The 72,089-nt window shown below is 45.2% G+C and overlaps 1 protein-coding gene across 3 annotated transcripts; it reads left to right on the plus strand.

Moving 5' to 3' along the window:
• Nucleotides 1-18,342: 18,342 nt before the first annotated feature.
• On the plus strand, nt 18,343-52,536 carry KCNJ5 (potassium inwardly rectifying channel subfamily J member 5). Of its 3 annotated transcripts, none has more exons than XM_090027639.1 (4): nt 18,343-18,788; nt 25,680-25,764; nt 29,398-30,344; nt 51,172-52,536. In XM_090027639.1, exons 3-4 carry the CDS (start codon nt 29,405-29,407, stop codon nt 51,519-51,521), a joined length of 1,290 nt encoding a protein of 429 aa, XP_089883765.1. In that variant the 5' UTR covers nt 18,343-18,788; nt 25,680-25,764; nt 29,398-29,404; the 3' UTR covers nt 51,522-52,536. The 3 variants fall into 3 exon arrangements, with proteins under 3 accessions (XP_089883765.1, XP_089883764.1, XP_089883766.1); XM_090027640.1 differs by lacking the exon at nt 18,343-18,788 and adding an exon at nt 25,018-25,036; XM_090027638.1 differs by lacking the exon at nt 25,680-25,764 and having other exon boundaries at nt 51,172-52,535.
• Nucleotides 52,537-72,089: the final 19,553 nt, after the last annotated feature.

The raw sequence follows: 72,089 nt of genomic DNA on the forward strand, positions 1-72,089 counted from the left end.
GTGTAACCTCAGAAAAATCACGTTATGTATCTGATTCTGTTTCTTATACACACACACCCCCCTGTCTGCCTTGCCCAATAAGATGCTATTATTTTCCATCTGAGAAATATGAGGTTGCTTCAGAAAGTAACTTCAATTTGAAAATAAAAACATTTTGCACACAATGGATGTATCTACATGTGCACTTTACTGCAGAGTTGACTAATTCGCTCTGCAGTAAGGTGTCATCATCTACACATGCACTGTTATTAAAGCGCAGTAAGTGAATTAACTCCACTGGAATCACAGTACTGTCAGAGATGGTACTATCCTATGGCAGAGTCACTACGGGCTGTAAATCCAGCGCGTTGCAGCAGACTCAATTAATCTAGTCTGCTGGAGCATTGAAATTAATTCGCTCTAGCATCACATGTATCAATGTCCCAGTGCTGAAATATGGTGGTAAGGTGTTTTAAAATTAAACTCATTTGATGAGCTTTAGTTCAAAATACCCTGCCGCCATTTTTCAGTGTGGGGATGCTGATACACGTGACACTCAGGCTCTTTTAATTAGCTTGGCTTTGCATTATAGCACTCCCACCACGCCTCCCAGAGCATGTCTGTTATGTCCCACACCAGTCCCCCCACCTCCCAGTGACGTCACCTGGAGCTGGGGCTGACCCCCCCCATGCCCACCACCAGCCCAAGGATGCTCCACCCCAGCTCAAAGTGCCGCTCTCCCAGGCACACATGTAGATGCCATGCCCAGGAGCTTGAACTGTGCCAGAGTCTACTGCATCACCTTAATTTCACCTGTAGATGTACCCAGCGAGTGGGAAACTACATAGCCATAGGGAACACTGATGATGGCATTCTCAAATGTGCCCATCATTTATGACTATGCAGAGAAGTGATGTGGTCCAGTAAATGTTTATTGCACAGAAAATAGTTCTTTTTCAAAACTTCAATTACTTTCTGAAACACCCTCAGAGCTATTTGCAACTGTATGTCAGCATGATTGGCAGTGTTATAGATAGATTAGGTAACGATTACTTGGTTGATTTTGCTGTTGCGCACTATTACTATAGAATACCAAAGCATTTTCTTATTTTTAATAACAGCTACATTTGCTTAGATCCCTGAGGATTCCTGTTATTTCATTGCCTCTGATTTCAGTCCTCAAACCCATATCAGACCAGTTCTCCTTTCAGTTGATGAATGTAGGGTACAGCTTGCCCTATGTATAACATGTCCTTATAAAAAGTATCTTATAATAGAGGGTTATCAAGAGTCAAATTAAATCAGAGACACTATAGCCCTCTTCCGGGGGCTCCATTTATTGATATCCTGAGGCAAAGGCTAAAGGTTGGAAAGGACCTTAGGAGGCCATTTAGTCCAACCCCCTGCTCAAGGGAGCACCATCCCTAACTAGATTATCTCAGCCAAGGCTTTGTCTACCTAGGTCTTAAAAACCTCCAAGGATAGAGACTCCACAACCTCTCTGGGTAACCTACTTCAGTGCTTCACTACCCTTCTAGTGAGAAAGTGTTTCCTAATATCAAACCGAAACTTCCCTTCCTGCAACTTGTTCTGTCATCTGTCACCACTGAGAACAGTCCAGCTCCATCCTCTTTCAAACCACCCTTTGGGTTAATTGAAGGCTGTTTTTAAATCCCCCCTCAGACTTCTCTTCTTCAAACTAAATAAGTCCAGTTCCCTCAGCCTCTCCTCAGCAGTCATGTGCCCCAGCCCCCAAACCATTTTCATTGCCCTCCGCTGGACTCTCTCCAATGTGTCCACATCCTTTCTGTAGTGGGGGACCCAAAACTGGACACAATACTCCAGATGTGGCCTCACCAGTGCTCAATAGAGGGGATAATCACTTCCCTCAGTCTGCTGCCAATGCTCCTACTAATTCAGCCCAAGATGCTGGTACCCTTCTTGGCAACAAGGACACATTATTGGCTCATATTCAACTTACTGTCCACTGTAACCCCCAGGTCCTTTTCTACAGAGCTGCTGCTTAACCAGTTGGTCCCCAGCCTGTACCGGTGCATGGGACTGTTCTGTCCTAAGTGCAAGACTTTGCACTTGTCCTTGTTGAACTTCATGAGATTACTTTTGGTCCAGTCCTCCAATTTGTTGAGGCCTCTCTGAATCCTAGCCCTATCCTACTGTCTATCTACTACTGCCCTCAGCTTAGTGTCATCTGCAAACTTGCTGAGAGTGTAGTCTATGCCATCCTCCGGGTCATTTATGAAGATATTGAACAAAGCTGGCCCCAGGACCAACCCTTGGGTCTCTCCACTTGATACCAGCTGCCATCTAGACACTGAGCCATTGACTATTACCGTCTGAGCCTGATGATCCAGCCAGTTTTCTGTTCACCTTACAGTCCATTCATCCAACTTCCTTAGCTTGCCTGTGAGAATGTTTTGGGAAACCATTTCAAAAGCCTTGCTAAAGTCAAGGTATACCAAATCTCATCATAGAAGGCAATCAGGTTTATCAGGCATGACTTGCCGTTGGTGGATCCATGCTGACTGTTCCTAATCACCTTTTTCTTCTCCAAATGCTTAGAAATGGATTCCTTGAGGACTTACCCCAGTTTTCCAGGGACTGAGGTGAGGCTGATCGGTCTGTATTTCAATGGACCCTCCTCCTTCCCTTTCTTAAATATAGGCACTACGTTTGCCCTTTTCCAATCATCTGGGACCTCTCCCAATAGCCATGAGTTTTCAAAAATGATGGCCAGTGGCTCTGCACTCACATTAGTGAACGTTCTCAGTACCCTTGCATGCATCTCATCCAGCCCCATGGACTTGTACACGTCCAGCATTTTTAAGTAGTCCCTAACCTGTTCTTTGACCACTGTTGGCTGCTCACCTCCTCCCCAAACTGTGCTGCCCGGTGCAGTAGTCTGGGAGCTGACCTTGCCTGTGAAGACAGGTGAAAAAGGCATTGAGCACTTCAGTCTTTTCTGCATCCTCTGTCCCAAGGCTGCCTCTCCCATTCAGTAAGGGACCCCCACTTTCCCTGATCCTCCTCTTGCTACCGACATACTTGTTACCCTTCACATCCCTTGCTAGCTGCAACTCCAGTTGTACTTTGGCTTTCCTGATTTCATTGCTGCATGCCCAAGCAATACTCTTATACTCCTCCCTAGTTGTTTGTGCAAGTTTCCACATCTTATAAGCTTATTTTTTGTGTTTTAGCTTACTGAAGACATCCCTGATAAGCCAAGCTGGTCTTCTGCCATACTTGCTAGTCTTCTTGCACATTGGTCCTGTGCCCTCAGTAAGGTTTCTTTTAAGTACAGCCAGCTCTCCTGGACTCCTCTTCTCCCCAGACTGGCCTCCCAAGGGATCCTGCCCATAAGTTCCCTGATGGAGTCAGTCTGCTTTTCTAAAGTCCAAGGTCTTTACCCTGCTGCTTTTCTTCCTTCCTTTCCTCAGGATCCTGAACTCAGTCATCTCATGGCCACTGCTGCCCAAGTTGATATCCACTACTACAGTCCCCACCAATTCTTCCCTGTTTGTGGGCAGCAGATACAGAAGAGCACGGCCCCTAGTTGACTGCTCCGGTACTTGCACCTGGAAGTTGTCCCCAAAGCTCTCCACAAACTTCCTGAATAGCCTGGGCACTGCTATATTGCTCTCCCAGCACATCAGGGTAATTGAAGTCCCCCATGACAGCCATATAAATCTCAACTTCTATTCTAAATAAGAAGTAAGGGCCAGATTTTAAAAGTATTTAGGCACCAAGTGAACACACAGATACAGGGAAAAACTGGAAAATGAGATCTGAGTATCATCAGTCCACACAGCCTGGAGCAGTGCAAAAAGATGTGAACTGCACCATGCATCATAGTTATCTCTAAACTCCTGCTCTGGGATTTTGACAAACAAAACCCAGAAGGGGATTCTGTGCATCATAACGAATGTTTTGGGCCCATCCTAGCCACCCAAGCAGATAACTCTAGCTGCTGCAGTAAGCACTTGGTTATCTCTGCTGCTATTGCAATCCTTCCAGGAGGGAGAAGAGACTCTGGCTGCTGTTCATAGGGAGGATGAAAGTGTCATGGCCTCTTCCAGAGGGGAGCAGAGACCACCAGGGGCTCAGGCATGGAGACATGGAGGCATGCTGTTCTATGTCTAGGGTAGATTGTCTTCAGCTAAACCTGCCAAGTCCATAGAAAGTCAGAAGAAAAAGTAGATGCTTTTGCTCTTCAGCCCCTGCCAGCTCATACTCATTCTCATATCCAGCAGAGAAAGTTACAGTGCAATGGCTCAGAAACGCAGGGGGGGCAGTCCCCTGAGTTCATCTCTTGTTGGGCTTCTCAGCTCATACTCATCACCTCCTGGCCCAGTCGGTAGGAGCTGTTCTGACCTTATGTCTCCTGGAAACTCCTGGCCAAATGAATAAGAGTTTTACTAAGCAGCTCACTGGACTAAGTGTGACATGATAAAATGAAATCCCTGCCTAGAACAGGCCTGGAGAACTGAATCTTCCCCCTTCCTGTACATTATGCAGATGGGAGGTGATAAAGGTTTATTTTGTTTCATTCTGTTGTGACGGCTACATATGATAAGATTAACGATCCCAGCTAATCTGAGAGAATGAAGCGCCAAACCATAAGGCACTCAAATTACAACGCCTGAGCCAAACAGATGTGGTTTAATATCAAACCAACTTAAAACAAAAGTCAGATTCAGTTCTGCAAAAGGAGATGTTTAATTTCAGGTCAAAGAAGCCCTGAGATTGCAGATGAGATACTTCATTTACATTTTCTTGATGGAAGATCAAGAAAATTGGCAAAAATGCACAAATGACATTTTTCTTTACATTTTCATTGAAAAAAGATTTTGATGGGGCATTCCTGGCCAGTTTTCATGTGCTGCAGTTTGAAGAAGGGGGCCCCAAATCTGCATTCATATGTTTTGGCTTTATACAGTTGTGTTGATACAAAAGGTGGCTTAATTGCCCACCTGGGAATGCCTCCTGGGTACTGGCTGCAGCCACATTAACATTAATAGCAAGTTGTAGCTCACTTCTGGCAGACTGTTTGCATTGTTAAATCCTAAAGAGGCTGAACTTGGTGTCCACTAGGGATGGGAACACTGGTTTCAGAGGTGAGGAAATAAATTTCCTCTCCTGGATACCTGCTCATTTCTAGATCTAAACCTTTCTGGGGCTTCTGGAGTGTTTAGTTTTCTCTCTTCTTCACTTACAGTTTTGGCATCATCTGTTCCCAGCTGAGTCCAAAAAAGACACAGATGAAAGTCTTTTGGCATTGCTGGCCCACCCAAAAGCAGCAACTCACCCACTACTAAGATCAGAATTTATTGGCACAAGATGCTCATCCCAGTTTTCAAGACTCAAGAGGTTTGAATGCATGCATTTAGAGAAGAGAGCTATGTTTCTTTTAAGGACATCTTGGGCATCTTTACACACGCTCCAGGGTTGGGGGCCCTGCTTTAATTAGAGTGGCTCTCAGGAGCCACTCTAATTGAAGTGCCCACAGCATCTCATGTATATAGCATTCTGCATTAATTGAGTCTGCTCCAATGCATGCTAATTAATTAGCATGCACCAGAGCAGGCATTGGGCACATGTATAGCCCTGGGTGCTAGAATACAATGAGGTAAGAAGTCCCAGAAAATGGTAACTTTCAAATTGTTCTAGCTATTCAAACGGGAAATGTAGCCATTCTAGCCTCAACCCCTCTTGAGGTTCCCGTATTACTAGTTCCAGCCATCTGTCCTCCTCTGAGCGTCATGCATTTAGGAGAGTTCATTTGATTCAGGTGGTCTCCAGTTCCCAGCTCATGTTGGGGGAAGTCTGAGAAGGAATCACAGCTCCACAGTTTCTTCCCCTCTGGGACACAGGTGCCCAAAGTGTGGCCCATGGGCAACTTGGACCTGCAAAACATTTGTATGTGGCTCACAAAGGGACTTTTTAATGGTGGCCTTTGATAACAGAACCAGCTTATTGGCAAGGCTACAGCCACTGCCTGTTCAGTAGCAATTAAGCTAAGTAATGAGGCTGGATTCTCCTTATTGTAACTCTGCCTATGTAAAGCAAGGCATGGTTCATTTGTTGAAAATGAAGATATTACACTGTGGATTCATTGTTACATGGCCCCCTGCATGGTGTTCCGCCCATTAAGTGGCTTCCCATGAACAAAAATTTGGGAGCCCCTGCTCTGGGATATGGCAGCTCCTGTCAGCAGTCAGCTGGTGCTTTGCCTTTCATTAACTAATGTGCTTGGCAGTCCTTCCTCTGTCTAGCAAATTATCTCCAGTCTTATTTCCAGCTTCCTCCAGTGCAGTGTAGGATGATTATAGGGTACGTGTGTGTCTGAAGAAGAGGGAGAGCAAGCTGAAAAACATACCATTGATTAACAGAGGGAGATCGAACCACAGGTTAGCAAATGAAACCTGCTCTGTAGCTCTTGACTTCTGGCATTAAACTCCCCAGTGATACAAGCTAAGGTCTGAATGGTCTGCTGTCTTGTACTCCAGGGATGTATCAGGAGATGGATAAGTTTCCTTTCAGTGTTATACTGGAGGCTGTCATGAATCACAAAGGCCAGGTATGCGGTAGTGTTAATGTCCGTGGCTTTTGCTAACCTCCAGTCTATAAAGAAATGATCACTCAGGGACAAATCTTAGCCCTGGGCACCTTGGCAATTGTGTATGCTCAAATCAGCCTTGAGTCTGACTCTTCACAAGCCTCCAGACTTTTCTAGGAATTAGAAATCCCCAATAGTGACAGACCATTCTGGCAAATTAAAGCCCCAAGTCACACAGTAACAACTCCTAGTAAAAGACAGACCCTAATTATGTGAATTCTTGCCTTGTCTCCCCTTGTAGCTTCGCTCTTTCTCAGCTCTACTAATGGCCATTGCTCACAGAGAGGGAAATGCACAATGTGCATTGGGCCACTGCAAGCCATATGCATTGAAACTCCCAATTAGGCCGTGCTCATGGGGTGGAAGACACGCAGAAATACCGAGTCAGCCCAGAGCTGTATCTGCTCACACTGCATCCCCAGGTCCGAAGGGATGGGGACGCAGTAGCATTTGCTACCCAGCTCACCCTGACTCCCACTCCTAGCTCTAAAGTGGGCTCTGGGGTGTCACATAAACAATCTGACACCACTCCCCAGTCTGCAGGGCTTCATAGATTATGGAAGATTATTTACAACGCTCCACAAAAGCATTATAAGAGTTAATGCTGGTGCACTGGTGAGTAACACAGATCTTTTAGAGTGAAATTCAGCCTTTGCAGGCAATCATTATAAGGTCTGCGTGGCACTTGGCCCCTCACCTTAAAGAACTGAATGACTTTCTGACCAATATGATTTTGTCAACACCTGATAGTTGAAGTAAAGGAATAACTGGATGCAGTTCTGTAGCCTCTGTTTCACAGGATGACTGAATAGATTAGCAATCTGCAATGATAGCTCATAGGCAACAGGCTGCCTGCAAGACTCTCCGTCTGCTTGGAGCCGCAGGAAATTAAAGATTGAAAGCTGAGGTTGACAGGGAGAGCGGAGTATGATGTTGCCGTTAGCACATTACTTGCTCACTATTGTTATCAATGGGCCAGCAAAGGTTTGAGACCACGGGACTAAATAATTGAAAGGTCTCCATTGGCCTTAAAATTTATGAGCCTGTGACTTAGGTGGAGCCTACACTTTTTGCCAGGTGCATTTCACTCCCTAATGAACAGATATTCAATGGATACTTATAGGTATGTGGATGGGAGAAAACTACATTCCTGGAGGGGAGGAGACATATATGTATTTCCTCTTGCCAGTTATTTGGTTGAACTACATATGAACCAGTTAGCTGGAAATAGCTTCATCTTGCAGTCTGCGGGAGGTTTAAAATATTAATGTATTTTTATAGTGTGCTTTATTTTTCCTTAATAGTCATTTGTGTGCTGCTGTCAGAGATGGGGAGTCTTTCAGGCATTTATAACTGTTACATTTTGCTGCACAGCCTGGAAATAAATTTGTGCAGCAGTTCCCTTATGCTTTAAGCTAGGAAATACTGCTGGGATTGTGCCCGGTGGTAGCAAATGATGTGGAAAGCCAGAAGCTTGCTAACCACTGGTATAACTGGGTTTTTCCAAGAAACTGAGAGGTTTGCACTTAAAGGAGTTTCTGCTCTGTAAGACTAGCAGACTCGTCACAGACACAACCCACTGTAGGAAAAGAAATGTCCCGCTTAAACAATTGTCAGGGTTCCTTGCTGAGACGCATTTCACAAATTGATTTGAAATTCTGCTCTGCACACAGGAATGACATGCATTTGCAATCCAGCAAGACTACATTGCCAAAGCAGTACAGTTCATGGCGATCACGCCACGGCTGCCAAGCTAAGAATTTCCCTGGCAGAGCTGGTGGCTGTCTCAGCCCCAGTTAAGGGGGAGGAGAGGGGATGGAGCATGCTCTGCTCTGGCAGTTCACGGCAGGTGTCTGGTCTTCAGCTACTAGCAATGTTGGAGCAGGGGCCATCATTGGATCTACTCCCTTCAACTCTTCCTCTGCCATGCAGACCTTGCACAAGAGCATCTGGCCATTTTTTAAATGTGAATTGGAATGGGATAGGGAGGTATTCACCCTGAGCAATTCAAATTGAGTCCAGGTTAGTAGCAACTGAGGCTTTTTCCATCACATTAGTGACCCGAATCTAGCTTCCAAGAAACAAGGTTCCATTATCCAGAAACCACCTTCACAGCTAGTACTAATAGCAACAGAGAAGCCAGGATTTATTAAACAGTTATTCAGACATATCCGCCAAAGTACTTGCCTCACTTGTCTCTGAGCTCCCCACAGGTCCCTTCTGGCTATACACCTGGTCTGTCCAGTCACTTGGATAAGTCTGAGTCACGATGACAGGGCAGCTCTGGAAAAGCTTTGTCCCAGCTTCCTAGTGATGTAGCTAAACAACAGCGTTTTGTCACCAGGGCTGCCATTCTGTGGTTGTCCCAGGTACTAACTGCACGTCCAAGATTAAACAATGATAATAGACCTGTTTGAACAAACAGGCCTAAGTTTTTACAGCCAGAAAACCAGAAATAAAGAAACCTAACATGAACAAAGAACCGGAGTGTCGGATTGTCAATGGCGTGCCAAGTTGCCCTTAATCCTGGGGAATTTACTTTGATTCAGCTACGCACAAAACAATGAAGCATATTTGCAGGCTTAAGATATGGGATGGACAACACTAGGCTGCGCCAAATAAAGGGACTGGCTGTACTAGCCTGCTGACGTGAAATGTGTGGCTGGATTCATTGCCTAGACTCTGTCCTTCGGGAATCATCTCTGTGCTGTCTATCAGGCTGCCCATTAAACAAATGCTAAGTGTGTTAGTAATCAGCCTCATAGTAGAGATGAGATCTCAACAAGATTTTTGCAAAAAAAAAATTCTTTAATTGCAAGCTTTCGGGCACAAACACCCTTCATCAGGCATTGGAGAAAAGATTGTAAAAGTTCTCCTGGGTAGAAATGAAAGTTCATATTTCATAGGATTTCACAGAGGAGCCAATAGATGGAAAACTCCTCTGGGCAGTGAGTTCATAGCTGGTATAGCTCTATGTGAGGTTCTGCGAGGATGCAAATTACCTTGAAACAAAGGCAGGGACAGTGTCTCAGATTTCAGGTGGTCACAGTTGCTTCCTGCTTGGGAAAATAAGTGTATTAGTAGCTTTTGCTTTATTTTGCTTCAAATTTCTGAAGTTTCAGATGTAATTAGCTTTGTATAATCAAGGGAAAGACCTCCTCCCCCAGCCTGGAGTGTACACTCTTGGGCATCCACTTGAGATCAACCATAGGTAGCTATGGTTGATCTCAAGTGGATGCCCAAGAGCAGAATTAGCCTTGCAGAGATCAGGCATTTAATCCTAGTTGCAGAGTTGCCTGGACTAAGGTCCATTCTCTGCTGGGCCTAGCAGGAGTTAAATGATGAATCTATTGTATTCATCTCTTTGGTGGCTAGATGCTTAGGAAATGCCAAATAGGAAGTAGCAAGGTCTAGTTTTATCTCAGCCCTACACTTGAAAGGGAACTAAAACCACCAAGCTCTGATCTCAAAAATCCCCCCTGCCTCTCCCCCACCATACAATGTAGTTAGCATCCAAATGTGGCATCTTTATCATACAACAGACCAAACCTCAGGGCCAAGGCACCCTAGGGTAAGGCTCTGCTGAAATCAATGGGAGCTTTGCCATGGACATCAGCAGGGCCCAGATTTCACTTTCACATTTCTGAAATTCCCTGGTCCAGATCACAATTTGTGGCGTCTGCACCCATTCCTTAGGGCATGGTCTTCTTCCTGTAATGCGAACCCTGATGTTCTGAGTTGATATAGCAAAGGGGAAATGAATACCCAAAACATACCCTACAGTGAGATTTCAGTGCTGCAGGATATGCAGCTGCCTTCTGCTCACAGTTTTTCCCTTGGTCCAGGTTTCTCTCTCTAGAGCAGATATTTTCCACCTGCGTCTTGTTAATAGTGGCTTTCCTCCCCAGAGGCAAAATAGTGCTGACAAACCTTGTAGGGCATGTAGTCAAACAGAGTATAACAGGGCTTAAAAATCAAATGGCCTACATTTTACACAGCTCATGATGTCAGAGGAAGAGAAGAAGGATATGTTAGAGGTTAGGGAAACAGCTTAGGCTGGGAGACCCAGATTCAGTGGTCAACTACATCAGACTTTGGGCAAACTCTTGGGTAAGTCACTTAATTTCTCTGCATCTCAGGTCCTCACATATACAGTGGAGATGAAAGCCCTGCCTTGCTTCGCAAAATGGTGTGAGGATCATGACATCAGTAGCGGTGTGGTTCTCACACTGTTTCTGAACAGCTAAATGGTACCGTACATATGTAGAACAGAGAAGGAGGTGATAGGGAGCTAAACATACAGGCTGGAAACAAGTAGGTGAAAGAGGAGATCCTCAGGACTGTATCCTGTTTCTACCCATAGGTGTTCACATTAAAAACTCTGTGCAACATGGGGATGAATGTTAATACCATACAATCCCCAGATGAAAAACCAACAGATTCACCTTTGCAAGTGATTGCTTTGCATCCTGGTAACCTAGCAAGGAAATTGTGTCTTTGTAAAATGTTCTTATTACTACACAGCTGCTAATGCATTTTTATCTCTGTGCCCACAAACAGTTGACAGCTAGACAGCCCTGGAGACAAGTCACAGTTTATCCCCCAGGTAGGTGCAGCTCAAATAGTGAAAGCTTCCACGCGCAGGCACTGTGAACATGCACACTGTGCGCTTTGCAAATGTGCACAACCCTGGGTCCGTCATGAAGACTTAGAGGAAAGTTCTCAGCCTTTGGCTTTTCCACTGAGACTGCAAAATGAGGGACTAATTATGAAGGGGGGTGCCCTAGTAATGAACTAACACATTTATGGGCAGTGAAATCCTTAAAAGATAGCAAAAACTGGAGACCACTGCTGGCCTTACTTAGTAACAGACAATGGCCTCGTATAACTTTAAGAAGAGCTGTCTGTTTCCCTAGGTTAGCATTAGCTCCTTATTACCATATCAAAGGCAAGTGGCAGGCAAACTCCTCCACTTGCTCATTAGCAGAAGTAGGTGGAAAACTGGGAGTTTGTTGCAGAAACTTTTCCATTCCCCAGCTGCGCGTGTTCACACCTCCCTCGTGCCGCTTTGAGTTTGCGGGTTGGAAGGAGCCCCAAAACACAAAGCAGACTTGAGCGGAGTTGGTCGACTGCCATTTGGTTTTGATCTAGATTCCCAGGAGCTTCACTTGATGCTTCAGCCCAGGTTCATTCAGGTGCATCAGGGGAGAGCGGAGATGGACAAGAGGATCTAAAGCCTTTTCTAGCTCCGATTCCAATGACTCTTTTTCAGTAAGATGCCAGGTTAATGCTGACAAACATCAAATGACAGCCCATCTCCTGGTGACCAAATTGCAAAGCAAATTAAAATGCCCCCTGAAGGTGCTGTTACTCCCCTCTCTCTGGCTAGATGTGAAGCCACCGACAGCCACAGCTGATCACAGCAAGCCATAGAACCTGTCACTGGTTCCCAAGAAGAGACAGATTGAAGACTGTCCCTTCGGGCTATAAATGTCATAAGATGGTGTGCTGTCATCAGTGGGAATGGTACATTTACGTGCAATGAAGCCAGGGGGAGATAGGGGTACCCTGGCTTCCTGACTTAGGGGTTTGCCTGCTGAATACAGAGCCAGAAGGTTGTATGCTGAAGCCTGGGTGTGGGCCCAGAGCCCCCCTGGACAGGGGTGTGCAAGGAAATATCCATCCAGTCCATGAATACACATAAAAATTTGGTTCTACTGTTTGACTCCTAGATGGAATAGAATAAACCCCAACTAGTATTTGTCATTGTTTTCTGGAATCTTTCTCTTTTTTTCATTGTAATTTCCGCAAAGAGCCATTTATTTTTACCTAAATGAGTCTAAGGGCTTGTTCTGTCGCACCCTGTCATGTTGTTTCCACCAACCAGGAATGAAACATTACCCGATCTTCATAATTTCCATCCAACAAACGGTTCCCAGAGGCCTTTAAAAAGAAGTGAAAAACAAATATTAGGGCTTGTACACTCGAAGGGGCAGGAGTGAACTAATATTTGTATCTGAGCACCCCAAAACAGACAGGAATCTCCCTTGATAGGAATCTTGACTCACACTGACCCTTGAAAGGCAAGTTCCCTGGTGAAGTTCCCTTTTTTCTATTTGCCTTCCCACACAGCCAGATGACAACCAGAGCTGTGGCTGCCCAAAGAGATACAAAGACAGCTTGGGTTTTTAACTTGAAGGGAAACAGGAAAGTCCACTCATCTCATGAGAAGTCCAGACAAACCAGTTTTTTGCAGAACCAAAAGGGCCAGAGAGCTCCAGCAAAGAGCCTCTGAATTGTTGGCCGTCTCTAAGCCTCAACCTCTGCCAGTCCGTACTTGGAACGAATACCGAGCCTCATCCTGAGCCCACTGAAAATAATGGAAAGACTCCCATTAATTGGGAGGATGATACATTGAATTAAGACTCCCATTAATTGGGAGGATGGATCAGGATGATACATTTGAGGACCTCTCAGAGGTGCTGTTTTCTGCACAGTAGAGCATGCCCTTCTTGCACCAGCCAACACCCAGGACTCTTCAAGACACCAGGTACTCTTGGGGTGCACCAGGCAGTGCATGGGGGCCTGAGGGCCCTGGTCCCCCTTCAGGAAGAGGGCTGTTATCTGAAATGCATAAAACTTTCCACACGTCCATCCGAGCAAGATAGGCATCCGAAAAAACATTTGGATGCCTATCTTGCTGGGATCCTTTGACTTTAGCTAACTTCTTGCCCCTGGAGCAGGGGGGCTGGACTTAATGATCTTCCAAGGTGCCTTCCAGCCCTAATGTCTATGAAATGTTATCGCCCCCGCTTGGCAAAAATAAAAGTTGATGCCTGTGCTTGGGGAACACAGGCAGTTCGGGAGCCATCTCAGCACAACGCCCATTAATAACACTTGCTAATGTGTCACCCCAGGCAGCCAACATGCAAAAGGGCCAATTCTGGCCTCATGCTGGCGTAAAGCAGGAGTGACTCCACCCGCATCAGTGGACAGCCTGTGTTTACAGCAGTGTAAGGCCAAATCAAGCCCGAAGAACACAACGTCTGCACCCACGTTCACTTGCACACACCAATGGTGTTTACAGCACATGCCAGGGAGAGCTGTGCTAGCCACCCCTGCTACCTTTTATTTTAACCTGCGTTGCTATTTCCCTCCATCCATATTTGTCGACAAAACCGAGTGTGAAAACTCCCGGCACCAGGAGGTGGCACTATCTGTCAGTCACTACAGCTTCGGTCTCCAAACAGGGAAAACAGGAATCTGCTCACAATGTGGAAGGTTTTTATTTGAGCGGCATGAAGTGCAATAATATTTCTCTTGCACAACATGATGTCAGATAGGCTGGCAGTTCAGCGCCCAGCCTCAGGTGGGGTGGTGTCCACATCACACAGAGGACCCCACTGTTACTTTATTGATCGGCGTCTTCCTTTGCAAATCCAAGGACCCAGCGGGCCCTGGAGCCTCCACTCCTCTCTTTCCCCTAGAGGTGGTCCATTTGCATCAAAAGGGAGGCAGGTGGTGGGGTTGTGACTGAAAAAGCTTGTCCTGATACAGTCCATGCCCTCCGGGCTCCATAGGTGTGCAGGGACCTCTGCTCTCCAGCCTGCCAGCTTTCCCCAGCACAAAAATTCATTTCAAATTTTATTAGAAGGTTTTAAAAGGAAAAAAAAGAAAAAGCCGAGCTGATGCTTTTGTGAAGGTGACACTGCCCTTAGTGCTGTTATGGAAACAACATCCGGAGTCTGGTCCTGGTCTCAAAAGAGGCAGAACTAACCCCGCTGGGAACTGGTTCTCTAAGGACGTAAACATCGCCCACCGCAGTCCAAAAGGGGAGGCACTTGAAAGGTAGTTGGTTTTTCTTTTATAAAACTCTCTGAGAGTTAGGACTGTGTGGGCTGTCTTCACAAGTACAAATCCTGTATGGGGACCTTTTAGATGAAATCTTTCCTCACTGCCACCAAGGTTACAATGGGGTCCCCCCATTTTGATCCATTCCACCCGGCAGATAAGCCCCTAATTCTGGCAGCAGAACTGGATCGGTGGGCTGGCATATACTGCCAAAAGCACGAGAGTCATGCATGGATGATGCATTGTGCCCCGGGCTAATGCAGGCAACATGCAGAGACTGTGGAAGGTCGCCCTGAATTAGCCACGATCCCTGCATCATGCATATGTGACCGTTGTATTCCTTTCTGGCCCTTAATGAGTAGGACTGGTTGCTTTGTTTCCACAATGGGGTAACTAGTTACAGGTTTTTTTCTGGGAATGCTCTGTCCTCTGCATCTCTTCAGTGGAAGGTGGGGATAAGCAGGTTTGATCATACAGGTGCCTTGGACCAGTGCCACACAGGACTGATCATCAAGGGTCATATCTTGAATTTAACTGTGTATTGAATGGAGAGCTAGTGCAGATAGTGGAGCACTGTAGACAGGCTCCTTGAGGCCTGTATTGCTGAGCAGAGTCATGAAATAATGTTAACCTTTAAGTGAAAGGCAAGGATGTCTTGGGGTCATCTCTTTTACTGGACCTACGGCATAGTTGGGGTAGAGTTAGACAAGTTTTCAAATGCAAGACATTCTTCATCAGGTCACCTTTAAGTGGGGCAGTGTCATACATAGGAACAGCAATACAGTGATGCCAGCAACCACCAGGCTTATGTTTCTATCTGACAGGAAAGGACACAGCAATGACTAGTTCTCTATGCAGATATTGTGGCCCTTATAGCAATCTGAGAGCATCTGCTCACAAATGTTGGTGATGTTTATAAGCGGGTGCCACCTTGAGCCTTTCTTGGGAAGGGCAGCATATGAATCAAATCAATGAATACATAGAGTCCACCCAACTCACCCAAGTCCCATTGGCTTTGACCAAAGGTATGGAGCACCAAAACACCATGAAATATTGTGGAGACACCAGAAATTGGATAGAAAGAAATGGAGGTGCACCTTAACCTGGAAGCCCTTACCAGAGTTTAGTTTAAGAATCACAGAATCACTGAGTCGGGAGGGACCTGGACAGATCATCGAGTCCGACCCCCCGCCATGGGCAGGAAGGAGCACTGGGGGTGGCAGGGGGCATAAGACCCCAGCCAGGTGCCTCTCCAGTCTCCTCTTGAAGATTTCCAGGGAAGGTGAGAGCACCACCTCTCTGGGAAGCCTATTCCAGGCTCTGGCCACCCTTACCGTGAAGTAGTTCTTCCTAATATCTAACCTAAACCTCTCCTCCCTCAGCTTGTGGCCACTGTTCCTGGTGACTCCAAGGGGGGCCCTGGTGACCAGACTTTCCCCGAGTCAGGAACCAGATTCCACAGTTTGATTTCTGTTTCAGATTCAAATACAAGCCAAAACATTCAACAAAGGCACAACATGGATGCGAAAACATTGTTTCAGCTAGCTCAGGATGAAACCCTAATGTTTCATTCACCTTTTTAATATACTTTGATATTTTATATACCGTATATATTTACATTTAATCTGTTATTGTTGTTTGTCATTGATTATTCTTGTTATACGTCTATACTTTATATATAAATAGATTTTTCACATGTATATACTTTTTATATATTAAAAATGTAAAAAGGAAACATTAAAATGGGCAGATTTCTGCAAAACATTTTGCTTTTGTCAAGCAGATCTTTCTGGCAATGCTCTCAGAAAATTTTGAAGGAATTCTGCTCCATTCAGGTCCAAATTTGGGGATGGTTTGTAGTTAAAATCCCTCTGCCAGTAACTCAGAGCCCTTTAGACCTGCTTCCAGCTGCTACCACAGTGTAAGGGAGTTGCAGTTGGTGTAACTGATGGTTGGCAGTTACACAAGACAAGGGAGATTTGTCCACGTGGAATGAGAGACTGAGAGACCGCTGCTGCCATCTGCGCCCTGGCAATCAGAGCAGCAGAGCAAGTTTTGCCACTGACAAACCCGCCAGAGAGTGCCAACCTTTAGAAGGTTTGCAAACAAAGCAAAATGTTTTTCAGTTCAAAACTGTGCACCATAGAGGCAAAGTTGTGGGGACTGAGGTGGGGAAAAGGGGCAAGGAACCTGGATATTTTTTACTATCGACATGGTGAGATTCCTCTGATTTTCGTCTGGAGTCAGTTCAGAGAAAATTCTTAATGTTGCCCAAGGGATTGTGAAACCGTGGGGTGAAATCAGCCTGTTGAAGCCAGGACTGGGATGGCAGGGGTGCTGCAGGTCACAAGAAAAAAGGCAACAGCAGAGCTGTGTGAGTGAGGGTACTGTGATAACTGTGTAGTGGAAATGGAGATGCACTGAGGGAAATGCATGTGGACCCCAGACTAAGAAACGAGGTGGGCCATAGCGGTGGGGGACAGTGGGGAAGCCAGTGCTGTTGTGACATGTTGTTCTCTATCTTTCAGTCTCTAGACCTGTCAGTCTGATACCTCCAACTGGCTTGACATTTACTTTCCAGAAGGGAAAATCCCTTCTCAAACAGTGTCTGGCTTAGGATCTTCTTAAAGGAAGGCAATAAAAATCAGAGCCAAGAAAGCAGGCAGTGCAGAGGGATCTCTGGGAACATTCCCTGGGACCCAGCTGGGGGGAGAGGACCTGACCTCCCTGCACAGCAAGCCCCTCTGCAGTCGTTTGATAGTTAGCTTGCAAAAAAGAAGCGAGACACCGCTCACTCTCCCACCGCCTCCTGCTCTCTTCAGCTCCTTGATCCACCCCAGAGACGAAACCCACTCAGTTTTTCACAGCTTTGCTAAACATTCACACACACTCCCAAGCCGAGCACACACACACACTCCCAATCATGCAGACATATGCACACACACACCACATACACACACACACACTCCCAATCAGATGCACACACACACACACCACACCACACCCACGCACTCCCAATCAGATGCATACACATACACACACACACACACTCCCAATCAGATGTGCAGCTCTGCAGCTGCTGCATTCACACACACATGCACACACATACACTCATCCAGCCAGATGCATACACACACCACACCAAACCACACACACACACACACACACACACTCCCAATCAGATGCATACACACACACACACACTCCCAATCAGACGTGCAGCTCTGCAGCTGCTGCATTCACACACACATGCACACACATACACTCATCCAGCCAGATGCATACACACACCACACCAAACCCCCCCCACACACACACACACACACTCCCAATCAGATGCATACACACACACACACACACTCCCAATCAGACGTGCAGCTCTGCAGCTGCTGCATTCACACACACATGCACACAAATACACTCATCCAGCCAGATGCATACACACACCACACCAAACCACACACACACACACACACACACACACACACACACTCCCAATCCAATGTGCAGCTCGCCAGCTGCTGCATTCCTGCTGCCCTTTGCTTGGAAGAGCTGCATCTGTGTGTGGTTTAATATATAGAAACAACAAAACAAAGGAGGATGGAGGAGATGGGGGAGCAGCGAAGGTTGCAGACAGAGTGGGATGATGCTTTTGGGGAATCGACTTGCAGAGAACTGGCAAGGAGGCAAAGACCATGCGGCCGGAGGGGAGCCCAGTGGCATCTGCATTCTCTCAAGGCAAGGAGCAAACCTCTCCTCCCACCCCCCAGCCCCACATTGGCCCTTTCTATACAAAGCAGCAGTATAAACTCCTCCCCTCACTGCTTTCACTCCAGCCACCTTCCCTTTTCTGTTCATTCAGAACAGATGATGCTCCTGATCACATGCGCTCATCTCCTCTCTCCCCCCACCCCACCCGAGCCCTTTAAATAGCCTTATTACACCAATAATTCATTTGTACTACAGGAGGGAGAGAGGGAGCAAACAAAGAGAGGGAGGGAGATTTAACAGACAAAAGTACCACTGTACTGCCGGAGGGCAGGGGTCTGGGAACCATGATGGCTGTGTCAGAGCCAGCAAACTCCAGGGATAGCTAGGGACAGGGGACGTGCATTTGAATCAATAGTGCTATACAAATGTTCTGTACTAGCAGGCGGGACTGGGGAGGGAGAGGAGAGCCTGGGATGAGAAGACTCCAGTGCTCCGGTGATGGCATGGACCGGACGCTTCTCCAGTGGCTGTGTTACCTACCTCCTATCTCTGTCACCGTCCACTACCCCCAAAGTGCCAGGGAACAAGACTGATGCGGAGCGGCTGTTAACAAGTAAGTTACCCTGTATGTTTGCTTTCCACCTCGCCCTCTTGTCTGGCTGCAGAAAAGCAAGAGCCTAGAAAGCCCGAGGACAAGTGATGAAGTTACTAGGGCAGCCAGCCATGGGGCTTCTGAACCCAGCCCTGGGAGGGTGACGGCCAGCGAACTGGCATTTTCCTACCCACAGGCTGCCAGGGCCAAATTAGGAAGACGGGCTGGATTCAGATCTATGAGCGTGCCATTGTTGGATCTGGCAAAGGAGTTTGGGGATAGAGACATGAGATATTATTGAGGTACTGTGGTAATAGGGGTTGTATCGGGAGACAGTAGCTGAACAACACTTAAACCAGTGGAACAATGCTGAGTTTATATCTGGATCCGCAATTAGGTCTTTTAAAATTAAGGCATTTAATACTTGGCTTGAGATTTAAAGAGTTGTTACATTTTAGGCTCCGAATTATAATGATGATGATGATGGTGATGGTGATGGTGATATTGGAGTGGGTTGTGCTGCTGGGCTGTTTTATGCATGGGGTATCCCTACTGGTTCTTTGGTGTTTGTGCCTATGGCAGACAGGAGGAAGATCTGTCTGTGCAGTGTCAGCTGTCACTCCACATGGCTCGCACAGACACTGTGAGTCCTTCCGCTCAGTTGTTGATAGTGTGCTGGTCTGGCACCAGGTCCCAACTTTATATTGCACACATGTCAGTCCTTAGTGAATTGGGTTTCGTGATCTGGCAGAGCTTTAACAATTCAGGGCCAGTTCTCAGTGGGATCATTTCTGGCATCCAAGCATGAAACTGAAATGTCAGTAGTTGGATGCAACCTGGGTTTGACTGGGGTTGGCAGGGAGCGGTACGTCAAGAGTCACCGGTCTTTACTGGGATGGGTAATAAGTGAAATTGTTTTTGATTTGTATGATGGTAGTGCCTGAAAGCCCGAGTTCTGGAGCAGGTCTCCATTGTGCTAGGCACCGCACCAGCAGAACAGAGTCCCTGCCCCAGAACCTCTGCAGTCTGACTTCTAGCCTGGCTCCTAGCCAGTTGTGTGACCTTTCTTTGGGCCTCAGTGTCTCCCATCTGTAAAATGGGCATCATAGTACCATCCTAGACTCTGGGGGTGTTCCTAGGCCACCTAACTTTTGAGATCTCTGGTTGCAAGGTCCTGCAGAAGTGTAAGAGGATAGGGTTAGCTTTCATTTTCCAACTGGTGCAGGATTCTGTAGTGTCTCTCAGTCGCTCTTTGGGTTCAAGAATCATTGAACATGTAGCAGGAATATTAGTGCTTTTGAGTCTGGGTAGAGATTCCCCTTACCCAGGTTCCACTTGCCATATTCTGACTGTATAAATAGCAGGGGTGTGAGCTGCAGATAATTGAACCAGAAGATGGGGCACTGATGCTGCCAGACAGCCCTTCAAACACACCAGAAGGGCAACAGATGTCCCTAGAAATAGGGAGTAGGACAAATGTATGGGAAGTTGAGATGTTTCAGAGAGCTTTTGGCCTGGAAAAAGTCATTTCCCTGAAAGTGGGTGGAATAAATGGCCCCACATTCAAGTTTGCTTTATTGAGGAACCAACTGTTGTCTGAATAACACGGACACAGATAAGACTACCCAAGCAGCAGCCTGGGCCTGCTGCTGCATCCCTAGGCATACTGCTCACCACTTACAGTGCTGTGAAATATAACTTCCTAGTTAATTATTTTATAATAATTATATTCGCCTGTCCGCTGCTTGCAGTATTTGAACTCCCACTGAGCCCGTCATTATAATATGTTGCATATACTCCCTCATCTCCATACTTGGTATCTACTCGCTCCCTAGTCATTATTTTCTATAAAATAATTCTCACTCTTGTAATTCTTCAGCTGCTCACTGAGGTCATTAGAATATCTCGTAAGGCATTTCCCGTCTTTCTCTTTTGTTTAAATACAATTAAGCTTTTTTCCCGTTAAAATTTCAGCTCCTCCGCTCTGTTTTTTATTAGACCAACTTTGGTATATTTTAATACACCCACAATTTTGTAATTTCCATGGGATTTTTTCATGCTTGAATTCCCACTGGAAAAAATGCATTCAAAACCTCTGCCTCTTCTAGATGAAGTTGGTGTAAACAGAAAGAAAAAAGAACATATTGGTGGGGGGGTTAGCAGGCTTGGTATTTTTAGCATATTACACTTCTGAAAAAAGTTCACGATAAAAACAGAATTTTCTCCCTTTAGCAATAAAAATAAGATATTGATATTTTCTGTCACATAAAACTATACAGGCCGAGTTCCTTGTCGGCATAAATGCGTGCAGCTCCACTGATGCTGAAAGAGCTACCATCATTTACACAAACCACAGGTTTGTCCTGATACTTGTGAGGTTAGTCATAAGTCATTTTTGGTATACCTTTTTGAAAACACCCCTGGTAAAGGACCTATATGTCCCTTATCAGAGCTGGAACTCTACAGAAGTCTCTGTAGAAATTACTGTAAAATCTGTAGGCTTTAATAGAAAACGATTGTTTCCTTCCAGGTTTCATGGTTCACTTCCCATTGCCTATAGTAGGAGTATAATTCTCTAATAAATTCTATGTAAGATAGTCCAGAAAATCTATCTGCCATTGAGTCATAGTTTTATCTTGGACCAGTCATTCTGTGACTCAACGGGTACATTTACACATGCAATTAGCACATCGTAATAAACTCCAGCACGATTTGCACTGGAGTTTATTGCTCCTGGGTGCAGCGTTTACATGTGCACCCAGGCCTGCAGCATGTTGAGCCGGGGTGGAGCATGGGGGTTTATCCTGAGAGGGGTTATCCTGCCAGCCCGGGACTACTCCTCCCTGGCTTAGTGAGCTGTGGAGGTGCTGGCTGGGGCACGAGAATACTACAGTGCAAGGCTAGGCATCAGGAAACCCCTGAACTGTAGCACCCTCATGCCCCAGCCAGCCACAGTCACTGTCTACATGTGCGTTTTGGTGCACATAACTACTTTGCTGTAGGATAGTACTTGTCCTGGACAATATTATCCTACAGCAGAGTTTATTAATTTACCATGCCCTAATACAGGTGCACATGTAGATGGTGGTGCTTTACTGTGGGGCTAATTAGTCAGCAAAGAACATGAGTAGATGCACCCAGTTTTACCAACAAGGACATTAGTGCAGTAATGATTCTGAAAGGCAAATACTGTCTACTGAACAATAAACATCCTTCCTATGCAACCTCGTTCCACTTGCAATTGGGATTTCCTTACTGCCTTCTGCAGATATCAATCAGTCCTGACCCAGCTTAGCCATGAGTAAAAGTCCTTCCAGAACACGGGGCTGTGATTGCAGGCAGTGGTTGTGGCAGTGTGTGTAAAGTCATTGGGCCTTCATTGTTAAAGATGCTGTTATCCTACCCTACAGGAGGATGATAGCTTACATTTTTTTAAAGTTTAGTCCATACATAGAAATGGTGGATATCATATTTTGCTTTGATAGATCAATGGAAGAGGAGTGAATTCCAGTGATTAGGACTGGGAAATTTGGGTTCAAGCCTCTGCTTTGCTGCAGACATCCCAGGCGATATTACAAAAATCATGAAATCACTCCCACCTATAATGGAAATTAGAGCATTTCCTTGTCTCAGAAAGGGGGCAAGAGGTAAATGCACTCAAAGCCATAAAGTGTTCATGTAGTTTAGAAATAGATATCGTATTGAGAACAAAAGGGCTCAGGATAATTAGTATTTTAGTCACCCGGTATCTTTGGGGGACTGGATAGACAGATATGAAACAGCCAGAAATACTTCAAGTCAGTCTCCCCCCCATGTTATTCCAACTTCCTGCCCAGAGAGATTTTCTTACCAGCCATTTTTGGAAAGACTGTGTTATAATATTTCTAAGTCTAACAAACCCTGAACAGACAGGTAGTCATCAACCCAGCTCTGTAGCAAGCAGCAAGGCTTCTCGCTTCCTTTGGTAACTGCCTAGGTAATCATCAATCAGCCACTTTTGTGTATCCGTGGGTAGGTATCTCCTTCAGCCCCAGAGGAATTCCACTGCAGCTCAGCACTCCTGGCTGTCAGTGTGCAAGGGGAGCGATGATGCCAAGTTAACGAAAGCTCAAAGAGGAAAGGAAAAGAATCTTGATACTTTGGTGCTGAGTGAGATTACACTTTGGAAAGGAATTGGGGGGCGGTGGGGGGCAGTCATGCGTTTTGAACCCCATGTTTATCACTGAAGTGCTATCCGTTTCCCTTCTGTGGAGTTTTCTTTGTCTTTTGCTTTGCCTTTTATAGGAGAGCGCTCTTAAATAGTGCGTTCCAGCAATAGATCTTAAGCCACTGAACAGCAGAGGTAGCTATCAATATACCCATTTTATGGGCAGAGAAATTGAGGCGTAGAAGAGTCTGAGTGTCTGTCTCTGCCTCTACCTCACTAACTCTCTCTCCCTCACACACACACACACACACGGCACAGATATTCTTGTAGGTTTGGAAAGGACCTCAAGGGTCATCCTGTCCAATCCCCTGTGTGGATGCAGGATTCACTAAACCATCTCAGATAGATGCTGGTCCAACCTCTTCTTGTTTCTCCAGTGAGAGATCCCACAGCTTCCCTGTTCTGCTGTCTGGCTGTTCTTACAGTTAGGAATTTTTTTCTTGAGCTCTAATCTAAATCTGCTTCGATGTGCTTTAAACCCATTTCCCCTTGCCCTGCCCTCTGTGGCAAGGGAGCACAATGTCCTTTATGGCAGCCCTTCAAATTTTTGAAAACAGCTATCAGACCCCCTCCTCCCCGACCCTTAATCTGCTTTCCTGCAAACTAAAATCACCTAGTTCCTTCAGCCTTCCCTCATATGGCTTGCATTTCAGCCCCTTTAGTATCTTAGTTGTTCAACTCTGGATCCTCTCCAGTTTCCCTGGATAGTTTAATCCTAATAAAGTACAGGCTATAAATAAGTGGATGGATGGACAGCTACCTTCCTCAGGGGAAATAAAGGCCCTGTTTATCATTAAGCATCTGCCCCACAGCCACTTTCCAATAGATTGGGACAGGGAACAGCATTTTTAGACTGATTTTTTTTCTTCATCCTTCCGCAGGCACCTTCTGTGGCTCCTCTGTTTCAGTGGATTTGCTTGTAAATCTGCCCACTTTGTTTTCTCTTGCTGATGTTCACCTGCTCCCTACAAGTGTTGGTTAGGCATTTTAATTAAATTGATGCAATGCAAGCAGAAAGGAATCTGCAGGAGATTGAGAGCAGGGCCTGGGGAAAGGAGCAGCTGTGATCGTACGAAAATGACTGCCTGTCCCTCTGCTTTGAGCTCCCCCAATCCCCCTTCTTTTTTTTTGTGCAACCTGGCTCTTGCCACTTGGAACGGCTAAAGCTTAGAGAAGGGCACAGGGCAGACGCATACAGCATCCCTGCCTCTTGCCCCTGATATTGCAGTCCTGACTCTGACACACTACACTTCAGCTCAGACCTATGAGATTAGTACTCAGCCAGCCCTGATTAATCCCATACGATTACCGGTGCATGACATTCCTGATTTACACTGCAGCCTCCTTCCCCCAGCAGCCCAAACCGGCCTGGAGCAGAGAGCAGTGATCCTGCTCATACTGTACCAGCTGCTGCTTGGGAAAATCAGTCACTGAAGGCACCAATGGTGGCAGAAAGTTGTGAATGGTGCGTACTGGGGGCACAGAGGTATGCGGTATGTGTTAAGGCAAAGCAGATGTGCCTGCCCATGATAATAAGGTGAGGAAAACAATGTATTTGCATTTTTCTTCCACCTTCACAGCACTTCACAACCCTACATAACACCCTGACCACGTTATTGCTAATATTACAGCACAAATCATTTAATCGCCGTGCTTAAGTTCCCACTGCGTCCATCGCTCTTCAGACGCATAGAAAGTGGACCAAAGAATTTGTGATTCCTATCCACAAGACAGAATAAAAGGTGGAATAAGGGCAGTATTATCATCCCCAGTTGATAGTGAGGGGAATTAAGAGATTTACTCCTGGTCACACAGGCAATCTGTGGTTCAGAGGTGAGGACTAAACCCCACTCTGAACCTCGTGCCAGCATCCGAAACCTGTGTGACTTCAGAGAGCAGTGAAATCTTCCTTGCACCAAGATCATCATTTGACCTAAATTCTTCATAAGAAAGAAAATCACTGTTCTAAGAAAAGCGTTCTTTCTCACTTCTCTTTTTGTGGTGTTTGCAGCACACTCCTGTGTAGGTGTGGGGGGAGCAGGAGGCCTGTTGATGATGGCAGGTAAGGGTTAAAAGCAACCCCTTTAAAACAGTGCCCATCATTCAGCTACAGCCATTGGGTTGGATGTCAACTCTGAGATCCCTTCCCTCCATATCACAGCTCACCCCTGCGTCTGGCATCTGGGTGAAATGCTGAGCGATACAGAGAAGCCTGATAAAAGGCCTTTTTGTAAAATTGATAATGCACTGTCTCACAGCTCCTTCTGCAGCAGCTCTCAGCAGCCTGTCCAAAGGGAACAAGCAGCTCTGTTGCAAAGTGGCATTTTTATTATCCTGGCCTTGTGTAATCGCGGACGGTAAATGCCAGTGAAACAGCATGGTCTGTGTGACTGTCGGAGGCTGTGGCCATCCATAGATCTATTTACTAAGGAAGGACAGTGATGCGCAGACTAAAGGCTTATTTTCCTTTGGATGCTTGCACATACTTTCCATTAGCCAGGAAGCATGCGTGCATGGTGGGGATCACTGTATATGTGTGTAAAGCAGAACCTCAAACTCTCATATCTCTACTCCTTTTTTGCTCTGTGTTGTCTGTGCTAGAGTAACTTGGAACATTCAGACCTCTAATGACAAAGCAGGGTCCTGGATTTATTCTGTGCCTAAAATCTCAAAGAAAATGTACATCTCAATATCCCTCATTTTAGAGATGGGGAATTGAGGCACTCCGAAGAGAAGTGGTTTGCTCAAGTTGACAAGAAAGTTACCGACAGAATCAGGAACAGAAACCAGGTTAGTGTATTGACTCCCACTTTGAATACTGGATCATGCTGCATCTCTTAAGAAGAGTATATAATCCCCTTCATTATGAAGCCTGTAATCAATTATTTTCATTATTCACAAGCAGAGATTTAACCTGCAACCGGGGAAATTAAGATTAAATAGTAGGACAAGTTCTAATTACAGTGGAAGTGACAGGGAAGTTACTCTGTAATAGGTACCACCCTCTTTGCACGAAGGGGTCGATCATTTTTAAAGTCTCCCCAAGGTTTTGGGGATACTTTCACTTGACCTGTAGTTAAAGAACTAGGCAGCTGATTTCTGCCTGTCCCTCAAGCGGTTTGCTTAAGGCAGCTTTCACTGCACTGCCATTTGCATGAAGTCTCTCCAGGCTGTTTGTCAGGAGTCAGAGTTTCAGGGATTTTGATCTTTTGATTTCTTTGATCCTATTTTATTCTTGTCTGTACTGTGCGGTACAGCATCTCATAGCTCAGATCTGGGTATCTTGGCTCATTTCCAGAGTGCCACCAAAAGCAGAATGTAGCATCACATGAATCTTTTACAGGTAAAAATATCAACTTTAATACAGGTCAGGAGGGGTTTTTTTCTTTTAATGAAATCATTCCAAACTTATCTATAAAATGGTTACTTGTTCTTTTTGCTGCTTGTGTTGTGGTTTAGGGTTTTTTTTACATCTTTCCACACATATAAACCTTTGGCCTGAATGAATTAACTTTATACATAGTGAAGTGGACAAACAGGAAAGGACAAAATAAAGTCTCCGGGAGAAAGAAGGAAATAGTCTCCCCCCTGTTCTTATCACCACTGAAGTGAATGGAGGGGCAGCCCCTCTCTGCATATACAGGGTATGTTCTCTGCAGACCTATACCTGGGACAGGTGACAGTCAAACTCCACCATTGTGATTTTGCAACATTTTATACCCACTTTGCCCAGCTATCAGTGGACACATGCTGCAGGCCCTGGAGAATCAAGCCCAGAGTTTGAAGAGATTTGAAGGTGCAGGATACAGAAAACAAGACTAAATGCTGCGTAGCTAAGTACAGTACATGGCAGCATGCCATATCTGGTCATTCTCTTTCAGATGAGCAAGGATATAATTGCCACTTATATATTCCTATTCACTGCCAAACCCCTTGATGCTGCCATCAAAGCCAGCCCCTTCCTTTCCCTTCCAGTTGTCCTGTTACCCACCCCTGCACTTGATCCTACACCAGGCTGGACACCCCCTTGCAGGCTGTGAAATGGGTCATTTGGTACATGCAGAAGCAAAGGAGATCTGGGCCTGATGTCCACTGGCTGTAGCTGCAGGACCAGTTTTTCTCTTCTCAATCTTCTCTTTTTTTATATCTTCCTTCTCTTGGGCCTCATCACTTAGCATGTTCTATTTAGATCGTAGTAAGCATCACTGTGCTGTATTAAAAGTCAGAATGTGTTACAAGCCATTGCTCAGTAATGTTTACTGTAACCTCAGCTCAATCTGGGCAGGGTTGGCGCTGACTATGGCCCCCCTCCCACCCCTGACCCTGACCCCAGCACCAAGCAGCTTGCATGTCTACCCATGAGGTTGTGCAGTCCTTGTACCCGGAGCGTGCACCTTCCCCGCTGCGTGCCCAGTACTGCTCATCCTGGGAGTACCTGTCTCTGGCATGCTGGGGCAAACCAGGTCTCTGCTGCTGGCTGGCCACAGGTAGAAGGAGGCATGGGGAACCAAGCCCAGAAGAGGGCTGCTGGATCCACACTTGCTGCTGAATCCACAGGCCAAGCCAGGTCTCTGCTGCTTGTAGTCTTGAACTGGCTCCAAAGCAGTGCTGGGACTGAGAGCAACAATCAGCTGATTGTCGGTCCCAGCCCCCACAATGCACTTGAATTCGTATTATCTCTGTGGAGCAGTTCAGTGATGGCTGAACACATGTTAGGTAGTACAATCTGGAGATAGTGCTACATTTAGCATGTGTTTGACTGCTCGAATGTGCAATGCTGACATTTTAAGTGCAGTTAACATGTCCTAAGTGTGCTGTGTGACATGGCCCTTGCATAGGAAGGACTCTGCAGAGGGAGCCGTGATGACGGGGTCAGGAACAGAGTCTGCCTAGATTCTCAGTCTCATGTGTTAACTCCAAAGGCATGTTGCCATCATGACTAAGAGGATGGGTAGGCCACTGGCATCCATACTGGAATAAGACAGAAAATTTGATTCTAGCAATAATCCCAGGCTTTTCCACTGGAAGTAATGATTTGTAATGAGTTCTATAGCTTTAATACAAAGGGTAATTCCCTGCTGTTTACCAGACCCGGCTATAGCAGAAACAAAAATTCACGGCCTTATATATATGTTTATCTGTTTCTGCTTCTTTCCCATCCACCTTTAATGCTTTTTAATCCTGAGAAGATGAAGCCACTTTGCACTGCCTTAAGCTTTGTCTTTCCCAAGATGCTCTTAATTGTATCTCTGCACCTCTTCCCATTCACAGATGCATAAGAAGATTAAAGACAGAGAGAATGGTAATAGACTTGGTTAGGTTTTAATAGGATTTGCTAAGGACACTGCAGAGAGTGTGCGCCATAGAGAGCATTGCCTTTGATACACTGAAGGCTTCTTAGGCAGCTCCTCATGGGAGACTCTCTCTCTGCGCTGAGTTCAAAAACCAGATTCTTGATTTTTTCAAGAGAACAAATACGTCCTGTAAAAAAAAAATGCATTATCTATGTCAGGATTTTAAAAATCTTTGGCTTAGTAAAGAGGATGTTACAGTGGAACCAGACAAGAGCCACCAGCACTCATCTAGTTTTGTGCTGTTTGTAATTGGCTCGAATGGTTTTGTACAAAACACCTGGGCTCTTAGTAGAGATCAAAGGAGCTAAATTTTCCAAAGTATCTCATGATTTAAGATAAGATGCCTTAGAGCATGCCTGATTTGCAGAGATTGAGCCCTGAGCAGTTTCTGTTAATCAAATTCTTTGAAGCCCTCTCAACTGGAGCGCCTGGAAAGTTAGGCATCGGAAATCACAAGACCCTTTTGAAACTCTAGGTCAAGGTATTTAGAGTTCCCAGCCTACTTGCAAAGCCTTAGTCTTGCATAAAATGTGCCTAAAGAGCTTTGAAAAACATTGAGGAATGAAATCAATAACAAGACACATGCAGATAGGACCCCGCTTCTGTTGTATTCTGTATCACTTCTAGGACCATGCACCTCACTATCTTATCTGAATACTCTTTCCAGTATTGGCTTATGCAGTATTACTAAAGTCTTCACTTTCTGGAGAGCCAATTCATTCTAAGCAACTGTTTAACATCCCTGCTTTTTTCAGCATCCGAGCCAACCAGGTTCACCATAAAGATGTTCAACAGTTAGGTGCCATTCTCTGGCCTTCCAAAGAGGCATCCAGATATAATGTTAGAAGAGAGGAAATGGCCCTACCAGAAAGTTTTTCAAATGTAGGATGAACTTTGTCCCAGCACTGAATCACTTTGGGACACAGCCTCTCAATACAATAATGTTACACAGCATCTCAACACCCCTTTCTATAATCAGTCACAGCAGCTCACTTGCTAAAACAGCACTGTTTTTATCTGACGCTCTTTTCCTGGTATCTTAATCTTTATTTTTCTTTCCCTCCCCTAGGCCAACCATGGCTGGAGACTCTAGGATCTTCATGGACCAGGACATGGATATTGGAGTCACGTCCAGGGAGTCCAAGAAGATTCATAAACAACCGCGAGACTTTGTCCCTATCGCCACCGACCGAACTCGCCTCCTGACACCAGAAGTCAAGAAGCCACGCCAGCGGTACATGGAGAAAAGTGGCAAGTGCAACGTGCACCATGGAAATGTCCAAGAAACCTATCGGTACCTTAGTGACCTCTTTACTACGCTGGTGGACCTCAAATGGCGTTTTAACCTTCTTGTCTTCACCATGGTCTATACCATCACTTGGTTATTTTTTGGCTTCATTTGGTGGCTTATTGCCTACATCCGGGGAGACTTGGACCATCTTGAAGATGAGAACTGGATTCCTTGTGTGGAAAATCTCAGTGGGTTTGTCTCTGCATTTCTGTTTTCCATTGAAACTGAGACAACCATTGGGTATGGCTATCGGGTCATCACCGAGAAGTGCCCTGAGGGCATTGTATTGCTCCTGATACAGGCCATCCTGGGCTCCATAGTCAATGCATTCATGGTGGGGTGCATGTTTGTCAAGATCAGCCAACCAAAGAAGAGAGCTGAGACCCTCATGTTTTCCAACAACGCTGTGATTTCTGTGAGGGATGAGAAGCTCTGTCTAATGTTCCGGGTTGGGGACCTCCGGAATTCACACATCGTTGAGGCGTCCATTAGAGCCAAGCTGATTAAGTCCAAACAGACCAAAGAAGGGGAGTTTATCCCTTTGAACCAAACAGACATCAATGTGGGCTTCGACACTGGGGATGACAGGCTGTTCTTGGTGTCACCACTCATCATCTCACATGAGATTAATGAGAAGAGCCCCTTCTGGGAGATGTCACGTGCCCAGCTGGAGAAGGAAGAGTTCGAAATTGTGGTCATCTTGGAAGGGATGGTTGAAGCGACAGGTAAGGCTTTACTAAAAGCAAGTAGCAGGGAGCAAAAAGGGCACTGAAAGTCCATGTTTGCTGATCATGTGGGTCTTTGTTCCCCTCTTGTGGGTGGTCCATATGAAACACTGGAGTCTCGTATAGCCCAAGTGGCTCAACAACTTTCCCAGTTGTATCCCATATTTAAAACAGGCTATAACTAAACTATATTAAATGTTACTTCATTGTAGCTGCTTGGATGTGGCTCCTCTACCTTCAGTCACTATGCTGAGTTGAGAGCACCAAGGGTGGATATTTGCTGCATGTTTTCCCCAATGTAGCCAGACTAAAGGTCTCAATATCATATTGATGTCCCCGTTTGTCGAAAGTATAATTATGAGAAAGTTGTAACAATGGGTGTCCAGCTGCAGTTCAGGGGGGGGGTTGGTGAATAATGGGTGTCCAGCTGCAGTTCAGGGGGGGGGTTGGTGAATAGATGAAAATGGAATATCAATGTAAATATTCCAGTTAGCGAGAACTAGTTAAAACCGGAATAGGCTGTAGGGAGAATCTCTGGAAATATTGCTTAGGCCATTCAGATGTCAATTGGAGGGAAGCAGGAGGGAAAACAGAGAAGGAAACAATCAGTTCTGCATTCACCCCAAATGGCCTAATTAAAGAAGGAGCCCAATAGCCATAATGTCTAGATCTGGATCCAGATTTTGAACATGACTTTAGGGTGGTTTGGATTTGGGAGTGTGAGATGAGGCTCCAGTCTTGTTTCTTGCTCTGTTTTAAAAATGGGAGTTCTGGGTGAGTAGCTTAATGCCAGAGTTAATAGTAAAAAAAGTCAGCATATGCTAATGTTTATTTATTTATTTGCGTGTACATAGTGTATCTCATGACGTACTGCATGTGTGTGACAGGATATCAGACCATCTCACAAACTTCATCAAGGTTTTCTTTTAATTTTTGGGTGAGCTTGAGTCACATTTTCAAGTTGTTTTGTGAAAATCTGAGAGCTAGAAACTTAGAAATTAAGTTTAGATTTTATTTTTTTTAAAGCTGAAAGTCTCATAGATTCACACTACTCCATGATTTAAGAAGGAAAAATCAGATATTACAAGTTTCCTAACACAGTCTCAAGAGTTGGCAGCCTCATTCAGAGCTAGACCCCGCCATCTCCCTACTTCCCTGTGGCCATTACTCCACATGTAACGGAGCCATTATGGTCCAGATTGTGTTCTCCCACAGCAGCGTAAATCGGTGAGTTAATTTAAGGTAGATTCTGTCTGCTGCTCACTGAGTGAAGAGAAAATCTGCAGAGGTAAATCCAGAAGGTCAACTGTGATATCTGTCTAACGGGGTCAGTTGTGAAAGTAGCTGGTTTGAAGTAGTCCTCCCCCTTTGCTTCCACTATAGCCCTTTCCAGGGGGTGTGCAAGGTAGAAAAGGGGATCACAGGGGAAATAGGTCTAGAAACAGAAAGACATCAAAGTAAAATCACTCTTAAAGGGGCCCTATCAAGGATCTCTAAAGAACGTATCACAGATATGTTCTTTAGCCAGACCAGCCCAGCTAAACAGCAGGGTTTTACCAGCCCTTCAAATGCAGCAGACATTTCTATGTGCAGGAGTCCATGCCTCTCACCTCAGTCTCTGTAAAAGTCATGGAGCAGATCCTCAGGGAATCCCTTTCTAAGCACTTGGAGGAGAAGAGGGTGACTGAGATCAGTCAGCATGGATTCACCAAGGCCAAGTCATGCCTGACCAACCTGATTGCCCTCTAGGATGAGATGACTGGCTCCGTGAATTCAGGGAGATCAGTGGATGTGATATACCTTGATTTTAGCAAGGCTTTTGCTATGATCTCCTACAGCATGCTTGTGGGCAAGCTAAGGAAGTATGGGCTGGATGAATGGACTGTAAGGTGGATAGAAAACTGGCTGAAGCATGAGACTCAGAGAATAGTAGTCAATGGCTTGATGTCTAGTTGGCAGCTGGTATCAAGTGGACTGATCAAGTGGGGTCACTCCTGGGGCTGGTTTTGTTCAATGTCGTCATCAGTGATCTGGAAAATGGCAGAGTGCACCCTCAGCAAGTTTGCAGGTGACAGTAGTAGATATGCTGGGGAGTAGGGCTAGGATTCAGAGTGGAGGACTGGGCCAAAATGAATCTCATGAGGTTCAACAAGGACAAGTGGAAAGTCCTGCACTTAGGACAAAACAATCCCATGCACCGGGGACAGGCTGGGGGCTGACTGCCTGGGAAACAGCTCTGCAGAAAATGACCTGGGGGTGACAGTGGACAATAAACTGAGTATGAGTCAACAGTGAGCTCCTGTTGCCAAGAAGACTGACGGCATCCTGGGCTGCATTGGTAGGTGTGTTGCCAGTAGGGGAAGGGAAGTGATTATTTCCCTCTATTTAGCACTGGTGAAGCCACATTTGGAGTAATGTGTTCAGTTTTGGGCCTCCCACTACAGAAAGGATGTGGACAAATTGGAGAGAGTCCAGCAGAGGGTGACAACAATGGTGAGGAGGCTGGGGGACATGACTTGTGAGGAAAGACTGAGGGAACTAGGCTTATTTAGTCTAGAAAAGAGGAAACTGAGAGGGGATTTAAAAGCAGCCTTCACCTACCTGAAGGAGGATTTGAAAGAGGATGGAGTGAGACAGTTCTCAGCGGGGGCAGATGACAGAACAAGAACAACCATCTCAAATTGCAGCAAGGAAAATTTAGGTTAGATATTAGGAAGAATTTCCTCACTAGGTGGGTAGTAAAACACTAAGACAGGTTACCCAGAAAGGTGGTGGAAAGTCCACCCTTGGAGGTTTTTAAGACCAAGCTAGACAAAGCTTCAGCTGGGATGATCTAGTTGGGGGTGATCCTGCTTTAAGCAGGGGGTTGGACTAGATGAGGCCTCCTGAGGTCCCTTCTAGCCCTCATTTACCCCAGGATCTGATAACAAATCTTCTGCTGAGCCAGTCAACAAGTGCAGCTGGGCAGCAGCGTAGCAATGTGGCCAGGTGCCCAGGGCACAGGGACAGTGGTGATTTCTTGTTGCTCCTTTACCACTGACATGATCGCCATTTCTTTCAGCCCCCACCTCTGAACTATCTTGGTCATCCCACCCTAGTTATGCCACTGCAACAAGGTGTAGAGGGAGATGATCTCTCGAATCACGATGTCACAGATTAGCCATGGATGTAATGATTCCCAGCAACACCTTGGAAGGAAATAGAAAGCCAGTGCAGACAAATTTCAGTACCTAACCTCAGTCCTCGGGTGAGTAACGTCTTACGACAATACCTGAAACGTCCAGGCAGAGCTTGTGGGCAGCTCTAGATAGGTTACATTACAGCAGTGTGGCTGGTTACTGTGCATACCTGTGTCTAATACAGTCCGACCAGGGAGTAATTTTTACTGGCAGCATATTCTGCAGATGTGAACAATTTGTATATGAAAATTCCCAAAGATCATGAGAGTCTGAATTGAAGACTTTGTTTTTTAGGACCATCTCTAGCCTGTTGGATTCGGAGCGTATAATGCATGGCTGCGTGTAGGGCAGGTACAACTGTGCTGCACAACAACACAGCTTCTGACTAGGCTTCTAGCAATAAACACTAGTTTTTAACTGGACTTCTAGACGGCATGGTCATGTACGCCAGTGACGTTACTCCGTTAGTGTCAGTAGAGTTACCCAGTGTAAAATACTGTAGTGGAGAATCTAATCCCACCTAGACTGTCAGCTCTCGGTTATTACAGAAAACTTTTCAGACAGGGGCAGAAGAGGTGTAATAGAAGCTTGCTTTGTAGCCCAAGTGTAGTCCTCTTCTGAGATGGGAGGTTAATATCTAGCAGTCCCTTATTTGCCCAAGGCCTTGTTCACTATTGTAAGCTGACACCAGCAAATCCTACTTGAACAGATTCTCTGCAGCTTTACATAGTGCTTCCTTTTACAAATGCTCAGCCACTGCTAATGATGTGCAAAAGGAAGTCATTATCAATAAGAACCTCAAAATTAAAAGCATAGCAGAGGAATCCATTTGCTTTATAAATGGGCCTCTCTCCCGGAGGGACTGCACAGACCAGAGCGTAATGATATAAAAGAGCAGAGATCTACAGAAATTAATTATTCCAGTCTCAGGAGACAGCCTTGCGTCTCCTGTCAAGACCAAAAGATGGAATTGGATGAACGACTTTCACTTAATTTAAAGCCAGACAGATGTCAGGTGGAGCCATGGTCTGATTCGGAAGCTAAGATAGCTTTTTGAACAACTTTTGTGTAATAAGCTAGGGAGACACCTGGCCAGGGCAGTGTTTCCACTTCAACCTCAAAATTAAAGGAAGACTAACCAGGGCTTGCACAGCATATCCAAGGACTGTGCTTCTGGCAAAGGTTACAGAGTTTTTTCCCTGCTGATCCCCAACGTGTGTGAATGCATGTGGCTCAGACTCATTACAGACTGGCAACCCAGATGGGACTTGAACTCCTGTGAACCTCAGATACTCAGGGCAAACTTGTCTACCAGTGGGGAGAGTTCATCATGCCAGCTTAGCATATGTGATCATGTCTCCCTCTAATGCCTGGCATCAAAATCTACCCCAGCTTGATACTCAGAGCTTGAAGAGTCATCTGGAGCTCCATGGGTTGCACCGTGGCTTTTGATCCCTGCTCCTCAGGAGTGTGCCCTAAAAGGATTCAATTTATAGATTTGTAATGAGATCAAGTCACCAGACTGTGTGTCTGTAAAGAATGACAAGGAATGTAGGAGAGGAGTCCTGGATTTAAAACCCTGGCTGCAAAGTCCTGAAAACTCAGGGAGGCTGAAATCCAAGCTGCAATTAAGATTTGACCTTTAAAACTGTCACCTGGCTAAACTGCAACTCTGGGTCTAGACTCCTTCCCCTTTCACCAGAATAAAGCTTTTCACATAAATAGTGCTGGAGAATGGTCCCATTTCCATTTTTATTCCAACTCATGACATGCTGATCCTGTTTACCACAGGACAGTCACTAGTTGTCTACTCTCATGACCTGCATTTTAGCTTTCTGCTTTAACTCTTCACCCATGATCTTTTTTTGTGCTGGCTTAGAACTCATGAGCTGACCCTTAATTTAGCATGCAAAAAACCCATACATAATATCAAATACTAAAACCTTTCTTATTGTAGGAGCGTTGAGAATTCTGTGGCTGTAGGGGACAGGATTAGGAGCAATGGCCTCAATCTGCAGCAGGGGAAATTTAGGTTGGAGATTAGGAGGAACTTTCTGCCTATGAGGATGGTCAAGCATTGGAACAGGCTGCCTAGAGAAATTATGAAAATGTCACCCTTGGAAGTTTTCAAGAGCAGGTTAGACAGGCACGTGGCTGAGATGGTTTAGTCAGGGATGGTCCTGCCTTGAGCGAGAGGCAGATGCCTTTGTGAGGTCCCTTCCAGCCTTACTTTCCTATGATCCTGTCATCTGTAACCCATTTGTCTAGGATCAGTGCTTCAGCTGGACATGAAGCAAGACGTGAAAAACTCCAGAGCAGCCCTGGGCCCGTGCCTCTGAGTGAGGAAGCAGAGCTCAGGGGGAGGAAGGAGCAGTAGGACTGTCTGGACTGCTGAAGCGCAGATCAAGAGAGCAAGAGGACAGGGAAAACAGGGGAAAGCTCAGTGTAATGCAGAGCAGAGGGGAACAAAAGAAACAGCGTGGGGTAGAAGGAGGAAGATAGGAGACCTTAAGTGTGCACCGTAGGAGACAGTTAATTACAATTCCCTTCCTCTTAGACAGTTAACAGACTTCACCCCAGCCCACTGCCCCAGATGGTACTTGGTATCTTTGCTTCGACTGCCTATTAATGGCCACCCTGATGATGATTTTTTGTCATTTTTTGTGATATCAACTAACCAATAGGACCTGGATTACACCCGGGTCCGAGAACAACCCTTGTCTCTGTCAGTGGGAGTAGCTCACTTTTGCTAGATACGTGAATTACTTTTTGATGCTCTGCTTTCTTCTGCAGAGGATAATGTCTGGAACTAGAAGAATCAGGAAGTTAGCCCCGAGTTACTTGCAATCCTTTTTCTAGCTGACTCTCAGCTTCAAAATGTATTATATGGGTGGCTTGGCATTTGGAGAGGGCATAGGTAGTCAGGGCTATTAAAAAATTGTCTATTTTGAGTTTGCATAGCAGCTTCTGAATAAAAGCTTGCCAGTTAGTTTGGATGGGAAAAGTCATGTTTCAAAAATGGCATAATGGGGCTCCAAGTTCATACTGTCTAAGTGATTGCACAGCAAATTCACCTGCATTACAAAATGAGAAAAAAAAGATGTTTGGGATTCAAAGGAAACTAAGTGAACTCCTGTTTTAAGTTTGATTGTTAAAGATATTTAGGCTCCAACAATGCACCTGCTGACATTTTCAAATGCACATATGCAAGTAACTCCCACCAATGTAAGGCATTTTAGATGTCTGCATTTTGATGCCTAAGTTTTTTTAAAAATCTGGCTGTGAGTGTCTGACACCTTTTAGTCTCCTATAAAATCCCAGACATTTAATTTAGCAACACTTAATTACTTCCTTCTCACATATCTGCCAGAGCTACATGTGCTACGAGCCAAATTGTGCCCTTGGTAGCCCGATGTCTGACATGAATAGCCAACAACAGGTGGGGACAGGTATAGTTAATTGGAGCTAAACAGTTCATTTCATGATGTGCAAAAGGGCATAGAAGCTAGCACACTCTTTCAAACCTGAAAAAAATCACTTGTTTTTGAATGAATTGATTTGGCTCCTTGTTTTGAAATTACGGCTTGTTTAAAATTAACCTAAATATGTATATTTTAAATGATAAAAAGGTTAAATAACCAAAAATGAAGCATTTGGCCAACTGAAATAAAATTTCTTCCCCCATGTTCCTTTTGTTTCATATTTTTCATTTTTAGTTCATCCAACCCAATGAAAAAAATGCATTATGGTACAAATCTGCCTATACCATTGGTTCTCAACCTCATTAGACTCAAGGCACCCCTCATTAAAGTCAAGGCACCCCTTGGAAAATGCCACCTCATAGTTTTTACTCCCTTTTTGACTACAGAAAAAGAATAGAGCAATTTATCTAATGCAAAGAACTCAGACCCAAATAGAGCTTTTAACACTCTGGATTCCTATCTGAAACCTCAGACCACATCCAGATGAGCTCAGAAATCTGGTTCCCCAGGGACAAGAAGTATCTACTAGGCCTGTGTGAGTAGGCAACTATTCGATCCAGCTTCGGATCTGGCCACTTTGGATGCCAGGGATCTGATCCGGAGCTCCAGACTGGATTCCTGCTTTGATCCGGCCTGAGCAGCTCTGAGACTTCGGAGCCAACTTGGAGATCTGGCCATAAGGTATAATGGGAAATCGGTGAAATATTTATAACTTTGTTGTTTTTTGTCTGATTTGGATGAAACGTGCAGGGGTGGTAGCCTCTGCTGAGAGCATATAGCCTGCCAAGTTTCAAGATGATATGTGCAGGGGTTTGGGGGAAACTGCTCCCCATATTCTTGAAAGCAAAACTGCAGGGGTGGTGGCTTGTTGAGCCCACAAAGCCTGCCAGGTTTCAAGAAGATCAGTCCAGGGGTTTGAGAGGAACTGCATCTCAAGCTGCAGACAAGCAAAACTCGTGACATGAGTGACACTGTGTATCTTAAGGTGCAGGGGGGTGACAGCTGCAGGGATGGTGGCCCCTGCTGAGGCCATGAAGCCTGCCAGCTGTTGAGGAGATCAGTGCAGGGGGGAGCCTGCATTCTGGGGCCCTGCACCTCTGGCGGCTGACGGACAAAACTCGTGCCATGGGTGCTTGTGCGACTGTCTCTGTCTTGGGGCAGTTGATGGTCCGCATTGATTATTTCCTCTCTTTAGGCTGTGGTTTTGTAGGTGTTAATCCTTGCTAATTAAGGTCATTACAGCCTAAGGAGAGGAAATAATCAATGCGGACCATCAACTGCCCCAAGACAGAGACAGTCGCACAAGCACCCATGGCACGAGTTTTGTCCGTCAGCCGCCAGAGGTGCAGGGCCCCAGAACCCCTGCGCTGATCTCCTCAACAGCTGGCAGGCAGCATGGCCGCAGCAGGGGCCACCATCCCTGCAGCTGTCACCCCGCTGCACCTTAAGATGCACAGTGTCACTCATGTCACGAGTTTTGCTTGTCTGCAGCTTGAGATGCAGTTCCTCTCAAACCCCTGGACTGATCTTCTTGAAACTTGGCAGGCTTTGTGGCGTCACCAGGGGCCACCACCCCTGCAGTTTTCACCCCCCCTGTGGTGTAACACATACACATGCCATGAATTTTGCTTTCAAGAATTTGGGGTGCAGTTCCTCCAGAACCCCTGCACTGAACCTCTTGAAACATGACAGGCTTCATGCTTTCAGCAGAGGCTACCACCCCTGGAAGTTTCATCCAAATCAGACAAAAGAACAACAAAGTTATAGATATTTCATTGATTCCCCATTATACCCTATGGCCGAATCTCCGAGGTGCCTCCAAAGCTTTTCTGCAGCTCCCAACTGCTTCAGAAAGCCTAACGCATCCAGTGCTTCAGTGTGGACATGCTGTTTCAGACGCCGAAGTGACCGAAGCTTCTCCAGATCCGAAGCACAGCCCAAAGCCTTGCACAGCCCTAGCATCTACTTGTCCCTTGGGAATAACCTCAAGTGTACCACGCACACTTTGGCACTTGGCAGGTTGCCCCAGGTGGGATAGGGGAGGTTAGGACCAGCAAACTGTGCTGACCCCAAAAACCTTACCTTGGGTCCTGTGGGCCAGAGAAGCTCTAGCTGCAGTGCTCCTGCAGCTTGGACCCTGGCTGGCAGCCAAAGTGTGGCTCCGGCAGGCCAGGCTCCGGTTTTGGGCAGTGCACACTGCAGCTAGGTGCGCCGCCCCACTTTTTTTCCAGGATCTTCCAGGGTCAAACCCCGCCCCCGTTCTGGAAGGTAGCAGTGTGGGAAATACCTGAATGTGCAGTGCATGTCACTACAGACAGGTCTGCGGTGCCACATACTATGCATCCATGCTCATCTGGATGCAGCCTCTGGGTTTATCTTATGATTCATGTTTGCACCCCTAACAGCATTACCATTTTTGGCACCACACAGAATCCTTGAAAGGATCTCAAGGCCACAGAGCCCTGCTCGAGAATCACTGGTGTGTACCAACCACTACTGCCTCAATGTAATCTCATATACTTGCCCTGCTGTGGTACCAGTCTCACTTAAAGCAATCATTACAAGCAAACTATCACTGTGTGTTTGGCACAAATGGCTGCACAGTGTTCACTACATCAAAGACAGCCTCAGTTCTTGGGCAGATCTATATTGATTGTTCCCTGAGTGAAATGACCACAGCAAGAGCTAAATCAATGCGGATGACAAGCAGTCCGACTCCCAGTGCTGTTTTGTGGGTATCTTAAAAGTTTAACAATCACTTCCCTTGTCTGCTTAATGACTTGGGGACAGAGATTACTTTAGGGAATTTGAGAACTCTCTGGCCTTATCTTAAAAGACTGCTTGTCTAGATTGGTTGGCCCAAATTTGACCTGCAAATAAAAAGAAGAAAAAGGAGGTCCTACAGTGTTTGTCAAGTCCATGCAGTTTTACTTGCAATGTGCTTAGACTCCTAGAAAATGGGGGTTGGAAGGGACCCCAAGAGATTATTTAGTCCAACCACCTGCTTAAAGCAGGACCATCCCCAGCTCTGTCATCCCAGCCAAAGCTTTGTCTACCCGTGCTCCAAGTGGCAACATAAATTCAAAGCCAGTGGGTACCAGTCCATGGACCAAATCAGACTGGCCTGTTTTCTAATGTAAATATGGAAGTGCCATTAATTTTATTGCTTAATCGAATAGAGACAGTATTAAGCAGAGCTGCCAGAGTCTGAACAAGCAATAGAAATCCTACCTCCCTGTGCACTCAGAGTCTTCTGGGTTATGTGATGAACGACTTGCTGGATTCAATTAGAGGACATTAGTGAGTCCAATTTTTCCCCCCCTCAAGCCATCATTCCATGTGATGAAGCAGAGTTTGTATCCTAGAGGACTTTCTGGCAGGTAATTTGAAGAGTCTTTCATCCCTCTCACCTTTTGCCCTTCTGCTACCCTTCACCAAGAATTAACCAACAACTGATGAATCGCTAACAATAGCCAGGCTGCAAACTTCATTCTGTGTCTACTGTGCCTAGCTGCGCTGTTGCCTGAATATAGAGACGAGGTGGCACAGATGCATCAAGGCTTCTTATTTTGCCACGTCTTTGTCAGTTTTCTTTGACTACTTTTTCCACCCACCACCCATATTAACTAGCCCCAGTCCAATGACCAAAAAGAGTTTTTTGCAGATGATTACAAAGGAATTGAGCTACATATTAATGTCTTAGATGCTGTTAAAAAAAAGTATGGGCTAGTGGTTAGAGCAACAGGCTGAGAGTAGGGACTCCTGGGTTCTGTTGCTCATTCTGTGACTCGCAACCTCTTTGCACCTCAGCTTATCCAGTGTCAAAGAGGATATCGTAATCTTCCTGAACAGCAAAGGCTGGACTGTGAAATATTCACTTCAAAGATCAGCAGTAAGTGGGGGTGGTGGGCGTTGCATTTCATGTTGATGTCCTAAAATTTATAAAACTTTGCATGTAAAAAAAAATCAACCTGTAAAACTATTGCTAGGATTTTTATCTTGGTTGGTAGGCTTTACGTACAAGTAGACTCATTCTCACTGTAAACCATTGCCTCAGTAAAATGGCCAGTATGGTATCTTTTCAGCACAAAGAGGATGTTATGATGTCTATACTGATCCATGTTGGTGTGTTTCTGTGATGTCCCTGGATGACAGGTTTGGGGATGGCATAGTGAACTAAAATATATCTGACTCACGCTGACAATGAGGCGCGCTCCAGAATTGTGTAAGGTACATTGGCTACCACTACCCCTGCAAAGTGCTCAGATACTTTCTTTAAAATAGATGCAACTCCCCTGGAAGGTAGAAAAGCACTATTATCTCCCTTTTACAGATGAAGAACTGAGAAGCTGAAGTGATTTGTTCAGTGTCCCACAAATCTGTGAAGAAGAGCTAGGGATTGAACTCAAACCCCAGGTTATCATTCTGATTCCTGGAGCTTCCCTCCTAGCTTCTGCATTCTCTCTGCCCCCATCCCAGATTTCTCTGAAGCATTAAGAGAGTGGCACAGCTAAGACCAAGGAGATTTGTCTTGAACGCACTGATGCTCTTCCTGACTAAGCGGACTTTTCTGCTCAGGGTCCTCCTATCTGCCAAACTTACTGGTTCTGGTTTGGTGACTTACAGTTGCTTGTGAGAGTTTGAAGTGGAGATTTTGGAGAATCCTTGGGTAAATACCATATTTACTCAAATCTGAGACAAGTCCGTCCCCCTCCTCCCTCACCCCCCAGCATGGGGAAAACAGTTCCTCCTCTTAGATTTGCATATGAAGCTGAGCTGGGGAGGGGGCAGGTGGGTGTTGAGGCTCTGATGGGCCCTCAGCCTGGGTCAAGGCCAGAGTCAGACCTACAGCAACCTCCTTCCCCACCCCCTCCACTTGCCCTCTGCAGCTTCTGCCTCCTTCTCCCTTTACTCTCAAGTGCAGCTCAGCTCCAGCTCAGGCTGGGCTCCTCTCCCCAGCATGCGCGGAGCATGTGAAAACTCTGTCCTTGTCCCCCCCAGACAGCAGCGCCAACACCGCTGCATTGTCTGCCCAGCCAGTGAGGAGCACTGACACTGCTGCATGGACCGGCAGGGGCTGAGCTTTCACGGGCTTTGCTCTGGGAGGGAAGAGAGCCCAAGCAGCATCTGACAGTGAGGTTGGGGTGGGGGGAGCGGGCGGAGATTGTGGGGAGTTGAGAGGGGGAGGCAGGGAGCTGGGGGTAGGGGGTGCCAGTGGTGGGTGGGGCAGGAAGTCTGCAGGGGGAAGAAGTAGAGCGTGCAGAGGGCAAGAGGACCACCCGACCCTCCCTGATTGCTTAGCCAAATGTTCTCTCTCCAAACTCTTTCGCCTGCTCCATTTTATTGCCTACATTAGACTCTGGCAGATTCCCAGTTAAGGTGCCTGGGAGCATCCTCATAGCCGAGAACCCTCAGAAAAAATAAAATCCCGTGCTTTTCCCCCCAGCACAAAAATCAGAACGATTCAAGTACAGACATGAAAAGAGACATACAGTAATTATTGAAAACCTGTGCTCCCAACTTCTGATACTCCTTTTGAAGTCAGAGGGACAATATTAACTTTGTCAGAGGCTAGGGCATTCCTTGGGCTAATTAGTGCGAATGGACCAATGATTTCTACAGCCATTTGAATGAAGTTTTGGGATGAATCTTTGATACTAATGGAAGGACATGCATTACTTGATTACAATGATATGATTTTAGCCACTCCATGCACCCTTGCTTATAATCATTGTTCATCTCTATCCCTTCCATCTACTTACTCCAGGCATATCTTTTCCCTCTGTAGGTAGAATTCATTAGCAGGTGCTCAGCATCCACAGAGCTGCTTGCAGATGTTAAAAAAAAAAAAAAAAACCTCCAAAAACGTGCTTTACTAGAAACAGCAGCATGTTACTTCAGCCCAGTTCTGCAGCGTCTGTGTAGATCAGGCACTTCAATGAGGTTTTTTGGCACCTTTTGCTAAAACTGATTAGACAAAAAGCCCTACTAAAGCCCCACTAAGGCGCCCGATCTTTACAGAGGCTGCAGAGCTGGGTTGAAGTAACACCCTGCCTCTTCTGGGCATACGTGGAGCTCGGCACTGAGGCTTTACAGGGGTTTTTTTTCTGTTTATGTCTCCAAGCACCTACCCTCAGAAAACAGAGTCAGCACCTATAGCGAAGTCAGGCAGAAGGCAGAGCAGAGTGGCACCTTTACAACGTATTTATTTCTATTTAATAGCCTGCTGTTTGCCAATCCACTCGTAACATCTAATGAAGTAGGCTGTCATCTACAAAAGCTTATGCATTTCTGAAAAACTTGGTCTCTAAGATGCCAGCCTGCCCTGCCTGCGTCTTGTGTATAGGAAATAAAATCTCGCCATTAATTTGCTGCACAGGAAATGGAGTAGAGTGGACAGAGAAAGGGAACTCATTTTGGGGAGGAAGGGAATAATTACCAGTAATAGCTCGGTCTTTACAATAAAGGCAGCCCTGCAGCAATGGCAAATACTGTTAGCATTGTTAGTAAAGCTGATGAAAAATGCTGCCTTGGCAGATCTGGAGGCTGAATGGCAAGGCAAGTACAGCCCGGGTAGCAGCAATGAAAGCCACCTCCACAACAGCCCTGGTGATCTACTTCAGGTTTAACCTCATGGACCACCTGTTTCTTCCTCTGCCATCTATTTTATCATTGTCCTCTCTAGTGAATCTGCCAGCAGTATCCTGTCTGCAATGATGTATTTGATATGGGCACCTGCTCTCCAGTGACTGGACAGAGACCAAACATCCATGAGACAGGAGCAGTTTAAGCCAATGGTAATGTGGTTTGATTTTAACTGATGACCTAAGGTTATAAAAGGCCAGTATATCCTGAGCTGTCAGCTCCAGAACTTTTCTTTTCTTAATAATGTCAGAGAGCCAGAAGCTGCTATTCAAGTTGCGTAATCAGTGACAAAGAAGGGCTCTGACGTTCATAGCTCTCCTTGAATGCACAGTGGAAAAAATAGGCTCCTTACTAAGTGGGTCCTCAAGATTCCCTTTCTTCTCTGTATGTTAGACTTCTCCTGTCTTTGATAACATGTGCGCTGCTTGAGCCCTGCTGATTTTGATGACAGAGACATGTCTTATTGGTACAGTTCTCTGGCACCTATTTTACACACCAGTCGCTCCACTTTGCCTGCTCTTGAGCGTAATGAAAGAACCGCCTGGCTTTATGTATGTAAGGATGTACTTTGCATCTTCTCAAAACTCAAAATGTGCAGGTTATAAAAGCATCTATGGCTGCCTTAAGTAATACTGTTCACAAGTTCTGGCACTATAGCTTTGAAGCAGAGGCTGTGGCCAAGCAGAGCAAAACTCCACTTCCTAGGATTCAATGTAGTAGTTAGAAATAAAACTATGAAACCTGTATTAGAAGAGATGAAGCCAGGTGTGGCTCTTTTGGCTCCAGTTTTACTGTAAAGCTGAAACTGGGCCTATCTTCATGGAAAAGTTGATGAATCCAGGTCAAGTTTTGTGATGCCTTAGTTTAGTTCTGAGTTCTGTTTGCATCTGAAACTCAAGCTGGTGAGTGAGGAGAGGTGAAGGGAGCCTATCGATGTGCAGGGATGCTGCTCTGATGTGCTGTAATTACAGCACATTGGAGCAGACTCGGTAAACCTAGTGTGCTGAAGCGTGCTAAGTAGTGTGCTCCAGCAGCCTCCGTGTCTCATGTATGCAGCATCCCTGCACTTCAAAATGGGAGCAGGGGTGCTTTAACTAAAGCTCACTGAACAAGCTTTAGCAGTATTGCCAACCCTCATGATTTTTGGCATTGTTCTTAAAGTCTACACTTTGGGAACATGAAAAACAGCTCTAGATAGATAGATAGATAGATAAGGAAGAGTTAAGTTTTTGCCAAGAAGGCTAATGGCAAACTGGGCTGCATTAATAGGAGCATTGCCATTGTCAAGAGAAGTGATCATTCCCTTCTGTTCAGCACTGGTGAGGCCACACCTGGAGTACTGTGTCCAATTTTGTAAAAAAAGGATCTGTATTGTCCAGTGTCCAGCCCAGATCCATGTGTTATATAGACATGTCTGGCTTCACCTCCAATTTTGAGCCCCCATTACAGAAAGGATGTGGGTAAATTGGAGAGAGTTAAGCGGAGGGCAACGAAAATGAGCAGGAGGCTGAGGGAACTGAGTTTATTTAATTTGGAGAAGAGAAGATTGGGGGGGATTTAAAAGCCGCCTTCAAGTACCTGAAGGGGGTTTCAAAGGAGAATGGAGCTGGACTGTTCTCGGTGGGGGCAGATGATAGAAGAAGGAGCAACGGTCTCAAGTCGCAGCAAGGGAAGTTTAGGTTAGAAATTAAGAAGAACTCTCTCACTAGGAGGGTAGTAAAACACTGGAACAGGTTACCCAGAGAGGTGGTAGACTCTTCAACCTTGAAGGTTTTTAAGACCCAACTAGACAAAGCCTTGGCTGGGATGATCTACTTGGGGATGGTCCAGCTTTGAGCAGGGGGGTGGACAAAATGAACCCCAAAGGTCCCTTCCAATCCTAAATTTCTATGATTCTATGATTTCCTACAGCACCATTATTCCAAATTATTTAAACTTGGCAGATTTCAGGGAAAATATTAAATGTACTTTTCCTTTGTAAATTGGATGACTTAGAAACCATTTCAATAGGGAAAAATCTTACTTTCCAAAACAAATCAAAATAATTTTTTTCCAACACCATTTTGTTTGATTCAGAGTTCTTGTTGCAAACATGCAGATGCTGGATCTTGCACTTTAGATGCCAACGTGTTCGTTTGCTTTCTGTGAATATTTTCTCTTTTAAATGACATTTCCTGGGTCACTAAAATTCAGGTGGGAAAAGGGGAGGGACCTACTCAAATGCAACACACACCTTTCCCCCAAAAACTAGCTGCCAGAAATCAGGGGGGCATGTCCTAAAGAGGACATGTGGGGAGCAGGGGTCCCAGTCCTTTTGGGGCCAAGCTCCCTAGCCCGCCTACTTGAGGGGGGTGGGTGGGCCCTCAGCTGACTTGGCAGGTGCTGCCGACTACCCTCGGACCCGCAGCTCACCTGGTAGTCACAAATGGCTGCCAACCTAGCTCAGTTCAAGAAAAGAGGAGCCAGGCAGTTTGGGTCAGTCAGCAGCCAGGGTGTTAACAGAGCAGCCACAGGTTGCTCCCCCCTTCATCTCACTGCAGCTGCCTGTGTTTTTCCTGCAAATATATCATACTGCCTGGCATTTTCAAAGAAAGATCTTCTCTTCTTCATTCCACCTTTCAAAAACACGGTGCATGTCTTATTTGGGGGCATGCAGTGTGCAAAGAAATCTGGTATTAGAGATGGTTTTCTGAAGCTTTACTGGAACCCATTCAATTTAAATCAGAATTGCATTCTGTTTTGGGAGACGGGATAGGAAACAGAATTGGTAATTTTTCCTGGGAAATTCTGGGGCTTAGACATTCTCCCTCAAGTCCTTCATATTTTTCAGACAGCTTTTCAAAGCATTGGCTTTTGGGAGACTTCAAGCAACCGTGCTAGGAGCCGTGGTATATATTAGTGTCGTTGCAGTGGTGTAGGGCTGTGGTCCTCAGCTAATGTAAGCACACTCCATTGTGAATAATTACCCTAGTGATATCCCAGGGGGATGGTTTTGTGCTTGGCCTGTGAAATGAAACTGCTGATTTCTCCTAATAACCCACTGCAGCATTTGAAAGGCTCTAGTCCTGTGAATTACTCAACCCAGTGCAAAATCGGCTTCTGAATGTGCAGAGATCAGAACACGCGTGGTCTGCAAAGGGAAAGCAGCTGCACCCACGCTCTTTTAAAAGAAAGGTTTCTTGTGTCAATATATCCCTTGTTTTCCTTTCAGTTACAGGGAAAAATTAGCTGGGGACAGTACAGATGCATCCATTAACTAGGCTGGGGCAGCTACAGATTAGACACATATCGAAATGTGCACTAGGGCCAATGCTGCTGTTTACTGTGTGATGTTGGAGTGGCTGGGTAGTGTGTCCCCAAGCAATTAGACACCAATGCACATGTGCTAAAAAGGGATTACAGAGCACTTGCGGATTGTCTTATTTGGGGCTGGACCCGATGATCTCGCAAGGTCCCTTCCAGCCCTAATGTCTGTATCTAATGTCCATGAAATTGTGCTGGGTCTGGGTACGTCTGGGGTTATGAAAAGCAGCTATTACTGGAAGCTGGTGCTGTGTCTATGGTTGATGAAAGCTTTACATTGTTCTGTCCTAATTGGATACTTTGAGCAGGAGATAACTGCCGGCCTGTGTGGAGCTCAGGATCAGGGTGAGGTACACCCCGCGGTACAGGAGCTCTTCCAAGGCCCTGGTTGCAAGGCAGAAATTCCCTTCAAGTGCTTCAAGCTGTGTGTCTTTCCATCTCTGGTGCTGGGAGGGGGTCTCCCGCTTGATCTCTGAGATCTTGTCATAGGAGGGGGCAATGGGAGCTCTGTGATGAGAGCCAGCCAGTCCATTGCTAGGGCTTAATCCTGTAAGGAATCAAGTGCCCTTATCTCCCTCAGCTCAGCACCTCGGAGGAAGAGTTGAAGACCTGAGCACATCCTGATCAAAGGTACATGTTAGGTCTGTCAGCAGGGGGGAGGGGAGGGACACTGCTCCCTTTAGACCGCATGTTGCTTCTGAATCCCCCCCCGGCCATGGGGGTGCAGCGGCAGAGCATGCCAGCAACTCCCCACAGCTGCAGAGGAGCAAACTGGAGCCTTGCTCTACGCTTATGCTAAAGGCCACCCCTGGCTGACCCAGGTGTAAAATAGCAACTTGGTCCTTTGGGTGGTGAAGTTTGAGGCAGCCAAATGTGACGCTAACCCCATTGCTCCCCTTTGTGATGTTGGCTGTGGAAGCTGGTGTATCTTCTGCTGCTAGGCTTGGGTGGACCAGTAGCAGAACTGATGGGGTGCAGCTGGGGCAGTAGCCCCAGATGCCCCCTTTGGAGGGGGGGCTGCAAAAGTATCTGTGGCCGCAGGTGAAAGCTGCCCTGTGCACAGCCACTGCCCAGGGCCTGTGAGGCAGACATTGCTGTCCCTCCTACACACACACACACACACACACACACACACACACACACACACACACACACACACACACACACACACACACACACACACACACACACACACACACACACACACACACACACACACACACAGAGTTCAGGCCTCCGTACTCTTAACATGACAGAGCTGGTGAAAGACCAGCCTAACAAATATACAACACTGGCCTTTAAAATCCCCCTACAACAAGACTCCTGTTTAAGGGAGAGAGAGGGTATACAGTGATCATTGTTTTGTGAGCGGAGTGGGTGCCACAGGGCTCCTGACTATGGGCTATGGGCCCTGCTGTGGGTGCACAGCAGCCGGAGAGAAGGTTAAATACTGTCCTTCCTCTTACAGTACATGGGAATGCCCTCTATGGCAAGGCTCTCAGCAGCCAGTTTTGCACGGACAAAGAAGAACTGTGCCCTTCCTGAAAAACTGCCCAGATCTTTTAAACATTCAGAACAGTTGGGTTATATTTCCTCCTCCATTATTTTATTTTTCATCTCAGCCTCTGCACTTCCTGGTTCCTTCCAGTCCAGGAAGCAGAAGTGCCAGAACATCATGACTAACGCTGTACTTGTTGTTCCTGCATGGCAGCAAGTAGTAGCAGAGATCTCCCTGAAAAACCTGTTTGCTCCTTTGGTCTGCAAAACAGAGCCAGGAATTTCTCAGAGTGCCATGGTCCGCATGCCTGCACCCTTTCAAGCACTTGTCGCAGCTCTCTACCGCTAGCCTTGCTGCCTTTCATTTTAGCTCGAGGAAAACACAAAATTAAAGTTTTCAGGAGAGAAAGAGAAAGAGAGAGATGTCCACAGTAGGCCACCGCAACTGTGAGAACAAAAGACCCGTCTCTGTCCACCAGCCCAGTCACTGCAAAGGACAGTAGTCAATGGTAGCCTGAGACACACCGCCCAAGTTCCCAGATAACCATGGAGTTGCTGAGTTCATCTCTCCAGGCTTCAGTTCCCCACTTGGGAAAGCGGAGTGTCATTTTTCTACCTTTCGACATGGGCTTTCTGAACACAAATACATATAATATGGTGAAGCATAAATTGGACCACGTAAGTACCTAAGATAGTAAATGTAAAGACGCAGTTTGCAGAAAAGAAGGGCTACAGTTACCCACTCTATTGCGAGTGTATGAGCTCCTCATCTGAACTCCACACCTGTACTGACATTATGAGGATCTCCCATTCCCATGTACTGTGAGCCACAGAGATAGTCAAGGGTGACTTTTAGTTTTCCCTTTTAGCTAACGGGCCAAAAGTGTCCCTTGTGCAACCACACTAGAACTTAACGTAATTCAGCAGAGTTATACCAATCCTATGAAGTCCTGTGATCTTATACTGGAAATAGCAGAAAACACGGCTGTAACTGGAATCGGGGTAGTAGAGCCCCATTACTCACCCCCGTATTTCAGACTGGCCTCATGTTTCAAGTGCAGACCTGGGATGCAAAGGGTGTCGTTTTATTTCCTACCTCTGCCATCAACTTCTGGTATGACAAACGTCCATCACTTTTTTGTGCCTCAGTTTCCCTGATCGCTCATCTCTGCTGGGCATGGAAAGGAGGCAGATGTGAGGAAGCTTAACTAAAGTTTGCAAAGCTCTTGGCAGGCCCAAAGGGAAGAGAAAGATACTCCCAGAAGAAACAGCTACAGCTAAAGCTGCACAGGAAGGGGTGCTCACAAACAGGCACTGCTCAGTCGTGCTCATAGGAATACCTCAGCTGCCTCAAAAAAGGAGGGTCCTGGAAGGTGGGAGAGGAGCCAGAAGCCAAGGCTGCTTTCAGTTTTAAGAGAAGAGGTACCATATGTTGTTTTACACCTGAGCTCGGGAGGATAGGCCTGCTTCCCATCCCAGCTCCATAGTGCCCAGGTGGCTGAGGACATATGTTCCCCCTGAATCATAAATGCCCCTGGCACTAATGCCCTCCCCTGCCTCCATACAGCCTTAGTCTTCTGGTAATGTAATTTGGGCTGTGAGAATTAGATTTGGGAAGGTTGGCTAGGACAAGAACAGAGGACATGGTTTGAACTTGTTCCAGCCAGGCCTTTCTTCCACACCAATGTGAGCCTCAGGAGGACTTTGTGCGTCAGGCTTTCCAAATAACCCTGGAACAAATTTAGAGCAACAAAAGGGAAATATTGGGGAGAGAATGTAGCCTTGGCATGGGCAAGTGTATCTAGGGAGCACTGTCCTCACTCATGCCAAGGCTGATTTTTATCTTTGATCAGCTGTGACAGTATTTTTCTTCAAACTTTCCCAAAATAAGCAAATGTGCTAAATAAACTCATGTCCTTGGAGCTGATGGCAGGCTCAAGAGAGATCACTTCCAGGTCTCCCATTAGTCAGTTGATTCAAAGCTCACTGAAACCCAGTGGAAATGCTCCCATTGCCATCAGTGAGCTCTGTGGCAGGTCCTGCAACCAGCTCTGGAGACTTGGGGTCAGATCTTCAAAGGTGTTTAGGACTGAACTCTCACAGAAATCAATGGGACGCAGGTTCTGAAATACCTCTCAGGATCTTGGCCTCAGTACGTAGCACAAGTAGGTGATGAAGACGAATGAAATAGCCATTGCTGTTACAGATCAAATTATTCACATTTGATCAGGGACAACTGGCAGAGCAAGGGCCACGGTAGGCCAAGCAGAGGTGTGTTGGCAGGGAAGTGGGGAGCGTCAGGGCTGAAATGGCAAGGGGCTCTCTAGAGGCATTGCTGGGGGTGGCTGCGAGCCCAGCCCTGGACTAGCCAGGTGTACTGAAGACAAGAATGGACCTGCATTTGCACAGTAACATGAGGAGGTAGGCAGCTGGTGTGCAGCAGTGGCTCAGCTAGCTGGCCTTTGCTTAGTGGCTTGAAAGCTCATACTAGTAAGCGCCAGGTATAGTAAAGAGCCACATTGTGAGCTGAGACTACAATGGGCTTTTTGGCCCTGTGTTTGAGTACTCTGCTTATATGCAAACCTCTGGTGAGGCTTTATGAAGAGGGAAACTTTCAGAACAATCAGGTCTGGGCATTTGTTGCAGTGCTCGTAAATGAAAGGGGGCTGGCGTGGGTCTGTAGCACAGCTTGGCATTTACCGTCCCTTTGTTTGCACCCAGGGATGACGTGCCAGGCCCGGAGCTCCTACATGGACAAAGAAGTGCTGTGGGGACACCGCTTCACTCCTGTCCTCACCCTCGAGAAGGACTTTTATGAAGTGGACTACAACAGCTTCCACAGCACCTACGAAACCAACACACCCACGTGCTGTGCCAAAGAGCTGGCTGAATCTCTCCAGGAGGGCCGCCTCCTCAGCCACCTCTCCAATGCCACCCTCCTGAGTGGGGGTGGAGAAGCAGAGATGGCCAAAAAGGAGAAAGAGGAGGAAGAAGATGACGGAAAGGAGCCAGCTGGGTTAAATGGGGCCAATGGGACAGCAGGAGAGGTGAAGCCAGACATGTCTGTATAACACATGGATCTGGGCTGGACACTGGACAATACAGATACTGTTTTTACAGGGGATGTGTTTGGTCCAGTGAATAAAGCACTAGACTGGGAATCAGGAGACCTGGGTTGTTTCCAGCTTTGCTGCTGACCTGCTGTATGACCTTGGACAAATCACTTCACATACCCATGTTGGTTTTCCCCACCTATGATGTGAGAGAGCTGATACTTTACGCACCTTTGCAAAGCACTTTGATATCAAATAGACAAGGCTCACTAGCTAGGGGGTATTATTACCGTTGAAGTTCCCCCCATTGATCGCTTTAAAAGACACTCATCGGATTTTCAAAATTATTTCCCCTTCAGAGGGTATTAAAAAAAAGTACAAATGTCAAACCTCCCAGCTAAGTAAGAAGAATGTAGTTAATTTACAACTCAATGCATTGTAGACATTGTTACTACTAAATTAAAGGAGGAAAAAAATCTCTCCTGCATTCAGTGAACTGTCTTGCATTCCCAGTGATTTATATGTGGTGTTTTCAACTTTTCCTCCCAAACCCTGTCTAGTGTGACTCATTCCTGCCAGGCTGAAGTGTCTGTGTTTCAGATCTTGCCCACGAGAAAGTGTTTATTTTTTTATTATTTGAATGACATGTGGCAGTGGATGGTTACACAACAATAGCCCAAAAAGGAGTTTGAATGCTGTACTGCTTGAAGGTCTTGCTGATAATCTCCCACAAGTGGAGAATGTAACACAATGACAAAGTGTGTCACGTCCGGGATAAAAGTCTAATTTTGCTATGAGCCGATAGGTATTCCTCTATCGTATTGGTTTTAAGTGGAATTATTCTTGACTTACCTCCCTTAAACAATAGAATCTGGCCAAATGTTGATTTTTTTTTGCCAGCAATTGGCAGAGGAAGGAAAGAAAGATGGACTGTATTTCTGTAGAAGGTAGGGTAGATTTGCACCTTATAAGCTAACCAAAGTAGATTTTATATAGCACAAGCTTTCTTGAGTCAAAACTCACTTCATCAGGTGATGTTAAAGAACGTGCACAGAGCACTGTATAAAATGGAGAGAGTAATTTGAATACAAAAGCCAGTGCCCACTTGGCTTTGATTTTACATTTATATGTAATTTCAGGGTCAAATTCAGCCCTGGTGTAAACTGGTTTGATATAACTGAAGGCAGTGGGAATGCACCTATTTATAACCACTCTGAATTTGGCTCATTAGCTTGGAAATTAAGCACACGCACACAGTCTCCTTCACGTAATGGCTCTGACAATAACCAGATGTCTGAATATTATGTGAACATAGGTCAGGCTGAGCGTGTCTACACATGTTTTTACACGTGCCTAAAATTAATGCACATTAAGGCAATTTAGGCACACCCCCCCACATGCACGCGCTAATGTGCATTAACATGGGTGTGCAGACTGACTTGGGACTAAAGTTAGTCCCAAGTCAATGGCCACACGCTGCATGAATGCGCCTTAGCACATCTACATGTTCGCTAAGGCAGTTTAACTATTTTCACATAAATTTGATACCTACTATATGCAGGTATCAAATTTAGGCTTGAATAGCCTTAAATTGCCATATTTAAGGCACATTAGGGGTGTGCACATGTAGACATGCATCCTTAATGTGCCTTAAATTGGGTTAATGAGCATTAAATGCACACATGTAGACACACCTGCTGAGAAGTACCAAGTGTGACTTTGTCTTGCCATCTGCAGTGTCTCCTGCTCTTCTTTAAAAGCTGTTTCAGTGCTGCTGTTCCTAAGGGCTGCTCTAGACATCATAAATGCTCACTGATGTAGTTAAATCTGTGTAGTCAGACTGGTGCAAATGCATGGGTTGAAATCTTGGCCTGGTTGAGATGAACGGCATACCTTCTACTGACTTCGGCGAGGTCATGATTCCACCCCTAGTAAAATCAGTGTGCTAGTACAAGCCAGGGTCCATGAGAGTCCAGTATATTCTGTATGGTACACTGGTAGAACTGCTGCCATATGCCGGCATTAGTGCCTATTGTAATGTACTACATCAAGGTATTTATAGCAATCTCACATCCCCTAAGGAAAAATCCTAGGTGAAAAATCAGCTGCTATTTGCAAGTAATAACATTCAGAGGTTGCCCATGGAAGATCATCCAGTACCCTCTCAGTGGGCTGTCCAGTAACCAGTAAGTTCTTTATGTGTTCTGGGAATGCTGTGTCTTGGACATTAATTAAACTCACCGTTATTGTAAGGGAAGGACCTAAAGAAGTCAATGAGGGGTTTGGGCTTTGATTATTGTGAGAGCAGGGCTGGGTTCTAGTGTCACAAAGCAGGACAACCAAGCCAGATGAAGGCAGAGGGGAGCCAGAGCAAGCTTCTGCCTCTGAGACATAATAACTTGTGGAAATTGTTTTCCAGAAGTCTTCACTCCATTGGCTCAGCTGCATTCCCAATGGTGTGGGAGAGTAATGGAAAGTGAAATGATAACTGATCCATGCAAAGCAGAGGTAATTTCAGACCTTCAAAGAAGGACAGTTATGCTGACTTGGCCAGATCAATTTAGCAAGCACATGATGAGATGCTGGGGTTTCTAGTATGATTCAGGGGATGGGTAGCTGCACAGGTAGCACACTCTTAAGAGGATACCAACTGCACCATTCACCTCAGTACTATTGTTCATTATTTTCCCAAGCTAAAATAACCCCAGCTGGTCGGGAACTGAGATCAGTTCTTCAGTGCCCTGGAGATCTCATCACACAAAACTGCTTTTGCAAATATTGTCAAGCCTGCAAATCCTGCATCGTATATGCTAGGATACTTTCTTTCCTGAAATCAGGTGTCCGATCCATCTACCACAAAGACTCCTTAAATGTAATATTTACCATACTACAGATATAAATCTCCATTACAATGCAGAGGCCTAGTGCAAGGATGATAATTTTCCCTCTATTCAGTAAGGTCCTAATTACCTGTCTAGCTCTGTTTCACTTCAGGGGAACCACTCGTGTTTAAATGACATGCTATGCTATGCTGAATCAGTGCCCTTAGCAGTAATAGTGTGACCTTTGGGAATAAAAGGACCTCACTGATTTCTATACAGGAAAAAGCATTTTCCCATGGCTTTCTCTGTAGCTGAAGTTTGTCAGACTAGGCTGATTAGATATAGAAGAATAACTGGAAGAAATGTTTAATAGGCACTTATCTAAAAACAGGCCAAACAGTTGCATGTGAGCATAAGCTGGGAATAGCTAACCTTGCATTTCTGTGGACAAAGCCTAGGTAACTGAAACTGTAGCATGAGTAACTTGGTGTGGCACAGCTACCATACTGACAAGTGCCAATACAGGTATTTCCAGGATACAAGTGTCTTTGGGGGCAGTACATAGGGGTACATCTGCCAGCACTGGCATATATTAATCTCCCTCAAAAGTCATGCCCCTCTAATCTCCCCTCTCGCTAATACACCTGCTCACAAATCTCTGTCAGTCCTCCCTTGCCCAGTTCTGCAGCATCCTGTGCTTGTCCAGTCCTGTGGTCTTGCATAGCACTCCCTGTGCACCTTGGTGCAGCCCCATCTGCTATTGCCATCCCAGGCTCCCCACACACAGAGCAGACAAGCTGTCCTGGAGCTCTGCCAGACCTTACCTCTGCTATTAAGCACATCCCTGCTGTTCAAGCCCTGGGCTTCTCCAAATAAGTCTTTTACATGCAAACTAATAGTTGTTACAGTTGCTTGGTTTTGTTTCTTGGGGCTAGTTTTACTGATATCTTCATTCAGTGTTCAGATCCAGGTCTCCAGTGATGAAACTGTTAGTGGATTGCTCTTTTGCATCATTTAAAGGATGGGCACGACAATATTCAGGGGCAAACCCCCTTCTGATGCCAGCAGAATATGTGGGATGCACATGATGGATCTTTGTTTAATGGAAGAGAAGAACCTGCCCCTCTAAGGCTTTAAGACTATTTTAAATCCTGAGTAGCCTTCACCCCACAGCTTTCCATCAGCCTACTCGTAAGGGAGCAAAAAACCTCCAACCTCCAATCCCAGGCAGGAAGCCCACAAACCTGCCCTAGACTTCTTCCCTGTTTTGAAGTAACAGAATCAGGACATTTCAGGCTGTAAACTCTCATTTATCTCAGACCTGAGGGCAGGTTTTGCTGCTTAATGAACCTCCCTTCCCATAGAGCCTCAGCCATGCAGTAGCCAACAACCTATGAGGTATAGTGCTCAGAGAGCTGATCTCAGCATCCCTTCCGTATAAGAACAATCTCATTGATATCCTTGGATCTATTTGCAGAGATCACAAAAGGGAAAGAAGCAGATTTGGGCCCAGATGTTAGTCAAAATGATTTCATTGGTTAAAGACAGATGGGGACATGGAATGGGATAAACTACTCCACTGTCCAGTGCTTTCATAAAAGGCCCCTGGGACTAATTCCTTCCTTCTCTGAAATTCACCCTGATTGAACATTTTAAGTTATTACCAAGATTAGCGAACATCCCTCCCCAAGAAGTACCATATTTACTCAATTAAAATCTGGTGATTAAAATTGTAGACCCCTGCTAGAGTCGACAAATACCACCAAATCTGAGGAACTCGGCTATGCAATTTATGCCAGTGGGGGATTGCTCTCAGGCTTTTCCTCTAGTTTGCTCCTTTGGGTTTTTGGCTAGGGACAAGCGAGACTAGGAGGCTTCTGAACTTCAAGGCCTCCAGGCTTAGGGCTTGCATGTAGGCTGCCTACCATGGATTTGGGAGTATCTGAAGCGACGACCAACAATTCTGGGAAGCAGGATACTTTCCGGTGTAGCACCACACAGTCTTGAACAATTGGGCTCTGCTCAGTCAATAGAATTTGGACCTGATTAAATTGATTTGACCCGACACACAAAAGAAAAAAAAAGAGAAAATATTAACATGTTTGCCCAATATGGGGCTGTGTTTATAATCATGCTCAGGGTCGGGTTCATTTAATCAACTTAATAGTTGGCTTCCATTGTGGAGTGCATGCTGGTTTTGGCAGCAGTTGAATCAAAGGCGATTATAAGACAAGGGGCTTCTTTTCCTATGACAGTTGGGGGAATAAACCTTGTCTTGTATTTGAGTAAATATGGTATTATTAATTTTCCTGCCTTTTCTGATGCTTAGACTAATCAATAAATCTGATAATTAAAGAATAATAGACCTAAACTTTACTGTAATGAGCTTTTAAATACGTATATGCTTCTCTTGCACAAGCCCAGATATAGACCTAGCCATCCATGCAATCAGGTCATCACACACATTCCATGGCATCTCATAACACACAAACCTACTTTGCATGCACCCTCAACAGTCCATATAAATACACCTGCTTTGGAAACACACCATTTGTATACCCATACTCCCTACCCTGCAAAGAAGCTCAAAATACATACATCATGCCATATGTAATTATACTTCCCCTGTTAAAATGTAAAGCCACGAACAAGTGTACACAAGTGTCCACCCCAGTGACTCACAAGCGTTATGAATCCCACACACAAATGTGCATATACCTAAACCCCTTTTACAATATATCTACATACACTTCCATATTTACATATACTCTGTGCACACACCAGCGTACAAACCAGGATCCACCTACACAAATGCAGTGTGCCTACCCCATTTGGAAGTGCACCAGTGCACAAGCATACATGCTTAAGTAGCATGCACTAAAATACTCACTGATAAAAAAAGGTCACAGGCCAGATGTGGCGTGTATCACTGTATGTGTATAGTTTATCCCTGCCCTGACACACAAACCTACACGTTCAAACACTTGTACAATACCCCCAAATAGCATGACTCCCCATGTACACCATCCTCATACATACCCACCCCACACCAATGCACACCCACCATCCTAAGGGAATTTAACATCAGTTGCTTAGTTCCATTGTGAGATTGTTAATGATTGCCTTAAATCAAACAAAGGTGTTTTCATTGTGTGCTTATGCTTCATTTTTTATTCCGTCTGCATTTTTCTCCTTGGGGCATATATTCAGGGAAACACCTTTCTCATGTACAAGAATTAATGAGCTGTGAAAGGAGATACAGAGGCAGAACTGCTTACAGCGGAGGCTTTCTTGTTCTGCTTGGTTTGTTTTGAGTGGATTTTCTTCCTTTATTTGTTGTTGTTTCCTTTCATTTTTGCAAGCAAAGTCATTTTAATTGCTGTGTCAATTTTTACTCCCAGTCCCATATTGTTAACCCTTTTATTTTTTGTCAAAGCCACTGCTGCTGCCAGAATGAAGGAAAGCTGACCGTTATACCTATCTAGTTCTCATTTATTGATTCCTAGATCAGCCAGGCTATTCTCCTGTATAGATTTTCATCCATATATAGTCCTGCATTGAGATAACTTGTGTTGGATTGAAGCACATTTTTTGGTCTTTATCTGAAGTCATCACAGGGTGAAGACTCCATCATCCCCTTTGTAGTCAGTGCCAATAGTTAATTACCCTCACAGGTAACATTTTTTTTGTACTTACATTTGCAATTTGAATCTGTTTGGCTTTAACTTCCAGTCACTGCAAGAGCTGTCACTCACTTGAAGATCCAGCTTTACCCCTGGGCTGTTTTCTCTCATTTATTATTATAAATTTATTTCCATCACAACCACTGAATCACCAAGCGAAGATAAGAGAGTGTGTTATTTATGTTCAAGAAATTGATATCCTATGATACACTTCCTGCATTGCCAGCCATAATCCATGAGAGGGAGGACTGTTGCCAGAACGTATTAAGCAGTTGTTTGGCAGATGAAGCAGAGGACACTTAATTAAGTCATAGAGAAACTAGACAAGCCTTCAATCCCTCTATAAAAGCAGCAGCAGATTCTATTTCAAGGCCAGTGAGAAAATGATAATTATGGGGGACCTGGTTCTGGTATTGCTTGCACAGATTTGTATTGGGACTAACTTCGGGAAAGTCGAAGCTCTGAGGCTGCTGCAAGTAAATGGAGAATCTGGCCCATAAATTCAAGTCAAGGGGTGTTATGTTAGGGAAAATCTGAGTCACGGCATGTTTACAGCAGTACAATGGAACAGACCTGGCGTATGAAAGGATGGTTTAATGGACTAAAGAGGACCATTACATTTTCAAGCCTTATCATTGACGAAATATATGCAAAGTGGTTTGGCTTGAGCTAATGGGTGTTAGTAATATCCCTCCTGCTGCCATCAAGGCAATGGTTCCTTGAATGAGTATTACTATTATTCATTCATTAAAGGATTGCTTAGTGACCCCAGCTGATATCAAAAGGCCCTTACGCTAGGTGCTGTACAAACACAGTGACACGCCCTGTTCCCAGAGACCTTATAATCTAAGTTAAGACCCAGTGAAGTTAAGGGATCAAATTTTGCTTTCTATTACCTGATTGTAAATCTAGCATAACTCCACTGAATTGGGGCAGACTATTGCAGTCTAGTGTCTAACTGAGTACAGAAACTGCCCTAATGGATTAGTTCATGAGTAGTGGCTAGAAACATAAGACTGGAAGGTGCCTCCTGGACAATTGTGTTCTGTCTTTGGCTCTGCTGATCCCAAAAGGGCCACAGGATCATTTACCCTGACATTTCTAACATACTACAGCTGCAAAACACCAAAAAGTGGGGAAAGCCATACAACAAGCCACAGGTAAAGTGCAGGGAAGACAAGGGCATGGTCAGCTCTATGTCTTGGCCTTGTTCATGTTAGCAGAAATTTGGTGTCACTCATTTGAAATTGCTCTGGATTTCACCTCCTTTTAACAGCTCTGAATCAGGTCCTATGCCTGTGATGAAAATAAGACTGTAGAATCATGCCCTCTTGTTGACATGCTATTTGAACGTCAACCCTTCTTTGGGTATTAGCAGAAGAGAAATGCAATGGCATTTCTGTATCTGAAGGTACTAATAAGGTTATTGGTACAGGCACGTTAACTAGGCAGTAGCCTGTGTAACTACCCCACGCAATGACAGGGCCAGCGCCATGTGCTCATGTGATGTAGCCACTTCTCATGAGAACTGTGGACAGCAAAAGTGGGCCTTGAACTGCTAAGCAAGCAATTGGAATAATAATAGGGAAGGAGTTGCTTTGATTGACCCAGCTAAACAAACAAGTTTCTATTTTCCCAAGCAGATGGGAACTGTTTGGGAGCTCCTCAGTGAAGCTATACAAGGTCTATTCAAAGTAGTGGCAATCAGGGCATGGATGTGGTCACAAGCGAGGGATGTTATAATTACTACTGCTTGTTGAGTGGCTGTTGAATTGAACTGAATCACATTCAACATTGGAAAGGGGGAGTTATTCAAGGGTGAATCAAACCTAGCTGCCTTCATTCCTGGATCATGAGCTCTTCAGCCAAAATAGTCATAAAGCTCCTCTCTGCTGCAAAACCTGAACCCTTTAGGGGCCTGGTTCTTCTTTAGTTGTGCCGGTGTAATTCCATTGACCTCATTGGGGTTAGTCCTGATTCCCCTGTTGTGAAGGAGTGCAATATCAGATCCTCTGGAAGAAATCCTGGCATCATTAAAAATGTGTTAACATCCCTTTAAAATATTTTTAAAACATATCTTTAAATAGTTGTGGGGTCTGTTCTGAATGAGAATTCTGAGCTTATCCAGCCCTTGCAATTTGCCTCAATCCTAACAAGTCTTTGATCCCACACACATCTCTACCAATGCACCTTGCTCTTAACCAATAGCACCTCCTGCAGCCTCTCCCCAAAATAAATGTTAACCTGCCCAAATTATGTGGAAACATGCACAACTAGCCATGAGGAGGCAGGCCAAAAAAACCACCCAACTCATTGCACAAGTAGACTTAGGTATTTGGGGGCTCTGGTCAAAATGGAGAGATATGAATATCTAATTTAAATGCATCTTCCCTTCTTAATTGTACCTTAACCCAACAATAGCCTCATCACTTTAGATATTACAAAATGAAACTATTAAAAGCACAAGGTTAGTTAAACATTTGGTGAATTTGCATTTTCCCATTCTGCTCTTGTAACCCAGACATCATCACCCTTGTGTACAAGAATCCAAGTGTGACACTGCCTCGAGTACCACACTGATTGGTCTGTGTTCATTGCCTGAAACTGAGAGAAATGTACCCTGGGAAATCATTTTGGCGGGACTGATGTTTGAGGAATTACTAAGTGTGAATCATGATGGCAAAATCAGACCTTGCTATCAATGTAACGGTTGTTGTTGAGTGACAATAAAAAAATCACACTCGACGGAAACATGACAAATATTAAATGGGCAAATATAAAATAGCATTAAGCCCTTGCTTTGTTAGTCCCTTGCTGTTCTTTATCATTTGTCCATCATTTTTATGTCAAACAAGTGAGCAGCATAATTGCTACTGAATTCACGCCCCATCTGCCTCCCGCACATACGGTAGCAGAGCTCAGCTGTTTTTGTTCCTCCCAGAACAGAAAGAGGAGAGACAGATGCCAGGTGCAGGCAGGGAGGTTCTTTGCCTCCTGGACCCTTGGAGGAAGCAAATAGAAGCCCTTTCGGGCTTTTTTGCCCCAGAATGAGACTTCTCTTCATCACCAGACTGCATGAAGAGACAGGCCTCATGGATAAAGCAAGGGAAGGAAGCGGGAGCTCAGATCCATGAGACAAGCAAGAACAACTCCCCAACGGCATCAGTATAGAAGACAAGAGGGTTTTACTAGACTCATGTATTTAATTTCACAATATTTAATTTTATGCATTTGGCATGGTCTTTCCATTACCTTGGATTTCCCCTGTGTCTCTCAGCTTTATGCAACAGTTGTCTGCCATATCAGAATGGGACTGTGGGCTCTGTAAACAAATCAGTAGCCTAGCACAGGGTCAGGGGCCTGATCACATACAACAGTGAGAAATTCTGGGTAGCTTGGTAGATGGGGTACTAGGCTGTGATTCAGGAGACCTGTGCTCTATGCCTGACTGCCACTGACCTACTGTATGGCCTTGTTCAAGTCAATTCCTGCCTCTCTTTTCCTACCCTTCCTTTTTCATACAGGTCATAGATATTAGGGGCTGGAAGGGACCTTGTGAGATCATCAAGTCCAGCCCCAACCCACCATAGGCAGGAAGTCAGCTGGGATCAAGTGACCCCAGCAAGAAATACATCCGCATGTTTTTTGAAAGAGTCCGAAGCTTGCTTTTCTACGTTGCCTGTTTGGCCTCTGGTTCAAGAAGCACTTGAGCATCTGCTGAACCTCAGTTTGTATGACTTTCTGAATTGGCAAGTACATGTGTAAGCTCTTTTGGACAAGATCTGTCTCTATGTGTTTGTACATACCTATCATGAGACCAAAAGTAGGCAAAAGCTGCCTTGTTAAAGCTTAGGCTTGCCCAGTTTACCTCTCACAGGAAGGGAGCCATGGATTGAAGGTGCAGGTGACTAAGAACCAGGTCTCCTTCGAGACAGAAAGGCAGCCTGTTTCAGTGAGGGGAAGGAGATAAGGCCTGGGAGTGTATGTTTTACACAGCAGGCTAGTGAGGAGGCCTGGGCTTGCTGTATGGGATGAGTTCCTTGAAGGTGAATGTTGCAAGGTAGACATCCTGATCGAGCTGAGCCAAAGGGCTGGTCACCTATGGTAGAGCATAGAGACAAGATGCCCTATGCTGATGTGTGGACCGATAAGGGAGCCACGTTTATTGGAAATAAGAAGGGATGGAGCCCAGGAAGGCTGGCAGTGACGGCCAAGAGAAGGGACAAGGAAGACTATGGAAGAGAACACAGCCTCAGAGAATGGACTGTGAAGGAAGAGTGTGAGCTTTATGTTTCCTTCAGACACAGTCCCTTCATCCAAAAGGCATCAATTCTGGCTTAGCTAGGTAGTTAGGTCAGCATATGGCGGTGGGAGAGTTAGAGCACTGAAGATAAAGGGCGTGGAGAAGCGTGAGAGTCCAGAGGAGAGCCACACGCATGATTAGAGGTCAGCAGAGCAGGTTTTATGAGGAGAGGTGGAGAGCCATGGGACTCTGCAGCCTGGAGAAGTGCAGGCTCAGGGGTGACTTGGTGGCAGCTCATAAGTATATAAGCAGGGTGTATCAGGACCTGGAAGAACATCTGTTCACCAAGGCACCCCAAGGGAAGACAAGGGCTAATGGTCACGAAGGGCTACAAGACCATTTTAGACTGGACATAAGAAAAAACTTCTTTACTGTCTGAGTCTCCACAGTCTGGAACAGACTCCCCCCAGAAGTGGTTGCAAGCACCTATTCTGGATATGTTCAAGGAACATATCCAGCTGACTTCCTGGCCCCAGCTGACTTCCTGTCCTTTGGGCAGGGGGCTGGACCCAATGATCTCACGAGGTCTCTTCCAGCCCTAATGTCTATGAAATCTGTGAGACCTGCATATAGCAGTAGCTATAGCATATAGCTGCTTAGAGATGGAACTGAGGCAGTGATCATGGATCAGGCCTTGCACTAGACTAGATAAGTTTGTGCTACAGGCACCACTGTTGTGAGGGGTCCTAGGAGCTACTAGAATACAAATACAAGAAGAAAAGCTACCTTGGTGAGACATTAGAGATTGCTGGGGACACAGAAAACCTCGCACCAAACCTGTGCATATCGTACACACACACCTAAGATATGGTTATGCTCTGCATCTGACATTGCACTGCAGGCTAAAAGGAAAAGCTGTCAGCTGTACCTGTACAGGCGTGACATAAATGAGCTAACAGTAGTGCAGAGCTGGGGTAAATCCAGGCAGGAGCTGCACCTCATTAATATTTATCACTTTTGTATTGCTGTAACTGTTTGGAAGTAACAATTCCTTCAAAATTCCTTCAAACTACTTTGCAGTTCTGTCTGTATATATGGTTATGGACAGATGCATTTTCAGCTAAGGCACTGGACTGTGGATCAAAAATACATGGACCGGTTCTCAGTTCTGAAACAAGCTACTTGGGTGACTGTGGCCTAATCCCTCTGGAGATATGATGAATAAACAAAGAATAGTTAATTAAAAGGAGAAGGGGCTTTCTGCAGAGCGGTAATTTGTAGTTAACTGTCCATGCACCTGCTCTTACCTGGTGGTAAGTGTGAAAGCCAAACTGCAGTAAGTTAATCTTGTGTCACTCTGGACTAAGCTAGTGTAGGTGAGCTTCTGCACGATAAGGATTTCACCACACTTCAGCGGCTCTATTGTAAGTCCCCACTCCCTCTTAACTCACTGTAACATGTTCCTTTGGCCATAACTTGGGCTTTTATTTCCCCTGGAATGGAAGATGTTGGGACTGTCCCTTACAGTGGGTTTGATATCACATAGCACAATGGAGTTCTGATCTCAGTCAGGCCGTTTAAGTTTTGCACAGCACATCTACACGAGATGCTTAATGCCCAGAAGACTAATTTTACTATGCATTAGTGCAGCAGGCAAAACCTGTGTTAATGCTCTAATGTGCAGTAGATTTAGCTTAATGCACCTTAATGTCACTAAAAAACATTTAATCTGCACTAATGCGCAGTAGTGCTGATTATGGGACATTAAGTTTAGTACCTGTAATTACAGGTACTAAATTCAATGTGCCATAATTACAGTGCATTACTGAACATGTAGGCATGCCCACAGTGATATAAATTTTCAGTCTTTGAAAACTAAATACGATTTTCTAGATGTTAACCTGAACAAAACCTTGTATCCAAACATTTCCATGCAAGGAAATCCAGTTTTGAATCAGAACTTGAAGGCCTGAGACCCCTGCTCTCTTTACCTAGGACTTTGCCATATTGGTCCCTAGTTCACATCTTCCCTGAGAGTCCAACCACTAATTGGATGGACTAAAAATTCTCTTAACTTCTTGCAGGCTGCAAGCATGTCATCATCAGCTGACTCCATATAAGCTACTTCTGTCCTCCTGTGAGATACTAAGCTTTGGCAATGCTGCTTTTATTGTGGATGCACATGGACCCCAGCAGCACAAGAGATTATAATCCCCTTCTTAATCCAACATTTGGCTTTGTAAATGTGTCAGGTGAGAGCACGTTACCTTACCCTCCAAACAGCATGTAACCTGCTGTTGAAAGAGCTCAATTCCCTAGTGGTCTATGAAAGCTGCAAAGAGAGGAGGCAAAACATGATACACAGTTCAATCCCCAGATTCATCCTGAAGGCAGGGAGTTACTACTGTAAACAGAGCTCTTACAGGAAATATCCTAATACTCTAATAGCCCTCGAATATGCACACACTGTTTGCTTTAAGACTTCTAACATCATCTGAGCTAGAGAATATTGCAAATGTCCAAACTGTTCTGTTTATCATTAAGCAAATGAAACCAAGAGACCTAAAATAGCTCATTGTTATTGAACAATACAGGTGTATACTGTTTGTGTTTGCAGAAGTGATTGTGTCTATGGTAACTTTGGTAATAATTGAATTTCAGTTATATCATGTGCATTGTATTATCCTTCAAAGTAAAGAACACTCCAGACTTTCAATAAAAGACTAACAGAGAACATTTCCAGATCCCCCTTGGGATCTTTGAATTGATATGACTGTCCTCTGACCATTTCAGGTTCTTAAATATGCCTGCAGGTACATGTAGTCAAACAGTTAAAGCCAGCTGCAAAGGCCAAATGCAGTGACTTGGCTAAGATCATGCATGAAGTCGAAGGAACTGAATTTGGGAGCCCTGGCCCCATCCCAAACTGGCTTCCCCCACCCCAAAGCTGACCTTGCCTTTCGACTCACATGTCTCCCCCCTAGCATAGCTTTCTAGTTCAGATGAGTCTTCATCAGCTTTAACTCTGAAGTAGGTTGAGATACCAACATGGGGCGGCGTCACGTCTTTCAGTACCATGGACAGTATCACCCCCAGCCCAAGCCTCCCTTCCCTCACAGCAGGGGTGTCCGACCCCTGTCACCTGCAGACCGACACTTTATTTGAAGAAGATCTGGAAGCCACAGGCAATACCGGTCCATCTAGGCAGTATCATGGCAGTGCCACCTGCTTTTCCACACCAGACTTGAGTTTTATCTATGCACGCTAGAACCAGTAAGAGGCCCATGCACTCCTTAAGCCCGTTCCAATGTTTGGAGTCAGACTTGTAAGTGTACTTAGAAACTGTGCGGATTCTGTGCCTGGGATACCTGTCTCCCCATTTGCTAGCATGTGTATTCTTCAAAACTAATTAAACCTTCATGTGTTCGATTTTCCATCAGGAAAGCTAAATAGTTGGGGCTATGTTAATAATCTGCCTTCTTGAGAAGGAGCAATGCCTGATGGAAGAAATAGTTTGGGTCATGGTACGGTATAGTTTCTCGGCAGGACTATTAGGTGTCATGGCTCATGCTTGGTTGAATGTGTGATTGGTGATAAGGCCTACTCCACAAAACCGTGGGGACATGAAGCACTCTACTTACAACTCAAGGGAGCACAGCCAACTGAAATTAAACATTTTCATTTAGCCTGACAAACACATGGTTTGGTTGCAAATGTCAAAGCAAAAATCAATTTGTTTCAGGACTTCCCAGTCCACAAGCAAATTGAGTATTTTGTGCTGGATTAAGGTGGAAAGTTGCAAACAAGTTTCAGAATGATCCAATTTGCCTTGGATGGTCTTTGAAAATTTCTGTTAAATGGCACAATAGACCTGCTCCATGTCAGAGAACGTTAAAGGAAACTCAGAGGATACCACCGACAGTGATCATGGGCTAATAGGTACATCTATATACAGAGCCAGCGAAATAGCTTTTATTATATAAGAAAAAAGCAGTCTGATTTTAAACATCTTGAGATCACCTGTATTTCTGTTGGGAAAAGCAGAGATGTATGTAGTTGTTCTGGATATATTTAATTTGCAAGTGCAAGAATTCTTAAGGCGCCTTATTTGTTTATAATAGTTTTACTGTCTTTGATATCTTTCCACCAAAACAGATCTCCAAGACATTTGCTATACTATATTGTGGAATACACCACACGCATACTAAAATAAGCAGTTTGGTTTTGTGAGTGAGGAGAGCACCCCCTCCCCCCCAATCTTAATAAATATTGTATTATAAGAAGTCTGTATGGGGAATACAAGTTAATTCTTTTTCCCTTTCACCAGCTGTGATCTGCTACATGTAATGTGTGGTTCAAACTCTCTAGGAAAGAAGAACAAATTGAAAACACTCCCCCTGTGGGTTCTCTTATTAGAGTTGAAGTGACTGTGAAATTCACAGGACACAGCTCATTACAGCTAGGCTACCAGCCTGTGACCTCTTGAGGAGGATGATAAGATTCATGCAAAAGCACGTTGATGCCTTGATTGTTAGATAATGCAGCTGCAGGGCAGAAAAAATTGTATATCCAACTCTTAACCTAATAATTATCTGTGCTTATTAATCTATGGGCACATCTACATGTGGTCCTGCCTGTGCAGTTGGTACTGCACAGTCATTTAGTACTTGCTTTTGCAAGTACTAAATAATTGTGCAGTCCCCACCAGTACTGCACAGTCCTGGCCAGTGCACAGGTCATTTTTGACCCTACTGTGCAATAGTGGCGGCATCACGGTTAGTGCCTGCTAATGTTATGTTGCCATAGTGACAAGCTACATTGCCATAGCTCATTTCTATGGCTATTAACATCTCATGTAGATGCACCCTATATAAAGTTAATCTTGAGGACAAGAGAAAGCAATAGGGCAGGGCAGAAATTTTTCAGCAAAATGGGTTTTCACTGGCAAATGCAGATTTGATCAAACCAAAACTTTATTCGTGGAAAGTCACCAGGCTTCAATGATATGTTTATCAAGAAAGACTTCTGGGCCTGGGATGAAACGGAGAGAGAAGAGGGAAGTTTCACAAGTTCCATATGTCTGGAACAGGCTACCCAGAGAAGCTGTAGAGCAATTAACCATTAACATCTGGGAGGCATGGGCATGGCTGTAAGGAAAGAAGGAGGCCACGAATGGCCCTTCAGGCAATAGGTACCCTGGGGCATGGATGAGCCAGAAGGGCTCACTTAGTGCTTGAGGGGCAGGATTGGTACCAGTGGGGTCTCAGAGGGACCTGCTGGCTGACATACAGACAAGGGCTCACTCTAGGACCCTTGGGGAGCCTCCCTTTTTATAGTCTGATTATTCCAACAACAAGGAAAGGAAGGCTACCCTAGGAAGTGGAGCAGGGCAGGAGTCATATGACCACCAGGAGGCATCACAGCCACCCCTGGCAGTGTCTCCACAGCTCAGGTGCCTTATGCCAACATTCACCTCCATCAGGTTCCCAAGCCAGACCACCTGGGACTAGGTGTACCATCATTGGGGAAGCCCACTGTAAAGGACAGCAGCTCACCGAAAAGAGATCCAGTGATATATCATGGATGTGTAATCCCACCAAGGAGCCTGGCTGGTTGAAAATGGGGGCCATAAGACTCTTGAGCTAAAGCTATATGTCTCCATGATGATGACACATGGGGCTCCAATTCAGTTTTTGCCTTTTTGTTTAGGAAAAATGTCAGTCTGTCATGGAGGGGAAAAAATCCAAGCAAAACTAGGGTTTTTTTTTTTACTAAATTCAGTGAAGCACCTACCAGTCAGGCTGAGATTCACCCCTGTATAGTGCCAGCAGAAAACCTAGTTCATTAGAAATCTAAACATAAGACTGAAATGGGCTCTAGACCTTGCAATGGGCCCTCTACCCAATGCTTTGTTCTGGGATAAATTTGCAGAAGTTTACATTCACTTCTCATCTCACCTACTGCTTTAATAGTGTTTTAAGAGTGGGTAGGCATTTTGTAGCAACTCCCTCCTTGCGCAAGAGGCTGGCTTTAAGAGAGGCAGCAATCTGGCATTCTCTCCATCTGCTGACTCAGTTTTCCCCTGTCTGGGAGGGTGAATGTGGCTTTATATGTGGGATACACAGGGTGTAAATCACCTTTACAGGAGTCAAATGCCAGCTGAGAATCAGTTAGTATGGGTGCTGTGTCAAGACCAGTACTTTCAGGACCTGATGCTTGCAAAACGCCAGACTAGTGGATGTAAATGAGAGTATTCACTCTGTCAGAGTTGGTCTTTTGTGAAGAAGCTAGAGCTGGTGCAGCCAAGTTCTGCGCTGAATATTCATCTCTAATTCTTCTGCAATATAATCCTTCCAATGATTTTCCAGACACGCTCTATGGGCTGCAATGAACTCCATTCTCATACTGTCTGAACCCAGAAAGAAAGCGTGGTGAAAATGCTACCATTTGCTGCTTGAAACAGAAGCTCTCTTGGTAAGTAGGTTCAATCCCTGAAGCAGTCATCTAATTCTAATCCAATGCTCTTTTGAAATGAGTGAAACTGTATCATAATTCTAAGTCCATCAAAGTTTATATTATGCAGCGTCAGCTCTTTAAGATGAGTGATGTGAACAAAGACCATGGAAAAAATGCAGCCTGGTTGGAAACATTCAATGAAATGACTCTTTTCAAAAAGGTTTTCTATAACTCGGTAAGTCACTGTTTTTTATATTAGTTAAAACTAGGCAATAGCACTCAAACTAATGTTGCTCTGCATGAGGCAGAATAGAATCTGAATACAAAATGGATTTGATAATTATGAGCAAGATGCCAGCACTGGCGAACTAGAAAAGAGTGCACAGGAGCTTGAAAATGCTCCCCCAAGGATTATCCTGAAAGGGTATCCAAAATCACTAATCATTTCTGCAAATCATGGACCAAGTCCCTTGACTCAACACTATGTCAGAATAACTAGGAATGGCCTGTGATTAATCCAGTAGAGCAGATATTCAACTGATGGCCCTATGCTAATACAGATGTCATAGACATGCTTCCCTGCTCTTACGCAAAGGCATGGACACACACTCCCATTTATTATTTCATTGCATCCCTTCAGATGTAATGAAACTAGAGTTGCCTATGTAGAAATGTAACGTTAAGAAATAGTATCACCAGCTCTAAATAATTTTAGCCCTGAAGAAGCCAAACTGCTTCGATGAAACAAACCGGCAAAAATTAGATTACATTAAATTAAAATTTAAAAAACTTGCTCTCACCTTTGGGTGATGGGAAGGGTCAAAATTGGTGATGCTTCACTATATTAAAATATTGGTCTAATTTCAGCTCTTGTATAAATGTTAATGAGTTTAGTAAAGTGATTTATCTTTCTTCCAGTGCTACTGAAGTCAGTGAATTGATTTACCCCTCACATAGCCTCATTTACTTCAGTTGTTACATGGCACATTAAATGCTATTCTCTTTAATCCCAGTTCACCCAGAAAAAGTGGACATACATTAGACGGTATAGCAAAGGGGTTTTTTAGGAGACAAAACTTTAGACCACAGGGCATGTCAACATGAGATGCTACAGCACCGTAGCGCATTGCTACAGCAAGTAACATCTAAAAATAACTGTGCACTGCCAGGACTGCGAAGTACCAAATGTGCAGTGGGGGACATGTGTAGATGTGCCCACAGAGCAGTAAATGAAGAGTCCCCATCCCGCCAAAAAAATTCCCATTCAAATAATAAACTGTCAATTCATTTAACACTACTTTCCTATGTAAAACAACTGAGCAGAGAACTGGGGTTTAAAAATGCTTATTCTTATGTGACATACAAAAAAACAGAACTCTTGGTTCCAAAATGATACCTTTTATCAGACCAACTTGAAAATGGCAAGAAAATCCTTATGCAAGTCATTTTGGTGAATGAACTTCATGCTTTATGGTAGGAAGCTACTGGCATCTTTGTGCCAAGCATGTCAGATCCAAACAAAGTGCAAATATTCAGAAGATAGAGGTGTTTATTTTTAGGAAGTCCATGCTCCAAGTGCCGAGCCCCAGCCCAACTGGACCAACAAAGCATCTGTACATGTTGTTCCAGTCTGCAAACATCCAGCTGCCCTCAAACGCATAACACCCAGGATGCAGAGTGGCCAACTCCTCTAGTGCACATTTCATCACATGGATGGTGTCTGGTTTATTTTGAATTTGGGCTATTAATAACCAGTGTGAAAGGGGAAAGTGGTATCTCTTGTGACAGTCCTTAAACTCCATTTAAGCTCAGAGCCTATTTATCATGGGAATCTGTTCCCACCCCAGCTGCAAAGGTGATCCACTTCCTCCAGATATGAGCTCTTACTGTAATTGTTGGTTGATGCAAAGATGACATGGGCCCAATTCAAAGCCTATTGCCATCAAATGGAAAGGCTCAAGGACATTAGCATTTGAGACCAAGCTGTTACTGAGATGGGCACTTGAGAAATGCTTTCAGGTCAACTGTTGGTTTGGATACCTCATGCTGAATGCACGTGACCAAAGTGTGAGGAGTTACTGCAGGTGGGGTTGTTGTACTTCAAAGTTGTTTCTCTGCACAATCCTGAAGACCTCCTTTCAGGCTCTCTTACATCGTCTGGGGTTTCTTTACCTCTAGAAAGCATGTAGCATGTACCCTTCAGCAGAATGAAGAAGAGATGTTTTGGCGGTTAGGGGATTTGGCAGGTCTGGTTATAATTCCTGGTGCTGTTAAAGGTGTTGGTTGTTATTGACGGGTAGCTGTACATAAAAGAAGAGAAGCTGAAATGGAGAAGCCAGATTTCAACTGTGAAGAACAAGGGACTAGGGTACATGCCTCTGCTGCCCGTGAAATCAAGCCAGAATGGACAGGTCCCCTGCTCTTTCTTACAAGATCCAAGTGTTGACAGCATCCCTGTTTCCCATTTGTTTGCCCTCTTCCTATCAGAGCACAAGCCTGCCTAAACTAGGAGCCCTTTCACACCTATCTGAAGAGCCATTGAGAGGTGTTAAGAGTAAAGTAGGTGTGAACAATGCATGAAGTGGGCAAACACACAGGCTGAGGTGTTAATCACTCGCTTAACAAAAATAGAAGGCATGTTGATGACAAAGAGAAGTGGCCTAGGATACAGAAGGCTGGCATGAGTTGGGCTGGGTTTGCCTCCTATTAATGCGTCTGTTTGTGGTTGGTTTGGGGATTTGAGCGTTTAGGCAGGAGGGTTAATGTACAGGGCTCCTGTCCCCACTGGGGCATCGGTGCTTCCACCTGAAGGCCTGGGCTGCCCTTTCTCCTTACACCAAGCTGCTTTCTGCACCCACATTTTCCTTTTAGCTAGAGAGGTGCTTACTGAAGAACACCCAATCCAACCATCCCCATCTTGGAGGAGATTCAAATTCAGCTCCTCTCATTGTTTTTAATAAATAATTGTGTCCCATTGTTTCCAACTCCTAGGTGAATTTCTATTGCTTTGCATTGGCTCTATAGCTAAGGTGACTATATGGGACAATGTGAAATCTGGGACTGCTTGCCCATGCCCGTGCCCATCCCCCTTCCTGCTGCAAGATGCAGGCAGTCAATGGCCCATTAATGACCTAATTGTTCTTTACTTACACTCACCTGTGAGATAACAATTCATGCTAATAAGGCTTCTTATTTCCCAGCTCCTGCTGCTCTACCTCTGTGCCCCGCACCCCGCCACACCCAGGACACTTATTTTAAATTTCATCTGCCCATCAGCACAGGCCTCCAAAATCCAGGACTGTCCCAGCCAATCTGCCAGCTTCCCCTTAGCAGCCCTAGAAATTTAATGTTTTGTATGTCTATAGCTCAAAAAACCACATTC

This window comes from Crocodylus siamensis, chromosome 14 (genome assembly GCF_052110815.1).
Source record: "Crocodylus siamensis isolate JL-2025a chromosome 14, ASM5211081v1, whole genome shotgun sequence".
NCBI classification, from domain to species: Eukaryota; Metazoa; Chordata; order Crocodylia; family Crocodylidae; genus Crocodylus; species Crocodylus siamensis.

What these genes read in the sequence shown, in the direction of transcription:
- KCNJ5 (XM_090027639.1), top strand. Translation starts at nt 29,405, where the DNA reads ATGGCTGGAGACTCTAGGATCTTCATGGACCAGGACATGGATATTGGA. An exon ending in AGGGATGGTTGAAGCGACAG is followed by an intron (nt 30,345 to 51,171) that starts GTAAGGCTTTAC and finishes GTTTGCACCCAG; the next exon opens with GGATGACGTGCCAGGCCCGG.